Source organism: Petromyzon marinus, chromosome 36, assembly GCF_048934315.1.
Source record: "Petromyzon marinus isolate PM22_M1 ecotype Great Lakes invasive population chromosome 36, UKy_Petmar_22M1.pri1.0, whole genome shotgun sequence".
NCBI lineage: Eukaryota > Metazoa > Chordata > Hyperoartia > Petromyzontiformes > Petromyzontidae > Petromyzon > Petromyzon marinus.
This window is the reverse complement of record NC_133702.1, coordinates 11,123,672-11,186,771: the sequence shown is the minus strand read 5'-3', so window position 1 is coordinate 11,186,771 and position 63,100 is coordinate 11,123,672. Positions and strand designations below refer to the sequence as shown.

The following is a 63,100-nucleotide window of genomic DNA, read 5'->3' as shown; positions in this document are numbered from 1 at the left end:
AGTCCATCCCAGTCAGCGAGCGAGCCCAGTCAGCGAGCCAGCTCAGTCAGCGAGCCAGCCCAGTCAGCGAGCCAGCCCAGTCAGCGAGCCAGCCCAGTCAGCGAGCCAGCCCAGTCAGCTAGCCAGCCCAGTCCAGCCCAGTCAGCGAGCCAGCCCAGTCAGCGAGCGAGCCCAGTCAGCGAGCCAGCCCAGTCCAGCCCAGTCAGCGAGGCAGCTCAGTCAGCGAGGCAGCCCAGTCAGCGAGCCAGCCCAGTCAGCGAGCCAGCCCAGTCCAGCCCAGTCAGCGAGCCAGCCCAGTCAGCGAGCCAGCCCAGTCAGCGAGCCAGCCCAGTCCAGCCCAGTCAGCGAGCCAGCTCAGTCAGCGAGCCAGCTCAGTCAGCGAGCCAGCCCAGTCCAGCCCAGTCAGCGAGCCAGCTCAGTCAGCGAGCCAGCCCAGTCAGCGAGCCAGCTCAGTCAGTGAGCCAGCCCAGTCAGCGAGCCAGCCCAGTCCAGCCCAGTCAGCGAGCCAGCCCAGTCAGCGAGCCAGCCCAGTCAGCGAGCCAGCCCAGTCAGCGAGCCAGCTCAGTCAGCGAGCCAGCCCAGTCCAGCCCAGTCAGCGAGCCAGCCCAGTCCAGCCCAGTCAGCGAGCCAGCCCAGTCAGCGAGCCAGCCCAGTCAGCGAGCCAGCCCAGTCAGCGAGCCAGCCCAGTCAGCGAGCCAGCCCAGTCCAGCTCAGTCAGCGAGCCAGCCCAGTCAGCGAGCCAGCTCAGTCCAGCCCAGTCAGCGAGCGAGCCCAGTCAGCGAGCCAGCCCAGTCAGCGAGCCAGCCCAGTCAGCGAGCCAGCTCAGTCCAGCTCAGTCAGCTCAGTCCAGCCCAGTCAGCTCAGTCCAGCCCAGTCAGCGAGCCAGCCCAGTCAGCGAGCCAGCCCAGTCAGCGAGCCAGCCCAGTCAGCGAGCCAGCCCAGTCAGCGAGCCAGCCCAGTCAGCGAGCCAGCCCAGTCACACACAAACATGTATTTGCTCTCGCGGCCTGCAAGTTTGGTGCCTCTCTCTCTCGGTGTATCAAATCGCCGAGGTCGTGCACCGGAGCAGAATCCCCGTTAGTTTGAAGAACATGAATTAGATTTTAAGTAGAAACAAAAGTAAAAAATGTTCATAATTATTTTTTTTTATAATATACTGTACATGTTTGTTTGTCTCTTAATTGTGATTCTTCGTGTTTTATTGTTGGTTGTAATGTTAGGGTTAGACGTACTTAAGTGTCTTAGTGTGTTTGCTCTCCAGTTACGGCGTGGGCTCGGCATTTCCCAATGCCTGCCCAGCTTGCACGGCAACTTAGTGAATGAATGAACGCACACGACCAACCACGGAGGTGGATCTTTGCATTTCTGAATGTGTGGGGTGTGTGAATGCACGTGTATGGTGTGTTTGTGTACTGTGTGTATGGTGTGTGTATGGGGGGTTATCTGTGTGTTTGGTGTGTGCATGTATGGTGTGTGTGTGTGGTGTATGGTGTATGTATGGTGTGTGTGGTATATGTGTATGGTGTGTGTATGGTGTGTGTGTGGTGTGTGTGGTGTGTGTGTATGGTGTGTAAGTGTGTGTATGGTGTGTAAGTGTGTATATGGTGTATGTGTGTGGTGTATGGTGTGTGTGTGGTGTGTGTGGTGTATGTGTGTGGTGTATGTGTGTGGTGTATGTGTGTGGTGTATGTGTGTGGTGTATGTGTGTGGTGTATGTATGTGGTGTATGTGTGTGGTGTATGTGTGTGGTGTATGTGTGTGGTGTATGTGTATGGTGTATGTATATGGTGTATGTATATGGTGTGTATGGTGTATATGGTGTGTGGTGTATGTGTATGGTGTGTGTGTGGTGTATGTGTATGGTGTGTATATGGTATGGTGTGCGTGGTATCGGTGTATGGTGTGTATGGTGTGTGTGGTGTGTGTGTATGTTGTGTGTATGGTGTGTGTGTGGTGTGTGTATGGTGTGTGTATTGTGTGTGTCTGGTGTGTATGGTGTGTGTGGTGTATGTGTATGGTGTGTGTGTGTGTATGGTGTGTGTGTGTATGGTGTGCTTATGACCGGCTCCTGTTTAACAGCAGAGGTCTCACTCCGAATCAGTCGAGCGGCAATATCTTTTCATCAGTTGCGTAACGCTGTGTGGAAGCTACCTGGTCTGTCGCTCCGCACTAAGCTTCAAGTCGTCTCGGCCACGGTCATTCCCTCCCTTCTCTACGCTTGCGAAACGTGGACCCCCCTAATGGAACATCTTCGCCGGTTAGGAACATTTAGGCTAGCCTGCCTACGATCAATCCTGGGTTTAACCAGGCTGGATTGCGTGAGGAGCTCACAAATCCTTGAAAGATCTCGGCAAGGTCCCATCGGTGAGTTCCTCCGGCAGGCAAGGCTGCGTTTGCTGGATCATGTCGCCCGCATGCCCAGCCACCGCATGCCGAAACAGCTTTTGTTCGGCCGGATCGAGGGGGCTATACGGGCGCGGCACGGGCTAGAGAAGAGATGCAGTGATGTGGTACAGGAGGACGTGGAGCTGAGTGGACTTGCCGATGGTACCAGCGGTGTCAAGATCGGCCTCTGTGGAGGAGGCTCGTGAGGGACGCTACTGGGCAGTTGGAGGCAGTCGCCCTCCAACAACAACAGAGGGCGGAGGAGCGACGTTCACAACAACGAGCGGAGCACCGGGTGGCTAAAGCACAGCAGGTTGGCACAGTAGGGGGCACAGGTGGTGCATCAGCCAGTCATCTCAGTCAGTCGACCCGTGGCACCTGGGTCTGCCCCGTGACCTCCTGCCAGCGGGCGTTCGACACTTCACGTGGCCTCAGGGTGCACATAGCCTGGCACAAGCGTCGTGGTGACGTCACCGCCACTTAGTGGCGAATGGCGGTTGTTGGTGTATGGGGTGTGTGTATGGTGTGTAAGTGTGTGTATGGTGTGGGTGTGTATGGTGTGTGTATGGTGTGTGTGTGTATGGTGTGTGTGTGTGGTGTGTGTGTGTATGGTGTGTGTGGTGTGTGTGTGTGTACGGTGTGTGTGTGGTGTGTGTGTATGGTGTGGGTGTGTATGGTGTGTGTATGGTGTGTGTGGTGTGTATGGTGTGTGTGTGGTGTGTGTATGGTGTGTGTGTGGGGTGTGTGTATGGTGTGTGATGTTTGTGTATGGTGTGTGTGTATGGTGTGTGTGGTGTGTGTATGGTGTGTGTGTGGTGTGTGTATGGTGTGTATGGTGTGTGTATGGTGTGTGTGTATGGGGTGTGTGGTGTGTATGGTGTGTGTGTATGGTGTGTATGGTGTGTGTGTATGTGTATGGTGTGTGTGGTGTGTGTATGGTGTGTGTGATGTTTGTGTATGGTGTGTGTATGGTGTGTGTATGGTGTGTGTGTGGTGTGTGTGTGTATGGTGTGTGTGTATGGTGTGTGTGTGTGGTGTATGTGTATGGTGTGTGTATGGTGTGTGTGTGGTGTGTGTGTGTATGGTGTGTGTGTATGGTGTGTGTGTATGGTGTGTGTATGGTGTGTGTGTGGTGTGTGTGTATGGTGTGTGTATGGTGTGTGTGTGGTGTGTGTGGTGTGTGTGTGTATGGTGTGTGTGTGTATGGTGTGTGTGTGGTGTGTGTGTGTATGGTGTGTGTGTATGGTGTGTGTGTGTATGGTGTGTGTGTGTATGGTGTGTGTATGGTGTGTGTGTGGTGTGTGTGTATGGTGTGTGTATGGTGTGTGTGTGGTGTGTGTGTGTGGTGTGTGTGTGTGGTGTGTGTGTGTGGTGTGTGTGTGTATGGTGTGTGTGTGTATGGTGTGTGTATGGTGTGTGTTTGTGGTGTGTGTGTGTGGTGTGTGTATGGTGTGTGTATGGTGTGTGTATGTGTATGGTGTGTGTGGTGTGTGTATGGTGTGTGTATGGTGTGTATGGTCTGTATGGTGTGTGTGGTGTGTGTATGGTGGATGTGTGTGTGTATGGTGTGTGTATGGTGTGCGTATGGTGTGTGTGTGTGTATGGTGTGTGTGTATGGTGTGTGTGTATGTGTATGGTGTGTGTGGTGTGTGTATGGTGTGTGTATGGTGTGTGTGTGTATGGTGTGTGTATATGGTGTGTGTGGTGTGTGTATGGTGTGTGTATGTGTATGGTGTGTATGTGTATGGTGTGTGTGGTGTGTGTATGGTGTGTGTATATGGTGTGTGTATGTGTATGGTGTGTATGTGTGTGGTGTGTGTGGTGTGTGTATGGTGTGTGTATGGTGTGTGTATGGTGTGTGTATGGTGTGTGTGTATGGTGTGTGTATGTGTATGGTGTGTGTATGTGTATGGTGTGTGTGGTGTGTGTATGGTGTGTGTATGTGGTGTGTGGTGTGTGTGATGTTTGTGTATGGGGCGCTGTGCTCACACCAGGAACGCCACGTGGTCAGTTCGCAGGTGACACTCCGGGGCAGCTGTGCGCAACTTTCCTTCCACGGGACATGGGGCGCGTGACACCGGCTCCATTAGCTGGCTGGCCCCGCGCCCCGCAGGTGAGCACAGGTGAGCACAGGTGAGCACAGGTGAGCCACGCGAGGCGGTCGCGCACTCGTCGCGAGTCGTGTTTCTGTTGTGGAAACTCGCCCCTTCTATTCACTGCGCCTGTCGCACCCTCGCACCCTCCGCAAACAAACTCTGTGTGTGTGCGTGTGTGGAGCTCAGTTCGTGTTCGAGCGAGAGGCAACAAAGAGCCCGGGCTGATGGGAAGAGAGGGGGGGGGGCGCGGATGGGGGGGGCGGCGAGGAGGTAACTGGGTAACCGAAGCGTTTAGCAGGAGCAACGCATCGGTTCACACACGCGGTGGCTACCGTTCACCTGTCCGCGTGCGAGCTCACCTCAGCAGGTGAACGTGGGCACGCACGGACACAGGTGCGTACCTGCGAGGGCGAGCGGGGGTGCGGGGGGGGGCACGCAGCAGCTGACGATAGCGCACAGCGGTCGGATTCTTGTAGCGATCTGTGCGGAGGTTTAGTTGTCCGGCTGAGTTGTCTTCCCTTCAAGGCGAAGCCGGACTCGGATTGCTCGGCCTCGTGGCCAAATGTCCCAGTGCGGCAGAACCCTCGTGACTCAGCGAAGCTCTCCTGGGAGGGGTGGGGGGGGGGGCAAATGGCATTGTTGTTATTGTTATTGTGAATCTCGCAGTGGCGAGATGTTAACCACCTCACCTGGTATGCAGGAGGTCGTGGGTTCTATCCCGATGCCCTGACGCCTGCTGTATATTTGGAGTTTGCGGTGTACCTCTGCCTCTCCCCGTGGTCACGTGGATTTTTCTCCAGGTTCTCCGGTTATCCCCTCCACGTTAAGAATCAACGTCACGCGTCGTTTCGAGGATTTGTCTGCTGCACATTTCGGCAAGATGAGCCACTTGGTCGAGCTATCGTTTGTGATCGCAAGGTCGCTTCTGAAAAAAGAGCCACGTAGCAGCTCAGTGGGGCTTTCCTGGCAAACAAAATGACTAAATGTGGTGTTGGCTTAGTTATCACTTGGACAGAGCGCACAGGTGGACGTGCGTGCAGGTAACGGTGGACACGCGTGCGCCTACACACCTGGGTCTACCTGTAGGCTGGGGTAGGAGAGGGAGGGGCGGTGCGTGCCGTAGGGGAACACGGGAGACCCCCCTCCCTACCCCCCCTCCCCACCTCCCTCGATCCCCCCCGCCCCCCTCTCCTCGGGCCCGCCCGGACTGCGCGGGAACGGAGCCACTGCCGGCTGCTGCCCCGAGGTGCGTGGGCACTAGGGGAGCGGGGGAGGGGGGGGGGGTTACGTGGACCCCCTGGGGGGGGGGGGGGAGGGGTTCGTGACAATGTCCCCCAGGGGGTGCGCGTTCGTGAGGTGATTTTATAAATGTGTGCAGTCATATGGTGCGTGAGAGTCACCGGTGAATGATCGCGTGTGAATCTGCCAATATAAACTACCTGCGATCACATTTTAATCCGTATGGTAACACGAGAACGATCTAAGAATACCTTTCTAAACCCATTGATCGTAAACAAAGCGGTGTTCTAGAGTAATCAGCGAGAGCGAACAAGTTACATCACGCGTGCAGAGCGTCCGTTGATTGTTGTATTTTTTTTAATTATTCGCTTGCAGTAACTTAGCTAGTTGGGATGTACCTCACAAAATTGACAATTTGGTAAAAAAAAGTATGTCGACGTTCATTATTCGTACATTTATTTTCTCAAAACCATGTTGGGTCAGGCGAGGCGTGGCGTGGTGAGGGGAGGTGTAGAGGCTACACTCGGTTGAAACACCAATAAACAAGGTGGGCAGAGTAGTAACAAGGTTGAGAACCATCGGATTAAGGTTTGGAGCTAGAGGGGTTAGGGTTGGAGTTTGGTTCAGGTCGATAGAGTGAGGGGTTAGAGGGCCATGGATAGAGTCGTGGTGGTGAGTCGTGGATGAAGGATAGTGGTGAGGAGTTGGTGAGTGGTGAGAAGCACAGAGTGATGAGGGTTGAGTAGTGAGGGGTGAGGGTGAAGAGTCTTATGCAGTAAGAAGCGTTGAGTTTTTAAGAGCGGTGAGTGGTGGTGAGCGAGGAGCGGCGATGTGTGAGGACGAGTGGTAACTTATGAGTGTATGCACCTCATGTTCAACTTCTTTCGCACCGTACGCAGCCAACCACGCTAATCGGAGGCGCGGCAGGAGGACACCACAGCCACACCGACATCACGGGGCTCGGGAGGCCATGAAGAAGGCCTGGCAGAAATGGGGCCGCAAGAGAGCCCTCGTGCGTGGCCGCCTCGGGGTGCAGCTGCCGGAGGCTTCCAACCTCGTGCGCGTCTTCCTCAGCTCCACTTTCTCGGGTCAGTGTGGAGGGACGTTCGGCTTCATCCGGGCTCAGGCTCCGTCCGTTCGTCTTGCCGGGAGGGCGGATCTCGCTCTCACACCGAGGGTGGTATTCGGTTTAAACGCGGGGTCTGCAGACATCGTTCTTTTGGTCCATCAGTCAGTCAGTCAGTCCAAGAGCTCACTCAGCCAGTCAAACGGTCGGTCAGTCAAGGGCTCAGTCAGCCAGTCAACCGGTCCGTCAGTCAGTCAGGGGCTCTGTCAGCCAGTCAGCCGGTCCGTCAGTCACCCAAGATCTCAGTCAGGCAGTCAACTGGTCTGTTAGTCAGTCAAGAGCTCAGTTAGCCAGTCAGCCGGTCCTTTAGTCAGTCAGAAGCAGCCAGCCAGTCAGCCGGTCCGTCAGTCAGGAGCTCTGTCAGTCAGTCAGTGAGGAGCTCAGTCAGCCAGTCAACCGGTCCGTTAGTCAGGAGCTCAGTCAGTCAGTGAACCGGTCGATCAGTCAAGGGCTCAGCCAGCCAGTCAACCAGTCCATCAGTCAGGAGATTAGTCAGCCAGTCAACCAGTCCATCAGTCAGGAGCTCAGTCAGCCAGTCAACCGGTTCGTTAGTCAGGAGCGCAGTCAGCCAGTCAACCAGTTCATCAGTCGGGAGCTCAGTCAGCCATTCAACCGGTCCATTAGTCAGGAGCTCTGCCAGCCAGTCAACCGGTCCATTAGTCAGGAGCTCAGTCAGCCAGTCAACCAGTCCATAAGTCAGGAGCTCAGTCAGCCAGTCAACCAGTCCATCAGTCAGGAGCTCAGTCAGCCAGTCAACCAGTCCATCAGTCAGGAGCTCAGTCAGCCAGTCAACCAGACCATCAGTCAGGAGCTCGGTCAGCCAGTCAATCAGTACATCAGTCAGGAGCTCAGTCAGCCAGTCAACCAGTCCATCAGTCAGGAGCTCAGTCAGACAGCCAACCAGTCCATCAGTCAGGAGCTCAGTCAGCCAGTAAACCGGTCCGTTAGTCAGGAGCTCAGTCAGCCAGTCAACCAGACCATCAGTTAGGAACTCTGTCAGCCAGTCAACCAGTCCGTTAGTCAGGAGCTCAGTCAGCCAGTCAACCAGTCCATCAGTCAGGAGCTCAGTCAGCCAGTCAACCAGTCCGTTAGTCAGGAGCTCAGTCAGCCAGTGAGCCGGTCGGTCAGTCGAGGGCTCAGCTAGCCAGTCAACCAGTCTGTCAGTCAGGAGCTCAGTCAGCCAGTCAACCGGTCCGTTAGTCAGGAGCTCAGTCAGCCAGTCAACCAGTCCGTTAGTAAGGAGCTCAGTCAGCCAGTGAGCCGGTCGGTCAGTCAAGGGCTCAGCTAGCCAGTCAACCAGTCCGTCAGTCAGGAGCTCAGTCAGCCAGTCAACCGGTCCGTTAGTCAGGAGCTCAGTCAGCCAGTCAACCAGTCCGTTAGTCAGGAGCTCAGTCAGCCAGTCAACCAGTCCATCAGTCAGGAGCTCAGTCAGCCAGTCAACCAGTCTATCAGTCAGGAGCTCAGTCAGCCAGTGAGCCGGTCGGTCAGTCAAGGGCTCAGCCAGCCAGTCAACCAGTCCGTCAGTCAGGAGCTCAGTCAGCCAGTCAACCAGTCCATCAGTCAGAAGCTCAGTCAGCCAGTCAACCAGTCCATCAGTCAGGAGCTCAGTCAGCCAGTTAACCAGTCCATCAGTCAGGAGCTCAATCAGCCAGTCAACCGTTCCATTAGTCAGGAGCTCAGTCAGCCAGTCAATCAGTCCATCAGTCAGGAGCTCAGTCAGCCAGTCAACCGGTCCGTTAGTCAGGAGCTCAGTCAGCCAGTCAACCGGTCCGTTAGTCAGGAGCTCAGTCAGCCAGTCCATCAGTCAGGAGCTCAGTCAGCCAGTCAAACGGTCCATTAGTCAGGAGCTCTGTCAGTCAATCAACCTGTCTGTTAGTCAGGAGCTATCAGCCAGTCAACCGGTCCGTTAGTCATGAGCTCAGTCAGCCAGTCAACCGGTCCGTTAGTCAGGAGCTCAGTCAGTCAGTCAACCAGTCCATCAGTCAGGAGCTCAGTCAGCCAGTCAACCGGTCCGTTAGTCAGGAGCTCAGTCAGCCAGTCAACCAGTCCATCAGTCAGGAGCTCAGTCAGCCAGTCAACCAGTCCATCCGTCAAGAGCTCGGTCAGCCAGTCAACCAGTCCATCAGTCAGGAGCTCAGTCAGCCAGTCAACCAGTCCATTAGTTAGGAGCTCAGTCAGCCAGTCAATCAGTCCATCAGTCAGGAGCTCAGTCAGCCAGTCAACCGGTCCGTTAGTTAGGAGCTCAGTCAGCCAGTCAACCGGTCCGTTAGTCAGGAGCTCAGTCAGCCAGTCAACCAGTCCATCAGTCAGGAGCACAGTCAGCCAGTCAACCGGTCCGTTAGTCAGGAGCTCAGTCAGTCAGTCAACCAGTCCATCAGTCAGGAGCTCAGTCAGCCAGTCAATCGGTCCGTTAGTCAGGAGCTCAGTCAGCCAGTCAACCCGTTCATCAGTCGGGAGCTCAGTCAGCCAGTCAACTGGTCCGTTAGTCAGGAGCTCTGTCAGCAAGTCAACCGGTCTGTTAGTCAGGAGCTCAGGCAGCCAGTCAACCGGTCCATCAGTCAGGAGCTCAGTCAGCCAGTCAACCAGTCCTTCAGTCAGGAGGTCAGTCAGCCAGTCAACCAGTCCATCAGTCAGGAGCTCAGTCAGCCAGTCAACCAGTCCATCAGTCAGGAGCTCTGTCAGCCAGTCAACTAGTGCATTAGTCAGGAGCTCAGTCAGCCAGTCAACCGGTCCGTTAGTCAGGAGCTTAGTCAGCCAGTCAACCAGTGCATTAGTCAGGAGCTCAGTCAGCCAGTGAACCGGTCGGTCAGTCAGGAGCTCAGTCAGCCAGTCAACCAGTCCATCAGTCAGGAGCTCAGTCAGCCAGTCAACCGGTCCGTTATTCAGGAGCTCAGTCAGCCAGTCAACCAGTCCATCAGTCAGGAGCTCAGTCAGCCAGTCAACCAGTCCATCAGTCAGGAGCTCAGTCAGCCAGTCAACCAGTCCATCAGTCAGGAGCTCAGTAAGCCAGTTAACTAGTCCATCAGTCAGGAGCTCAGTCAGCCAGTCAACCAGTCCATCAGTCAGGAGCTCAGTCAGCCAGTCAACCGGTCCGTTATTCAGGAGCTCAGTCAGTCAGTCAACCAGTCCATCAGTCAGGAGCTCAGTCAGCCAGTCAATCGGTCCGTTAGTCAGGAGCTCAGTCAGCCAGTCAACCCGTTCATCAGTCGGGAGCTCAGTCAGCCAGTCAACCGGTCCGTTAGTCAGGAGCTCTGTCAGCCAGTCAACCGGTCTGTTAGTCAGGAGCTCAGTCAGCCAGTCAACCGGTCCATCAGTCAGGAGCTCAGTCAGCCAGTCAACCAGTACATCAGTCAGGAGCTCAGTCAGCCAGTCAACCAGTCCATCAGTCAGGAGCTCAGTCAGCCAGTCAACCAGTCCTTCAGTCAGGAGGTCAGTCAGCCAGTCAACCAGTCCATCAGTCGGGACCTCAGTCAGCCAGTCAACCGGTCCGTTAGTCAGGAGCTCAGTCAGCCAGTCAACCAGTCCTTCAGTCAGGAGGTCAGTCAGCCAGTCAACCAGTCCATCAGTCGGGACCTCAGTCAGCCAGTCAACCGGTCCGTTAGTCAGGAGCTCAGTCAGCCAGTCAACCAGTCCGTTAGTAAGGAGCTCAGTCAGCCAGTGAGCCGGTCGGTCAGTCAAGGGCTCAGCTAGCCAGTCAACCAGTCCGTCAGTCAGGAGCTCAGTCAGCCAGTCAACCGGTCCGTTAGTCAGGAGCTCAGTCAGCCAGTCAACCAGTCCGTTAGTCAGGAGCTCAGTCAGCCAGTCAACCAGTCCATCAGTCAGGAGCTCAGTCAGCCAGTCAACCAGTCCATCAGTCAGGAGCTCAGTCAGCCAGTGAGCCGGTCGGGCAGTCAAGGGCTCAGCCAGCCAGTCAACCAGTCCGTCAGTCAGGAGCTCAGTCAGCCAGTCAACCAGTCCATCAGTCAGAAGCTCAGTCAGCCAGTCAACCAGTCCATCAGTCAGGAGCTCAGTCAGCCAGTTAACCAGTCCATCAGTCAGGAGCTCAATCAGCCAGTCAACCGTTCCATTAGTCAGGAGCTCAGTCAGCCAGTCAATCAGTCCATCAGTCAGGAGCTCAGACAGCCAGTCAACCGGTCCGTTAGTCAGGAGCTCAGTCAGCCAGTCAACCGGTCCGTTAGTCAGGAGCTCAGTCAGCCAGTCCATCAGTCAGGAGCTCAGTCAGCCAGTCAAACGGTCCATTAGTCAGGAGCTCTGTCAGTCAATCAACCTGTCTGTTAGTCAGGAGCTATCAGCCAGTCAACCGGTCCGTTAGTCATGAGCTCAGTCAGCCAGTCAACCGGTCCGTTAGTCATGAGCTCAGTCAGTCAGTCAACCAGTCCATCAGTCAGGAGCTCAGTCAGCCAGTCAACCGGTCCGTTAGTCAGGAGCTCAGTCAGCCAGTCAACCAGTCCATCAGTCAGGAGCTCAGTCAGCCAGTCAACCAGTCCATCCGTCAAGAGCTCGGTCAGCCAGTCAACCAGTCCATCAGTCAGGAGCTCAGTCAGCCAGTCAACCAGTCCATCAGTCAGGAGCTCAGTCAGCCAGTCAACCGGTCCGTTAGTCAGGAGCTCAGTCAGCCAGTTAACCAGTCCATCAGTCAGGAGCTCTGTCAGCCAGTCAACCGGTCCATTAGTCAGGAGCTCAGTCAGCCAGTCAACCAGTCCATCAGTCAGGAGCTCTGTCAGCCAGTCAACCGGTCCATTAGTCAGGAGCTTAGTCAGCCAGTCAACCAGTCCGTTAGTCAGGAGCTCAGTCAGCCAGTCAACCAGTCCATCAGTCAGGAGCTCAGTCAGCCAGTTAACCAGTCCATCAGTCAGGAGCTCTGTCAGCCAGTCAACCAGTCCATCAGTCAGGAGCTCAGTCAGCCAGTGAGCCGGTCGGTCAGTCAAGGGCTCAGCCAGCCAGTCAACCAGTGCATTAGTCAGGAGCTCAGTCAGCCAGTCAACCGGTCCGTTAGTCAGGAGCTTATTCAGCCAGTCAACCAGTGCATTAGTCAGGAGCTCAGTCAGCCAGTGAACCGGTCGGTCAGTCAAGGCCTCAGCCAGCCAGTCAACCAGTCCGTCAGTCAGGAGCTCAGTCAGCCAGTCAACCAGTCCATCAGTCAGGAGCTCAGTCAGCCAGTCAACCAGTCCATCAGTCAGGAGCTCAGTCAGCCAGTCAACCAGTCCATCAGTCAGGAGCTCAGTAAGCCAGTTAACTAGTCCATCAGTCAGGAGCTCAGTCAGCCAGTCAACCAGTCCATCAGTCAGGAGCTCAGTCAGCCAGTCAACCAGTCCATCAGTCAGGAGCTCAGTAAGCCAGTTAACCAGTCCATCAGTCAGGAGCTCAGTCAGCCAGTCAACCGGTCCATTAGTTAGGAGCTCAGTCAGCCAGTCAATCAGTCCATCAGTCAGGAGCTCAGTCAGCCAGTCAACCGGTCCGTTAGTTAGGAGCTCAGTCAGCCAGTCAACCGGTCCGTTAGTCAGGAGCTCAGTCAGCCAGTCAACCAGTCCATCAGTCAGGAGCTCAGTCAGCCAGTCAACCGGTCCGTTAGTCAGGAGCTCAGTCAGTCAGTCAACCAGTCCATCAGTCAGGAGCTCAGTCAGCCAGTCAATCGGTCCGTTAGTCAGGAGCTCAGTCAGCCAGTCAACCCGTTCATCAGTCGGGAGCTCAGTCAGCCAGTCAACTGGTCCGTTAGTCAGGAGCTCTGTCAGCAAGTCAACCGGTCTGTTAGTCAGGAGCTCAGTCAGCCAGTCAACCGGTCCATCAGTCAGGAGCTCAGTCAGCCAGTCAACCAGTCCTTCAGTCAGGAGGTCAGTCAGCCAGTCAACCAGTCCATCAGTCAGGAGCTCAGTCAGCCAGTCAACCAGTCCATCAGTCAGGAGCTCTGTCAGCCAGTCAACTAGTGCATTAGTCAGGAGCTCAGTCAGCCAGTCAACCGGTCCGTTAGTCAGGAGCTTAGTCAGCCAGTCAACCAGTGCATTAGTCAGGAGCTCAGTCAGCCAGTGAACCGGTCGGTCAGTCAAGGCCTCAGCCAGCCAGTCAACCAGTCCTTCAGTCAGGAGCTCAGTCAGCCAGTCAACCAGTCCATCAGTCAGGAGCTCAGTCAGCCAGTCAACCAGTCCATCAGTCAGGAGCTCAGTCAGCCAGTCAACCAGTCCATCAGTCAGGAGCTCAGTAAGCCAGTTAACTAGTCCATCAGTCAGGAGCTCAGTCAGCCAGTCAACCAGTCCATCAGTCAGGAGCTCAGTCAGCCAGTCAACCGGTCCGTTATTCAGGAGCTCAGTCAGTCAGTCAACCAGTCCATCAGTCAGGAGCTCAGTCAGCCAGTCAATCGGTCCGTTAGTCAGGAGCTCAGTCAGCCAGTCAACCCGTTCATCAGTCGGGAGCTCAGTCAGCCAGTCAACCGGTCCGTTAGTCAGGAGCTCTGTCAGCCAGTCAACCGGTCTGTTAGTCAGGAGCTCAGTCAGCCAGTCAACCGGTCCATCAGTCAGGAGCTCAGTCAGCCAGTCAACCAGTACATCAGTCAGGAGCTCAGTCAGCCAGTCAACCAGTCCATCAGTCAGGAGCTCAGTCAGCCAGTCAACCAGTCCTTCAGTCAGGAGGTCAGTCAGCCAGTCAACCAGTCCATCAGTCAGGAGCTCAGTCAGCCAGTCAACCAGTCCATCAGTCAGGAGCTCTGTCAGCCAGTCAACCAGTCCATCAGTCAGGAGCTCAGGCAGCCAGTCAACCAGTCCATCAGTCAGGAGCTCAGTCAGTCAGTCAACCAGTCCATCAGTCAGGAGCTCATTCAGCCAGTCAACCAGTTCATCAGTCAGGAGCTCTGTCAGCCAGTCAACCAGTCCATCAGTCAGGAGCTCAGTCAGCCAGTCAACCAGTCCTTCAGTCAGGAGCTCAGTCAGCCTGTCAACCAGTCCATCAGTCAGGAGCTCAGTCATCCAGTCAACCAGTCCATCAGTCAGGAGCTCAGTCAGCCAGTCAGCCGGTCCTTCAGTCAGTCCGGAGGACCATTTTACCCGGCAGTGAATAGGTTAGTTAGGAGGGAAATTAATTCGTCAACCAGTTTATCAGTCAGGGGGTCAGTTAAAGCATGCAGTGTATCAGTGAATTCGACAACTCGATCGATCGTACAACTGGTTCCATCGGTTCGACAATTGGTGATTTAAGGAGCCCGTCATTCCAATCAATCAGTAAATCGGCCACTCGATAAGATGATAATGTAAGGCTAGGAACTTAATCTATCTCCAAATGAGTCGAGGGGTGGCAGTGGGCAGATCGTAGCTGCAACCACCCAAACAACCGAAGCATGACTCAGGGGTCACGGCACACGGAGCGCTCACGGGCGTAACTTCCATCCAGCAGCGGATGGAGAATGTGCGGGTGATGCCGTCGCTGGCAGTAGCTGTGAATTTGTGAGCTCGAGTTCCGGGGTCTCTGTGACCCTGGTGGTGGGGTCAATTTGACCCCCCTGGTGGTGGGGTCACTGTGACCCCGGTGGTGGTCACTGTGACCCTGGCGGTGGGGTCACTGTGACCCCCCTGGTGATGGGGTCACTGTAACCCTGTTGGTGGGATCTCTGTGACCCTTGTGGTGGGGGTTACTGTAACCCTGGTGGTGGGGTCACTGTGACCCTGGTGGTGGGGGTCACTGTTACCCTAACAGTGGGGTCTCTGTGACCCTGGTGGTGGGGTCACTGTGATCCCCCTGGTGGTGGGGTCACTGTGACCCCCCTGGTGGTGGGGGTCACTGTGACCCTGGCGGTGGGGTCACTGTGACCTTGGCGGCATGGCCACTGTGACCCTGGTGGTGGGGGTCACTGTGACTCTGGTGATGGGGTCACTGTGACCCTGGTGGTGGGGTCACTGTGACCCTGGTGGTGGGGTCACAATGACCCTGGCAGTAGGGGTCACTGTAACCCTGGTGGTGGGGTCACTGTGACCTTGGCGGCATAGCCACTGTGACCTTGGCGGTGGGGACTCTGTGACCCTGGTGGCGTGGCCACGGTGACCCCCGTAGACATGCAGACGGAGAGAGACACGCTACTGGACAAGGCCTACCCCGAGCTGCAGGCCTTCTGCCAAGAGCGTGGCCTCACCTTCGAGGTGAGCACACCTCTCTCACCAACCCACTCACCTATATACTCACCCACTAACCACATCGCAGCGCCGACGATTAGCACGGTTGGCTACGTACGGTGCGAAAGAAGATCAACATAAATACGTACAAAGATGTGCCCTACGTATAGCCTCAGCAGACTTTTGGGGAAGGCACGGCACACGAGTGGCCAGCACCACGCCCGACCGCCTTTGTTTTCCTCGTAGGCGATGTTTATGCATCGCACCAGGTACTCATCTGAGGCTGAGTCGACCTAGGGGAGGCCCAGGACCAGGTTCAGATCATCGTCACCGGTGTTGGCCTTGAGCAGGAATCGAACTCTGGGCGCCGGGTTCGTAGAGCGGCGCGCTGACCCTGACCGCTACATCCCCGCTTCCCACTAACCAACCAAGACACCAACTCACCCGCCAACTCACTTGTTTACTCACCTGCTCACTCACCCGCTCGCTCACTCGCTTGCTTGCTCGCTCGCTCGCCCACTGATTCACCTGTACACTCACCCACCCACCTACCAATCAAATCCTCTCGCCTGCGTCCCATCTACCCACTCACCCTCTTACTCACCCATTCACCCACTCACCCGTCTGCTCACCCCTGCACCTGTGGTGGTGGTGGTGGCGCAGGTGGTCGACATGCGCTGGGGGGTGCGTGACACGGTGGCGGTGGACCACATGACCACGGAGCTTTGTCTGCGGGAGATCGAGAGCTGCCAGAAGACGTCTGTGGGCCCCACCTTCGTGGTGAGTGAGTCGGAGGAACAGATTCACGCGTTTGGCTTTCGCGGCCGATATTAGCCGTAAGCAGAAGATTGGAGAAACTCCGAATCGAGCGGACGAAGCTGATGTCTTCGCGAGCATTGCCGAAGCAGGAGGATTTCTCCACAACTTGGGCTGTCCGCTCTGATGGTACTTAGTTGTTAATTATTGGCGAAACGTCGTAAATGTTGTGCGTTTTGCTCTCCAATACACCGCTGTGTGCTGTACTGGTAAGGAATTGGCACGTTCTGTTTCCGTGACAACCCTTACCAATTAGCTGTGCCGGGTGGTGGCGGGTTTAACGACACATTTAAATTTATGCGATCTAACCCAACAAAAACTATATTACGGGTGAACAGAGTTGGTTGGCAGCGGTGACGATTCAACAACAACAACAACAACGACTTACAGCCCTTGGTCAATGCATGCCGGTATGAAGGCCTCCCCACGCTGCTTAGATCACGGGGGTTGTCGGACCACACTTCACCACGCCGGTCAGTGCCGGTCGATGAAGGAGGGAACCCGGGACCGGTTCAGAATCAGAATAATTTCAGATTGTTTTCTGAATTTGTATTTATACTGGAGTAAGTAATCCGATGAGCTATGAACCTCCTTTTTTCGCAGACGTCCACTTGTTGCTAATGTGAGCCGTGGCCGGGAATTGAACTCGAGTGGCTGGGTTCACAGCGCCGTGTGCCAATCGCTGCGTTGCTGCACCCCCTCGTGCGAGCGGGCCTTGGGCTTACTCGAGAACGCTTCGCTCGGCCCTCGAGACTCATGTTCAGGAGAGTGCTCCGCTAAATTGTTGAGACGTTAGTCCGCGTGCATTTGGGAGGGGTTGGCTTCGTGTGCGATGGAGGAAGCCGAGAACCCAGAGAACACCCTGCAGCACGGGGGGAGGGGGGGGGGGACACCCAAACTACTCCGCCCTCCCCTCTCTCCATGCCGTCTCCATCGCGCAATGTGTTCTCACCCCCAATCCCACTACCCCCCCCCCCACCACCATATCCTCTCTCTCCCATCTCCAAATCTCATTCTCGCCTCCCTCTCTTCTCTCCCTGTCCATTCCCTCTCTTCTCTCCCCTCCCGCTCCCCCTTTCCCCTCCACTCCACCCCCGCTCTCTCTCCTCTGCACGCCCCCCCCCCCCGACCTCTACCAGCACTCCCCGCTCTCCTCTCCCACTCCCCGTCTCTCTCCCGCTCCCCCCCCATCCCCCCCCCCCGTCTCCTCCCGGCTTGCTCGCAGGCCCTGCTAGGGAACCGCTACGGCTACCGACCGCTCCCGCGCACCATCCCCGAGGCGGAGATGGAGGCGCTGCGCGGCTGCGCGTCCCGCGAGGAGACGGAGCAGCTCGAGGCGTGGTTCTGGCGAGACGCCAACGCGGAGCCGCCTCTCTTCCTGCTGCAGCCAATCACCGCCTTGCTGCCGCACTTCGACGACCAGGCCAGCCGACGCTCTCTCTCTCTCTCTCTGATCTGCACGTTTAAAACAAACAGACAAACATCATAGTTAGAAAAATAACAGATCATGTGACGTTTCGATCGCAACTCAAAGCAATCCGTCACCAGGTGGGACAACCACAGCAAGAAAAAAACTGCTGAAAAACTGACGCCTACTTCAGCAGTTGTTTCTTGCTGTGGTTGTCCCACCTGATGACGATTGCTTTGTGTTGCGATCGAAACGTCACGTGATCTATTTATCTACCGACGTGACTTTACCGAAAGAACCAAAGAGTATGGATTCCTGCAGTCACGAAAGCTTCAAATCAAGATTGTAGTTAGACATTTACTCGTTTATCATAGGAGTCGTTTTTTAGGAGGGCCTTGCTGCTGCTGCTTCTGCTGCTGCTGCATTGCGTTTTTATTTGACGATGTTTCAGCCAATTCATAATGAGTACTGTGGGCAGCGACTCCTCTGCTTACGAACGAGTTAGAATTCATAGGTCTTGATTTGAAGCTTTCGTGACTGCAGGAATCCATGCTCTTGGGTTCTTTCGGTAAAGTCACGTAGGTAGAAAATAATTATTGCTTTCCCACCTGATGATGGACGCTTGTGTTGCGCCCGAAACGTCGTGATTTATTTTATTTTGCACCTACGTGACTTTACCGAAAGAACCAAAGAGTATCCATAGGTCTGTTCGTTAAGTCGATTTGTTCATTAGTCGTTAACTTTATTCCTGTAGATTCCCAACATGTTGAACTTACGCCCTCTCGGTCCGAACAGGCAACTGGACATACGGACCAGGCTTGTTCGTGTCTCTGAAAGTTCGTAAGTCGAATAGTCGTAAGTAGAGGAGTCCCTGTATTATTATACCAGGTGGGAGGAAAGCAGAGCAACCGCACAAAACCCGCGCCTTGGGCGAGTTGGCAACGCTCCATCCCCGTACAGATGGAAACAGATGACTATTCGTCCCCTTGACGTAACCACCTTCTCGTCGCCTACGGGAAGCGAGTTTCACTAAAACCATCGGTGTGTGGTGATCCACTAACCCTCGCTGCTGCTCCCAGCACAGAACTGGACGATCACAGGCAGCAGCAGCAGCTGTGGTAGCCACCGCTGTACTCCCTTCCTTCCCCTACTCCACTCAGCCCCCTCTCTCTACTCGCTCCATGAGGACCCCCCCCCCACACCATCGCCTATAGAGGGGGGTAGACATACCGTGTCAAGCCATGCGGTTTACCCGTATTATTGTACAGGGGATGTGAGTTTTGAGGTCCGTACGGCGTACATCCGTTTTAATACGGGCAAAAACATTGTCTATTTGTTTGTGTTTCTCCCTTGTGATGGGACTTTGTGGGATGAATGTTGAGATTTATGAGGGTACGGGGTGACCAACAAGGTCTGACTTGGTCTGTAATAACGTAGGGCACTGATAAGGGGTTGGCAGGTATGGGTAGATGAAGGCTATTGACGGCAGGAGAGCGCTTGTGCATCACTGCGTGGATCAGAGAGAGGGCTGCACCATCACGAAGACTCGTGGAGACGAATTTTTGTCTCTTGAGCCCAGGAGTCTGAGATGGATGCTGGGAACTTCGTGGCAAGTTTCGGAGAAGCAATGGCAGAAAGCCGGTAGCAAGCACGGCAGGCGCGTGTCGTTGCTGTGGTTAAGAGCGGTTAGCGCTGGGTGTGACGAGCGCGGGATGGTGGAGGGGATGCAGCGGGGGGAATTGCCTGTGGCAGACATCGGAAGCGGTCTCTACCCAGGGGAAGAGAAGACCTCAGAGCTGACGGGGAGAGACATTAGTTAGTTAGTTCATTAGTTCCATTTATTTGGTATAGCCCTGTGAGCCATTCGGCTCTTGAATCGGGTGCAACCGCAACAAACAAAAAAACAAAAACATGAACATGAATACATCTTAAAGTGACTACTTTGTGTGACTGTGCAAACAGAAAATCCAGGAAAAAAACATCAAAATATTCCTGAAAAAAGCACCGTACACCAACGCTGTGTGCAAAAATCCCAGTGGGATGCAAGTCAAACAACAACAACAACCACAAGACAACTAAGATTAAGGCCATCAGTCTAACTCCGTACTACAATAAACAAAAACATGGGCAAACCAAAAAAACTTTTCGAAATCACCAAAATGAAAGCCATAAATGCAATGTAACAGTGATCACAGGTAAGTCGGCACCAACGATTTATGGAGCTCTGCGGTCTCCTGCATATTAAGGTGTGTTAAACTAACGAGGAGTGGTGCAGAGAATATCGGCTGAACATTCTAATCCTAATAAAAAAAAACACGATGACGTATTTTAAATACAAAGCCGCGTAATTGACGTCCAAGGCGGATTGCGAGCACGCACGCGGGTCAAGGGACTTCAGTGCTTATCAAAGGTCACTTTCTTGATGATCCCCAGGTAACGCTAAGAGGTCACACAGCAGGTCGCCCACGCTCCAGCAGACTCCCCTCTCTCTCTCTTATCCCCTTTCTGCACCCCCTACTTCTGCTCCACCCCCCCCCCATCTCCACTCACCAAATCCCCTCCTTCTCTCTTCTTCCAACTGTCCTACCCTTACCCTGTACAGTTTCCTCTCCTTGCCCGTTAATCGTTGTCTCAGGGCTATTGACTGGTGCTCCCTCCCCCCCCCCCCCCCCCCTGACGTCTGATCAGAGTGGGCACAGGAAGGTGCCCCTCTATCTCCCCTCGTGGGGGTTGAACCCCCCACCAACAACGCATGGATCGGACGAATCGACCAGGACACCGGAACTAGCGGCAGTCACAGCGTTTGGACGTATTGGCGGCACGCCGGTGCAGCATGCCACACCGGTCCTCACAAAGCAGTCTGATGATGTCGCTATTGTCCCTTGAGTGAGCCGCAGGACTCTCGATCAGAAGCTGCACTCAGATTCAGCAGCTGCTTTCCCCGATCGAAAGTGACACCACGATTTAAAGCTTTCGTGACTGCAGTGATTCATATTGTTGGTTCCTTCGGTAAAGTCACGTTGAAGGGAAAACAACGAAACAAGAAAAACATATATATAAAACAATAAAATTCTCACGACGCTTCGACCGCAACACAAGCAGTCACCATCAGGTGTGAAAACCAACAGCAAGAATACCTGATGATGAGGTCCTAGGGCGTCGACTAGGCAGTAGCTTCGGGATTTGGCGGAGGAGAGCGAGCGTTGGCGACGTGTGGTGGCGGTGATAGCGGTGGTGGCGGTGGTAGCAGTGGTAGCGGTGGTGGCGGTGGTGGCGGTAGCAGTTAGTGCGCTGCGAACTCAGCGAACCCGAGTTCGATTCCCGCTCGCTGCCAAGGCCAGTGACGATTATTGAAACCGGTCCTAGACTTCCCCTAGGTCGATGCAGCCTCAAATTAATGCCTGATCCGGTGTGTAATTAAACATCGCCACTGGGGAGACAAAGGCAGTCGAGCGTGGTGCTGGCCATCCACCCACTCGTGTGCCGTGTCGGCCTTCATAGGCGCTCGCTGATGGCACTTTACCCAACAGTCTGTTAAGGCTTCACGGGGGACCTTTGTCTTAGGTGGCGGCGGCGTCAGTGGCATCAGCGGCTTTGGCAGTGACGACGCCTTCATCTCTGCGCCCCTACAGGACCCCTCGCGGGCCGAGTTACAGGCGCGGGACGCGGCGCTCTGGAGAGACACGGAGTCCCGCCTCTCGGACATCCTGAGACGCAGCGCGGGCGCAGCCATGCGCAAGGGTCTCCTCTCCGCACAGAGATACCACGCGTACCTCTGCTCAGGTGAGGTCTCACCTGAGTGCGTCTCGGCCGTGCCTCTTACCGGTGTGTGCTTCCCGTGTCTCTCTCACCTGTCTCACCCAAGTGTTCGTGTGACCTATCTCACACAGGTGAGTCTCACCTGCGTCTCTGCTGTGTCCTCACCACGTCGTATACTTTATTTAACCAGATGGATTAAGCCCGATGAGACACGTGAAAAAGCACTCCCTCCGTAGCACGGGTTAACCTGAGTTTCTCTCACTTGCGTGTCCGTGTCACCTGTGTGCGCTTTGCATGTCTCTCTCATCTGTCTCACCCGTGACCCTTATCGGTGTCTCTCGCACATACGTGTCTTGTCTATCTCCCGCGTCTCATCTGTATCACTCACCAATGTCTCACCTCTGAGCCCTTGCCAATCTCTCTCATTCGTCACCCGTATCTCCCCTGCGTCACTCACCTGCGCACCCCTCCCACCTCCGACCCCCCCCCCCGCCCTCACCCCCCCCCCCCCCCCGCACGCGCCGCAGTCACCGAGGCGGAGATAGAGATGGGCGTGCTGAGCCCCCCCTCGCCGGCACGGGGTGGGGGGGGCGCCCCCAACCCCCCCACCCGCCCCCACCGTGCGGCCGAGTGTTGCTCCGTGTTCGTGCGCGAGGCCCGCGGGGTGGCCGCGTGCGTGCCCGCGAGCGAGCGCGCCCGAGTCTTCGTGGACGCGGAGCGTGGCCCCGACGGGGCCTTCCGCGTCGACGCGGAGGCGCAGGCGCTGCTGCGCTCGCTCAAGCGCCGACTGCGAGCGCACGGCGGCGGCGGCGGCGGCATCCGGGGTCCCCCGGCGGGATCCGAGGCCGCCCCCCGCGCCCGCCTCGTGGTGTACCAGGTGGAGTGGAGCGAGGGCATGGTGGACTCGGCCGTCGAGTCGCACCGTCGCTACCTGGACAGCGTCTGCCGCACGTTCACCGCGGTGAGTTATGGCTACGGCGCCTCGTGCCATGCAGGGACGGCCGCCGCCGGGGAAGGTTGCTCCTTTCAAAGGCGTCGACGACGAGATCCGGGCGTGCGGGAGCGCAGCTCACCTCGCTCCGTGTGCCGTTCGCTCCGTCCGTGGGGCAGAGCGACGGCTATACCACGACGGCGCTACGTGTCACGGACGGCCGATATTATTATTATTATTGTTCTCGTGCCTCGTTCGCCTGTTGCATGCCTGGGAAAGCCTCGAGGCTCTTGATTTTTTTTTAAGGACGGTTCCTGCCAAATTTGCATAGTCTGGGGGGGTTGGTGATATTCTATTTGAACCCAGAGAGGTTAAATGCAAAGTAGTTTGCAAAACTCGGCCAAATTTTGGACGATGATGCCGTGCCACCAAATTATGCACAACCCTGCCAAGCCACGCCCGTGCCCCCACCAATTGCCATGACATTGCTCCCTGGACAGAAGCTCCCTGGACAGAAGCTCCCTTCTTCACTCTGATGTCCGGACACGTAACTCTGCCTCCCCTGATGAACACATTGCCGGTGACATCACCGATTCTGGTCTTCAGGCCTTTAAATGGCGAGCTCACACATTGGGACATTTCCTAACTTCACCGCACGCCTTGTAGGGACTGAGTCTTTGAGCTGCAGTGAGCCAATGATTATGCCGATCAGATGTACTCATGTCTGATACGGCGATTGTTCACAATTGCACCGAATGAAGTAAAATAAACACAACGACCTTCTCATCTACGAGCGACGCCCCCGGGATCGACCTCCCGCCGTGAGCGAAGCAGATGTCGAGTGCATTGTGGGTTGTTCGGGGTGGCAGGATGGCAACACCCATCAGAGGCGCAACTATCTCTTTCTTCGGGGGTGGACTGTGGCTCCCCACTTCTTTCTCCCGACTCACTTATACTGAAATAGCTACGGATGATTTTTAACCCCGTGTAACAATAATGTGTAGGGCTATAACTATATATGTGTTATTTTAGTTGCACCTTGTATTGGATTTAGAGGAATACAGTCTCGCAGTGACCGTCATTAATAATAAAATATATTTTAAGGTAACAAAGACTTACAATTAAATTTTCGTGCGTCTTGCTTTCATACCGGCCCCATCGGTCGAGGGTTTCCTCAAAGGTGGTGTGGATCATGCCACTTCATGCCGCTGCTCGATTGATGCGATAGCCAAATCCGTTAATTGGGCTTTGGCCATGGTAGACCGCAGGTTATTTTTAATTAATAAAATTAAAAGTTGAATATGTTTTTCTTTGCATTTTTAAACTGCTTTATTTGTTGATTCGGGGGCCCCCTTGTGTTCGACTGAGCCCCCCTATGCGTCACATAACGCTGCCACCCCCCCCCCCCCCCCGACACTCGTGCCGCACAGCAATAAGCACCTGGGTTTGATTGCCGTCTCGGGCGTCGTACCGCGTGGGATTCCTCCGCGGTTTTCCCATCTCCTTCCTTCGCTAAAAAAAAAACAAAGATCCCCCGTGTAGCCTTAACAGACTGTTGGGGCAAGTGCTGTTAGCGAGCACCTATGAAGGCCGGCACTGCACACGAAGGGGTGGGTGGCCAACACCACGCCCGGCCGCCTTTGGCGATGTTTACACACCGCACCGGGTACTCATTTGAGGTTGAGTAGACCTAGGGGAGTCCCATTACCGGTTCAAATAATCGTCACCGGTGTTGGCCGTGAGCGGGAATCGAACTCGGGTCGCCGGGTTCGTTCGTTGCGCAGGGCGCTAACCGCTGCGCCACCGCTCCCATAAACAAAGATCCCCTACATAGCCTAAACAGACTGTTGGGGCAAGTGCTGTGAGCGAGCACACAGACACACACACGCAGTGTCACCGGTGTTGACCAAACAATTTTAGTGCTGAACAAATTACCTGAAAATCACTCAATTGGGATCGCACACACACCGCAGCAGCAGCAGCAACGGCAACATCAGCCCCCTTTTGCGGAAAATTGGCAGGAACCCTCCTGAAAAGGAGTCTTAAGACTCAGCGAGGCTCATGTGTCACAACAAATAAAACACGCACCAGCTGTGTGAACCGGGGGCGTCCCGTTGGATTTAAACCGCAAACGGTTGCAACGGGCGGCGAACCCTCTACCTGACAACGGAGGGGGCGACGCCGCTGGTCACATCGTGGGGGTACCCGCGGTAGGGTGCCCCCTGCCCCCCCCCAACACCCCCCCACCCCTCGCAATCACCAGAACCACCCCCCCCCCGCCCCGCTCCAGGAGCTGAAGCGGCAGATCACGCGGTGCGTGGAGGCGGCGCGGCGGGCGCAGGCGCCGGACGACCGCCTGCTGCAGGAGCTGGGCCACCACGCGGCGCAGTGCGAGCGCAAGTCCCGGGGCCTGTGCGGCCGCGCGGCGCTGATGGCCACGCTGTGGTCACGCCTGCACGAGCGGCGGCGCGGAGCCGGAGGTATCGGAGGCGTCCGTCGGCCACCCTCCCCACCCCCCCCCCCCCCCCCCCCCGCGAAGGCGCGGCGTCGCCGAATCTGCCGGGTATACCGCACGAGGGGCGGTTAAATCTTGATTTGAAGCTTTCGTGACTGCAGGAATCCATACTCCAGCGCTGTCCTCGAGACAGTCTGGTCCCTTCACCTGATGAAGGCCGCTTGTGTTGTGGCCGAAACGTCGTGATTTTTGTTGTTTTGTTGTTTTACTTACGTGACTTTACCGAATAGAACCAAAGAGTATGGACTCTTTGGTTCTTTCGGTAAAGTCACGTAGGTAGAAAAATCAAACAAAATAAAAATAATATATCACGACGTTTCGATCGCCACACAAGCAATCGTCATCAGGTGGGACAACCACAGCAAGGAAAAACTGCTGAAGTAGGCGAGAGATCTGCCATAGCACGAGGTTATATAGTAGGCCTCGGCAGTAGGGGGGAGAGAGAAGGGGGGGGGAAGGAGGCGGGGCAGAAAGTTGACCCCGCAGCAGCACCCGGGTCACTGGAGTGAAGTGGACCAACGCAGCACCACTGCAGAGGTCGGCTGCAGGGGGGGGAGAGAGAAGTGGGGGGGGGGGGCGGGTTGGCCGCCTCGCCGCAGTGGCTGGGAAATGTTGACTACCGTCGCCTGGTATACATGGGGTCGTGGGTCCGATCGCGACCCCTGCGTGTCTCTCCTTCACGTGGTCGTGTGGATTGTTGTCCGGATCCTCCGGTTTTTCCCTCCACATTTAGGAACAGCATGCAGTTTAGAGTATTAGGCAGGGACGTGCGTTCAGGGAAGGCAGAGGAGGCAGAGCTTCACCTGTCATACTCCAATGAAAATAGCTGTTACGAAAAGTAAAATAATAAAATAAAATAAATATTAAGATTGTTCCACTGATCTGTGTTATAAATGTAATTTCTGTACGATTCCAAAAATGTTTCTAGTCAAAATCGCCAAATTTGCGGAGCTCCGCTGCAAATACAGGAAGAGACGAGAGGTGAGGCAGCGACGAGCTCAGCCTCCCCTCTGATTGCGCAACCCCTCAGAAACTGGATGGAGCGTGGGCAATAAGCGCGTGCCTGTTACTATCTCAGTATGTCACCAATGTCATGTTTGTAGACCCCTTCATGTCCTCGTCTTCCATACTCCAGGTAACTTATTTCATGAATGTGTATAAAGATATTTAGGCTCGCTCGTCTTTTCATGAAACTGCAATGAAAAAGCACCAGGGGAGGCAGCTATCACATCTGCCTCACTGAGGGGGACATGTCTAACACGCCCCCCTCAGTGAGGACACGCCCCCCTCCGTGAGGCCACGCCCCCCTCGGTGTGTGAATCTGGCTCTGACACTAGCCAGTGCCTCCCCAGCCATTGACCTCACCGCACGTCACTGGTTTTAAGCTGCTATACATTTGCACGTGATAAGCCACTTCGCTGAGCCATCATTTGTAATAGCTCGGCTGCTGAAAAAGAGCTTGTAGCTCAGTGGGCCCTTACCTGGTGAAATAACAAAAAAAGTTTTGGTTTTAGTTTGCTCAGAATCAGAAGACAAAAGAAAAGTCGGTGACTCATTAAAACGAACCCCCCCCCCCCTCTTCAGAATCTTGATTTAGACCGGAGGAATCCGATGAACTTCAAAGCTCTTGATGATCACAGATGTCCAGTGCACCTCCAGCGGCGGCATCACGCGATCGCCTAGCACCTTCAACCCGCCGGACGGTCGCGCTGATGACGTCCCCCCCCCACCGCCCCCCGTTAGGACACCCCCCGGTGGTGGTGTTCGGACCGTCGGGCACCGGCAAGACGTCGGTGCTGGCCGAGTTGGTGCGCCAGGCGCCGGAGCAGCTGGGCGAGGAGGCGGTGGTGGCGGCGCGCCTGCTGGGGACGTCGCCGCTCAGCTCGGACATCCACGCGGTGCTGCGGGGCCTCTGCCTGCAGCTGTGCCTCGCCTACGAGCGCGAGCGCCCGCCCGCCCACGTGCTCAACGTCTACGCGGACACCGTGCGGTGAGCGCCCGCCAGCGACGGCCGCACCCGTCGCCTGCGTCTGGGGGCTCCCTCGGAGTTCTGTGGGGGGAGTGTGTGCGGGTCTCCGTGCGGGTCTCTCTGCGAGTCTGTTCAAGTCTCCTTCGCGAGTCTACGGGTCTCTGTGTCAGTCTGCGGGTCTCTGTGTGAGTCTGCGGGTCTCTGTGTGAGTTTACAGGGTCTCTGTGTGAGTCTACGGGGTCTCTGTGTGAGTCTATGGGTCTCTGTGCAAGTCTACGGGGTCTCTGTGTGAGTCTACGGGTCTCTGTGCAAGTCTACGGGGTCTCTGTGTGAGTCTATGGGTCTCTGTGTGAGTCTATGTGTCTCTGTGTGAGTCTATGGGTCTCTGTGCAAGTCTACGGGGTCTCTGTGTGAGTCTACGGGTCTCTGTGTGAGTCTACGGGTCTTTGTGTGAATCTGCGGGTCTCTGTGCGAGTCTATGGGTCTCTGTGTAAGTCTACGGAGTCACTGTGTGAGTCTACGGGGCTTTGTGTGAGTCTACGGGTCTCTATGTGAGTCTACGGGTCTCTGTGTGAGTCTATGAGTCTCTGTTCAAGTCTACGGGGTCTCTGTGTGAGTCTACGGGTCTCTGTGTGAGTCTACGGGTTTCTGTGTGAGTCTACGGGTCTCTGTTTAAGTCTGCGGGTCTCTGTGTGAGTCTAGGTGAGTCTGTCTCTGTTGGTTTATGGCAGTGCTCTTCATTGCAAGGCGCGTGGGCCACTGACAATACCCCTGGTGGCCTTTAGTGCGGCCCCTGGCGCGCGGCCCCCGACAATACAAAAATAGTGACAACACCCCCCTCCGCCATCATCATCGTGCTGCTGTCAAACCCCCAATGATGTCAAATGTGTGCCCTCACTCACACTGATGATGTCTTATCGGCGAAAGTGGCCCCCCTCTGAAAATGAGTGAAGGACACTGCTCTCTAGCAGCGGTTCCCAAAACTGTGCTCCGCTAACTCCGCGGGGCTACTACAAGTGGGGGGGAGGGTGGGGGGGGGGTCTGCGGAATATGAGGATGATAACATCCTCGCTAAGGAAATGTACAAACAACTCGTGTGGTGGTCCCCAAACTACTTTGAGGTTGACAAGGGACCCGCACACACCTGAAAAGGTTGCTAACTGCCGCTCTGTGGACATTCACTCGGCCGCTACTGAAGCCGGCCGCAGACCCGCCCACCAACGTCACCACGAACGCATCAACCGGCGCGGCCGGTGCCAGTCCCCGCCACGCGGAGAAGCGTAAAACCACGCCGCCGCCTCTCCCCGCCCCAGGTTCTTCCACCGGCTTCTGGCGAGCGTGGGCGAGCAGCCGCAGGCGCCGCCGCTGCTGCTGGTGCTGGACTCGCTGGATCAGCTGTCGGGCACGGACGGTGCCCACCGCCTGCACTGGCTGCCCAAGCGCTACGCGGCGAGCGTGCTCGTGGTCGTCTCCACGCTGCCCAGCGAGCACGGCATCCTGGACGCGCTGCGCGCCGCCGTGCACGACGCGGACGCGTACCTCGAGGTGACGGCGGTGGGGGGCGAGGAGGGAGAGGGAGTGGAGGAGAGGGAGGGGAAGAAGGCGATAGAGGAGAGGCAGGGAGGAGAGGAAGGAGGGAGAGGAGGGAGGGATGAGAGGAGGGAGCGGGAGTGGAGGAGAGGGATGGGAAGAAGGCGACAGAGGGAGGAGAGGGACTGGAGGAGATGGAGGGAGGAGAGGGAGGAGTTGAGAGTTGGGGGAGAGTGCATGGACGGAATGACCGAGGATGTGAGGGCCGACAGTGGTAAGAGGGTGAGGAGTGGATGAGAGTTAGCGGTGAGTGAGGAGAGAAAGGGCAGAGTGGGGGAAGAGAGCGGGCGGCCCAGCGTGTGCAGTTCCAGTCCGGCGGGACACCGCCCCGGTTATTATTATCACTACAGCGGTGCATTCGCCGTAACATCACGGGCGCACCACCGGCTTCTAAAGTGGCGGTCGGAGACTCCGATGACGTAATTCGACCCACGCGCCCCCCCCCCTCCCCCCCCACCTCCGCAGGTCGAGCCTCTGATGCCGGAGAATGGCGGGGAGATGATGGAGGGGCTCCTGCGGGCGGCGGGCCGCACGCTGGCGGGCGAGCAGCGCGCCCTGCTGCTGGCGGCCTTCGCCCGCTGCGGCCAGCCGCTCTTCGTGCGCCTGGCGTTCGACGAGGCGCGCCGCTGGCGCTCGTTCGCGCCGCTCGGCGTGGAGCTGCGCGGGCGCGTGGCGAGCGACACGAGGGAGGCCGTGCACGCGCTGTACGCGCGCCTCGAGGCGCAGCACGGGCGCGCACTCGTGGCACACGCGCTGGGATTCGTGGTGGCATCCAGGTGCTGTCGCCCTCCTTTAGTGTGCCTCGAGCCGACCGTGCACGTCGGAGGTGTTGTCAGCAGGGAGCTGCGCGGAATATTGTTGCGCTGCTCTTCGATACAACATCTGAAAACAGCCTCCTCTTCGATCAAGCATCATCATCAACCATCATCATCATCATCAGCCATCATCATCAGCCATAATCATCAACCATCATCATCATCAACCATCATCAACCATTATCATCAACCATCATCATCAATCATCATCATCAACCATCATCATCAACCATCATCATCAACCATCATCATCATCAACCATCATCATCAACCATCATCATCATCAACCATCATCATCAGCCATCATCATCAACCATCATCATTATCAACCATCATGATCAGCATCATCATCAACCATTATCATCAGCCATCATCATCAACCATCATCATCAACCATCATCATCAACCATCATCATCAACCATCATCATCATCAACCATCATCATCATCCATCATCATCAACCATCATCATCAACCATCATCATCATCATCAACCATCATCATCATCAACCATCATCATCAACCATCATCATCATCAACCATCATCATCATCAACCATCATCATTATCAACCATCATCATCCATCAATCATCATCATCAACCATCATCATCAACCATCATCATCATCATCCATCAATCATCATCATCAACCATCATCATCAACCATCATCATCATCATCACCATGGCTGTCATCGTCACTGTCCCATTAATGTGGCTGTCACCGTCGTTACCATCCCCATTGTACTTTTACCATCGTCATAATCATCATCATCATCGTCATTGTCGTCATTATCGTCGTCATCATGGTCGTCATCATCACCATCGCCGATCACGGAGATTGCTACTATTGTCGCCAGCATTGCCCTTGTGTCCTCGCTACGCTAATGATGATGATTGTCATCATCATGTTTGTTTATGTCCTTGTCTCGTTCATCAAAATCAACTTCATCCTCGTCATCTTCGTAGCCCTCATCATCGTCATCATCATGCTTAACATCGACTTCACCTTCTTGGTGATTATTGTCATCAGTGCTGCCATCATCATCGTTAGTATTACCATCATTGGCTCCGTCATCATCATCACAACCACCATCATTAGCGTCGTCATCATCACCTTTGTCGTCATCACTATCAACATCATCACCACCGCCGGTTTCATCATCATCACCATCATCACCACCACCATCACTAGCCCTATTACCGTCATAATGTCTATCAATGGCCATCATATCACCATCGTCATCATCACTTTTGTCGTCACCACCGTCGTAAACTTCGTCGCCAACATCCTCGCCGCCGCTGTGTGACATGCGCTCGTACGTATGTACACACGCACACGTGTATGTACGTATGTATGTACACACGCACACGTGTATGTACGTATGTATGTACACACGCACGCGCGTACGTACGTACGCGCATCTTGTCTGCACTAAGGGGCAGACATTTGTGACGATGTGTGACGAAGGGGGGAGGAGTTTGAGAAATGTGACGTCACATCAAAATGCGCAACTTTAAATAAATAGACAACACGTTCTACTTAATTAAATAGACGTTTTAATAAATGTTTTCTCCTACAACATCAGAGTGCAGCCCCACATTAAATACGCATTAAAATGACAATAGTTTAAAGCGATTTGAAGCATGTTTTATTTTGGGGGGGGCAAACCTTTGTGACGTCATATTTGAGGGGGGGTCTGACTTTTTGTGACGCCGTGTGACGAAGGGGGGGGGGGGGGTCAAAAATCGTCCAAAATCGCGTGACGTCATTCATGGACGGCCCCTAATCGGAGTTGCGTGGTGGGCGACCCTCGCCAGGAGCGGCCTCTCGGAAGTGGAGCTCAAGGACTGCCTCTCGCTGGACGACGCGGTGCTGGCCGACGTCTACCAGTACTGGTCTCCGCCCAACCGCGACATGGTGCGCCTGCCGCCCCTGCTGTGGACGCGCCTGCGCCACGACCTGGCCGACTACCTGGTGGACCGGCAGGCGGACGGGCACACCGTCATCGCGCTCTACCACAGGTGCGCCCCGCCTCACCACCCCCATCTCGCCCAGCACGGCGCTGGCACGGGATGGCCGCTCTGCCGTGGGCAACCCCGGACGAGGTAGATCTTTCACCCTTTCCTGTACCATCATCGGGTTTTTCTACCCGAAACCGACGTAGGTGTACGTCATCAAAACTAAACCGGGAGAAAAACTAAACAACAGTTTGGCGCCAGCTATCGTAGAGTGTGGCAGTCACGTCGCTACGGTTCTCCGCGGTGATTACCGACATCTTCAAAAACAGCGGCGCTGCTGCTACGCCTCTTTAAATAAAATTAACTTTCCAAGATTCGGCGGTGAACGAGGACACCCACACCCTGCAAGTTGCAGGGTTAACCCTTTCCCTGCCTCGCTGGTATGCAGGAGGTCGTGGGTTCGATCCCGACCCTGATGCCTGTTGTATATTTGGAGTTTGCATCTCTCCCTCTCGCCCCGTGGTCGGGTGGATTTTTCCCCCCCGAGTCCTCCGGTTTTTCCCTTCACATTCCGAATCAACGTCACGCGTTTAGAGTATTTAGCTGCTATACATTTCCAAGTGACAATGATCGGCGACTTTGTTGCGCTATTCTTTGTGGTCAGGTCGCTTCTGAAAAAAAGATACATAGCTCAATTGAGGCCTTACCTGGTAAAATAAAAAGGGTGAAATAGTTGTAGTTTAACCCGGCAGCTGTTTCCAATGCTTTCATCGGCGCACGTGGCCAGAGATGAGCAGTTCACGAATGAAATGCAAATGAGGCGTGTAAATTAATTATATTCGTAACTTCTAATCGGTGCATAAATTACACACCTCAAAGCATTTGGTAATTTCAAACCACGTGGCACGAGACCCGGTTAACCTGGAACTTGTGACTAAACAACATTTACACCCAATCGTTGGTTTTGGTTTGTCTTCTGCCGACCTCCAACCGAAACCTTTTGAGCTTTCCGTGGCGATGAAGCCAGAGGGAAGGAGGTGTGGACTTGTGGGTGAGGGGGAGAGAGGGGAGGTTGTCTCGGGGTGCGGACTCAGCAGCCAGACTCACCTGGCAGGTGTGACAGGAAAGTCACAGGTGACCCTGACAGGTGAGTTGTGATAGGCGAGAGTGACAGGCGACCCTGACAGGCGATTCTGACAGGTGACCCTGACTGGCAACCCTGATAGGTGAGAGTGACAGGTGACAGTGACTAGTGAGAGTGACAGGTGAGAGTGTCAGGTGACAGTGACAGGTGAGAGTGACAGGTGACAGTGACTGGTGACAGTGACTGGTGAGAGTGACAGGTGACAGTGACAGGTGATAGTGACAGGTGACAGTGACAGGTGAGAGTGACAGGTGAGAGTGACAGGTGACAGTGACTGGTGACAGTGACTGGTGAGAGTGACAGGTGACAGTGACAGGTGATAGTGACAGGTGACAGTGACAGGTGAGAGTGACAGGTGAGAGTGACAGGTGACAGTGACAGGTGACAGTGACTGGAGACAGTGACAGTGACAGGTGAGAGTGACAGGTGACAGTGACTGGTGAGAGTGTCAGGTGACAGTGACAGGTGAGAGTGGCAGGTGACAGTGACAGGTGACAGTGACAGGTGATAGTGACTGGTGAGAGTGACAGGTGACAGTGACAGGTGACAGTGTCAGGTGAGAGTGTCAGGTGACAGTGACAGGTGAGAGTGACAGGTGAGAGTGACAGGTGACAGTGACTGGTGACAGGTGATAGTGACAGGTGACAGTGACAGGTGACAGTGACAGGTGAGAGTGACAGGTGAGAGTGACAGGTGACAGTGACAGGTGAGAGTGACAGTGACACGTGACAGGTGACAGTGACAGGTGACAGTGACAGGTGATAGTGACAGGTGAGAGTGACAGGTGACAGTGACAGGTGACAGTGACTGGTGACAGTGACTGGTGACAGTGACTGGTGACAGTGACAGGTGACAGGTGAGAGTTACAGGTAATAGTGTCAGGTGAGAGTGACAGTGACACGTGACAGGTGAGAGTGACAGGTGACAGTGACAGATGAGAGTGACAGATGACAGTGACAGGTGAGAGTGACAGGTGATAGTGACAGGTGACAGTGACAGGTGACAGTGACTGGTGAGAGTGACAGGTGACAGTGACAGGTGAGAGTGACAGGTGAGAGTGACAGGTGACAGTGACAGGTGAGAGTGACAGGTGACAGTGACAGGTGAGAGTGTCAGGTGACAGTGACTGGTGACAGTGACTGGTGACAGTGACTGGTGAGAGTGACAGGTGAGAGTGTCAGGTGACAGTGACAGGTGAGAGTGACAGGTGATAGTGGCAGGTGACAGTGACAGGTGACAGTGACTGGTGAGAGTGACAGGTGACAGTGACAGGTGAGAGTGACAAGTGAGAGTGACAGGTGACAGTGACAGGTGAGAGTGACAGGTGACAGTGACAGGTGAGAGTGTCAGGTGACAGTGACAGGTGAGAGTGACAGGTAACAGTGACTGGTCAGAGTGACAGGTGAGAGTGACAGGTGAGAGTGACAGGGGAGAGTGACAGGTGACAGTGACAGGTGATAGTGACAGATGATAGTGTCAGGTGACACGTGACAGGTGACAGTGACAGGAGAGAGTGACAGGTAACAGTGACAGATGAGAGTGACAAGTGACAGTGACAGGTGAGAGTGACAGGTGAGAGTGACAGGTGACAGTGACAGGTGAGAGTGACAGGTGAGAGTGACAGGTGACAGTGACAGGTGAGAGTGACAGGTGACAGTGACAGGTGATAGTGACAGGTGATAGTGACTGGTGAGAGTGACACGTGACAGTGACAGGTGATATTGACAGGTGAGAGTGACAGGTGAGAGTGACAGGTGAGAGTGACAGGTGACAGTGACAGGTGACAGTGACAGGTGACAGTGACAGATGAGAGTGACAGGTGAGAGTGACAGGTGAGAGTGACAGGTGACAGTGACAGGTGACAGTGACAGGTGACAGTGACTGGTGAGAGTGACAGGTGACAGTGACAGGTGATAGTGACAGGTGATAGTGACTGGTGAGAGTGACAGGTGACAGTGACAGGTGACAGTGACAGGTGAGAGTGACAGGTGAGAGTGACAGGTGACAGTGACAGGTGACAGTGACAGGTGACAGTGACAGGCGAGGGTGACAGGTGAGAGTGACAGGTGACACGTGACAGGTGAGAGTGAGGGTGAGAGTGCCACGTGAGAGTGGCAGGTTACCCTGTCCGTCGCAGGCAGTTTGTGGAGGCGGTGCAGGAACGCTACCTGCAGGGCGAGGAGCGCCGCCTGCTGCACCAGACGCTCGCCGACTACTTTGGCGGCAGCTGGGCTGGGGGCCGGCGCAAGACGATCCACCTGAGCCAGCGCGGTGAGGTGCTGCACGCGGACCGCAAGGTGCGGCCCTCGGGATCGCGTGTGTACATGGGGAGCGGTGGCGCAGCGGTGAGCGCGCCGGGGCTGAGGACCCGACGAGCCGGGTTACTTTTTGCGGCCCACGGCCATCGTCGGTGGCGCACACGAGCCTCTCCGAGGTCGCGCACGTGCGTATGTGTGTGCGCGTTTCTGTATGTGCGTGTGTGTGTATGTGTGTGGGAGCGGTTAGCGCTACGCTGCGCTATGAGCCTGGCGACCCGGGTTCGATTCCCGCTCACGGCCAACACCGGTGACGATTATCCGAACCGGTCTTGGGCCTCTCCTAGGTCGACTCAGCCTCAAACGAGTACCTGGTGTAGGGCGTGAACATCGCCACTGGAGAGACAAAGGTGGCCGGATGTAGTGCTGGCTGGCCACCCACCCCCTCGTGTGCCGTGCTGGCCTTCATACAGTAGGTGTTCGCTGACAGCAGCTTGCCCCAACAGTCTGTTAAGGCTATACGGGGGATCTTTGTCTTTGTCTTTGTACATGTATCTGCAAGCGTGTGTATGTTTTGTTTGTAATAGAGGAGCTGAGCACACTAGGCGTGAATGCCCACAGCGCCCAGGGGTCAGCAACAAACGGCACGACCAAAGTTGTAAAAGATTCGAGTTAAAACTCGTGGCTTAAATCGAGCAAGGGGATTTTTACAACAGCCTGGGAACGGAGACGGTGGTGAGAGGAGGAAATGGGAGCGGTGCGAGGGAAGGAGCAGAAACAGAAGATTTGTGACCTGCGGTGTGGTGAGTCGGTGTGTAGGTAGGTGGGTGGGTGAGTGGGTGGCTGGGTGGGTGAGTGGGTGGTGGTTGATCACGGTACGGATGACATTAAATAGTCAGACTGGTAGACCAAGTCCTCAACACGGGAGCAGGCATCAATAGTAGTAGCGGGAGAAGAGTGAACAGTGCTGGCATCAAAGGTGGTAGGCAAACGGTTATAACAATACAACTATTAACTATGTTTTATTTTACCAGAGAATTATAGGTCAAGGGCTGAGGTCAAAAGGTCATCATGGCCCTTGTTGTGCTACCTTGGTAATCGCTTCCACTCTTCATAGCTCGAGCCAGCGGTCTCCCCACCACCATCACCAACGCCAGCACCACCAGCCAACGGCGCTGCCCCGAGTACTCGCCCCCCCCCACCCTCCCCGTGCCCCCCCCCACCCCCCATCTGCACAGGTCGCCGCCCAGCCGCTGCGATTTGGCGAGGACAAGGTGAACCTGCGCAAGCTGAGCGAGCTGCCATTCCACCTGGCGCACGCGGGGCGTCACCAGCAGCTGCGGGAGGAGATATTCGGTAGGGGCCACGCAACACCAGCACCATCGCCGCCATCGGCACCGCCACCCTCGCCTCTCCCCCCCCCACCTCCCCAGAAGCCGCGGGTGAGAGGGCTGACGCCCGCCTCCCTCCCGTGGCTCTAGGCAGCGTGGAGTGGCTGTCGCTGAAGCTGAGCGCGTTGGGCGTGAAGGCGCTGCTGGAGGACTTTGCCCTTGCGCTGGAGCTGCAGCCGTGCGCCGAGACGCAGCTGGTGCACGACGCCATGCTGCTCATCCGGCCCACGCTCGAGTTTATGGAGAATGGCGTCGGTGGGGAACACACGGTCACGACCCTGACCCTGACCCTAACCCTGACGCATCGCCCTGACCCTAACCCCGACCCCAACCCCGACCCTCGCCCCGACCCTAACTCTGACACACAGCACTGCCCTTACCCCGACCCTCACCCTGACCAGCGCATCCACGCGACCGCTGCCCCTCGGCACCTGCCCTCCTGTTCGTCCTTCCCCCCCCCTCCACACAGACGAGTCGGTCTTCTTCGTCGAGCTGCTGGCTCGCCTCGAGTACTTCGAACGGCGGTACCCGACCATGGTGGGGCGGCTGTGCGCGCAGTGCCGCCAGCTGTGCCAGACGCGGCCGGAGCCGATCCTGCTGCCACTCTGGGGCTGCCTCCAGCCCCCGGGAGGACCCCTCCGCACCACACTCACGGGCTTTGGCCAGGGTGAGGGGCGGCGAGAGGCGGGCGGGGGCGGCCCCGTGGGGGGGGGCACGCGGACGACGATGGGACGATGACGCTGGGACAAAGCACGCGGACGATGTTGGGACGATGCTGGCGCGAGCATCGTCCCAACATGGCCCGCGAGCGTCGTCCCAACATCGCCCGCGAGCGTCGTCCCAACATCTTCCACGAGCGTCGTTCCGGCGTCATCCGCGAGCGTCGTTTGCGTCACCGGTAATCGCGCGAGAAAAAACCCGGTGAAAAGCCGGTCGAGGGCGGTTTGTCACGCAGGCAGAACTGTGAGGAGCGGTGATTGTGAAACTTTCGCCCTTCTCACCGTTAAACGAAGAGAGCAGCCGTGACGGGTTCACACACTGCACCTGCGAGCCGGAGCGCACGAGCTTTTAGATTCCATTTCCCAGCGTGGCAGTGACACAGCGGAGCAAGTTTCTCAAATCCTCCACCCCCCCCCCCCACGCCCCCCACAGCCTCTGTCCACCCAGTGGTGTAAATGGGGTCACCACTATGGGGTAAAGTGTGGGTACAGCTGCCTCTTCTAAGTTATCCGATCAGCGTGGAAGAGTAGACCAAATAACCCCCCTAGAACTCCCTCTAAGTGGAGGCACTGTCCACCAGCGGTGGCGCGAGCGAGCGGTTGCAGGGCTCCGCCTTTACCTCGCAGCTGAGACACGAGGGCGAAACCCACGCGGTGACCTGGGCCGCCGTGCGGTTTGTCTACGTCCGCGCGAGCCGGTCAGTGCGTCCGTCAGCGGTTCCTGGCTCTCGGGCCCCGTGACCGGCTCCCGGTTTATGCCGGCTGTCGTTTAACAGCTTTGTAGCGGGCGATCGGGACGATGATAATCGAGGGCGATCGGGACGATTGCAATGGTCGTCTGTGCAAACTGGACATCTGTGGGAGGAAAAAAAGAGCTTCATAGCTCATCGGATTCATCCAGTCCAAATAACAGATTCTGATTGTGTAATATAGGTGATGGGGACGATGGCAAAACCGGTGGAGGGGATGATGATGATGATGATGGGACAAGGTGATGGGATGATGACCGGGCAGACAAAGGGACGATGCTCAGGTGTGTCACGTGGCAGTAAAGTGACGGCGGTAGAGGAGGAGGCTGGTGGTAAGGAGGGTGCCACGGTGGCGAGATGTTAACTACCTCGCCTGGTATACAGGGGGTCATGGGTTAGATCGCAACCCTGACGCCTGCTGCTGTATATTTCGAGTTTGCGTCTCTCTCTCTCTCCCAGTGGTCGCGTGGATTTTTATTCGGGTCCTGCGGTTTTTTTCCACCCCACATTTAGAATCAACATTATCGCATTTAAGAGTATTTGACCGCTATAAATGTCCACGTGATGAATAGCCACTTCATCGAGCTATCATTTGTGATAGCCAGGTCGCTTCCGAAGAAGAGTTTACATAGCATAGTGGGGCCTTACCTGGTAAAATAAAATAAAAAATAGTTTAGTTTAGGATGCTGCTCTGGGTGGGGGTCGCGGTGGTGGGGGTGGTGCGTGTCGCTTTTCCTATAGTGTGGAATCACGGGGTGTGAGCTCAGCGACGCTTGGACCTGTGTCGTGGGTGCCCCCCACCCACCCATGCCCCCCCCCCCCCGGGCGCAGGCGTCTCGGTGCTGGCTCTGAGCGCCAGCGGGAGGGTGATGGCCGCGGGCTCTCTGGATGGCACCATCATCGTGTGGGACCTGCAGGAGGACGAGGCCACCCACACGCTCACCGGGCACGCGGGTGAGCGGGGCTGAGTGCGTGGCCCCACCGGGCGAGGGATTGTGCGTGAGGCAGGTGGCGGTTGCAGCACCGCGTTACGAATCCGGCGACCCGAGTTCAATCCCCGCGCTTGGACAGCGTTGGTGGTGAGTGGTAGCTGAACCGTTCCGAGCCTCCCCTGTACAGGGGAGGTTGTGGGTTCGATCCCCACCCTGACGTTTCGATATTTTGGACTTTGCATTGTGCTCCCAGGATTTTTTTCTCCGGGACCTCTGGTTTTTCCCCTCCACATTTAGAATCAACTTCAGGTGTTTCGAGTATTTAGTTGCTATAGATTTCCGCACGATGAGACGCTTCGTTGCGCTATCATCCGTGATAGCCAGGTTGCTTCTGAGAAAGAGCTACATAGCTCAGTGGGCCTTACCTGGTCAAATAAACAAAATGCTTAGCTTAGACTCAGCCTCAAATGAGTACCTAGTGGGTAAACATCACTGCTGGGGAGACAAAGGCGGCCCGGCGTGGTGTTGGCCACCAACCTCCTCCTCTTGTTTTGTACCGACCTTTACAGATGCTTGCTAACAGCACTTGTCCCAACAGTCCGTGACAGGCTACACGGGAGATATTTGTCTTTGTCTGGCGGCTGATTGGGGAGCGGTGGCGCAGTGGTTGGCGCACTGCCCTACAAACCGGGTGACCCGATTCGAAAATCCGTTCATGGCCAACACCTCCAGTGGCGATTATCTGAACGTGGGCTTGGGCCTCCACTCGTTCGACCCCAGCCTCACGACTTTTATAGGTGCTACTCGCTAGCAGCACTCGCCCCAACAGTCTGTTCGAGGCTGCACGGGGGACCTTTGTCTTTGTACCGCAGGCGAAGTGCTGTCCTTGGTGCTGGGCCGCCGGGCCGACCTGCTGGTGTCGTTCGGGCGCGACTCAACGGCGCGCGTGTGGAGCCTCGTCACGGGGAAGGAGGTGACGCTCGTGTCCACGGCGCCCGCCGGCCCCAACGTTCCCAGCGGCTCCAGCGGCTCCACGGGCCCCACCAGCTCCGCCACCGCCGCCTTAGGCAAGGAGGAGGAGGAGGACGAGGTGTCGTACAGCCTCATCGTCGTGAGCGAGGAGCGGGAGGAGTTCCACCTCTTCACTAACTCCACGGTGAGCGTGGGGGGTGGGGTGGTTTCCGCGCGGGTCTATCGGCTCGTCGTCACTTTTTGGCCACAATTTTCGTTGTTGTTTTTTGGTGCCATTTCTTACTTCGTTTATTCATTCGTGATTTTGCTTGGTGCATGCCTGTGTGTGTGCAGGGCTTCTTTAGCGACGTGCGTAGCTAACCGCGTATATGGGATTTGGTCCGTATATATGCAGTAATTAATGTACAGCATTGTGGGATGCTGTTGGCATAAATGACGCGAGATGAAATTAAAATATTTTTATGATTATCGTTCCCGTACGAGTAACGAGAACTGTAAGAAACTAAGCAGACGCTACTCCTCCAGTCTCCCCGCGGTTTTGACATTCGGTATCTCATCAGCAGAGTAGAACAGCATCGAGCGCTGCCCAGCGCGGATACCGTGCACAACGACGCTGACAGTCGCCCTGAAGGACACTGCCACGTGCCCCCCCCCCCACCCCGTGCTCTCCCCCCCCGTGCCCCCCCCCCCCTCGTGCAGCTCCACTCGTTCTCCCTGTGGAGCGGAGCGCCGCTCCTCTCGGAGCCGCTGGGCGGTCGGTCGCGCTGCCACGCGCTCGGCGGGGACGGCGAGGGCGCCGTGGCGGTGGTGACAGCGGCGGCGGCGGCGGCGGACGGCGGCGACGCCGACGATGGCGGCTGCTGCCCCGGCGGCGGCGTGCGCGTGAGCCTCGTGGAGCCGGGCGCCGGCTTGCTGAAGCGGCGTCTCGACGCGTGGGTGCCGGGGCCGGCGGGCCCCGCGGGGCGCCCCGTCTGCGTGGCCGTGGCCGGGCCCGGGCTCCTCCTGGCCGGGTTGGCCGGCGGCACGCTGCTCACGGTGAGGTTCCAGCGAATCCGGTGCGGCTTCGTCTGGCGTCGCGCTCCGTGGTCTCCTCTCATCCCGTTGTGTTTTTCCACACCCAACATTTTATGACAGATATCATGGGATAACCTTTTGGCCAGTATCAAAGTATGAAAAATAAGAATGGGTTTTACCCTTTCTGGCAATAAAACAAGATATTCAAACACCAAATAGATACCTTTTGCAAGGAAGCAAGTACTGCATTAACCACACACAGCACTTGTGTCTGACTCTGGTTAGTCTAGGCCATACAGAAGGCTATCTCTGGCGCAGGCCAATCAATTTCAAAGACAATGCATTTATCATTACCAGAGCATGTTTGTTTGCAGATTTCATTCCTTGCAAAGGTATCTACTTGCTGTTTGAACATCTTAACACATGTTATATTGCCAGAAAGGGTACAAACCTATTTTTTTATATTTTATGACGGAGTTGCCTCCGACCAGACGCTGGTCAGTTGTGTGTGGTTCTAAAGTGAGGAGGGCTTCGACCATCGGATCAGCTCCTGGCGTCTCCTGCACCGATTCTGAGCCCTGCCGATTCCCACGTGGGCGAACATATTTCACAAAAATACAGCTGTTCGGTGGAATAAAAAATCGTTGTGGGTAGTTGGGTTACTCAGCGGTTAGAGAACCGAGCCGGCAATCTCTGACATTCTCGGTTGGAGTCCAGGTTTCAGCTGCCCGCGATTAAGCTGAGTTCTCAAATCTAACGAAATTATAAGTGGTTGAGTCGACAGTCACACAAAAAATCATCACGATCCACCAACTCCACCATCACATCGCAGCCGTGGCTTGGATCGCTTGAAGCTGTAGTGATGACACACACACACACGCAACATGAAATCGAAGCCCTGAAGAAGGGTGCCAACCGCATCACTGCCCTAACGCCTCGCTCGCCATTCACGGTGATTGGAAGATTCCGAGGCTTCATCCCCCTTCATCGTCTGTGAACATTTGTGACCTTGGGTGCCTAAAAGTGGTCCGGCTTTCCTCCTGAGGACGTGGCCAGGTGGCGCGCGGTCACCCCCGTCGCTCTCACGTGCTCGCAGGTGTCGCTGGAGGCTGGCGGTTGCTGCCGGAGCACCGAGGCCCTGGGAGCGGAGCCCAGGTTCATTGCCGTGAGCCCCGACTGCACGCTCGCTGCCGTCGGTCAGAGCCCGCGCCTTTGCCCCCACCTTGGCTGCTCGCAGTACACGCACGTGACCCTCGCCTCCCACCCCCTCGCCCCCCCCAAAACAAATGAGACAAACGTCTCCCACTGTGTGGCCTCGGCAGCCCGTTGGGGCGAGCGCCTTTAGCGGAGTTGGCACCTATGTGAAGGCCGGCACGGCGCACCAGGGGGTGGATGGCCAGCACCTCGCCCGGCTGCCTTTGTCTCCCTAGTGGCGATGTTTACACAGGTACTCATTTGAGTCTGAGTCGACCTAGGGGAGGCCCAGGATCGGTTCAGATAACACAGATGGGTGTGCGTGTGTAAGTGTGTATGTAGGTGTGTGCGTGCGTTAGGAGTAGATAAGTACGTGTGTGCAAGGGTGTATGTGTGTGTGTGTAAGTGCGTTCTTGTGCATGCGTCAGAAGTGGACAAGCGCGTGTGCGTGTGTATGTAGGTGCGTGCGTGCGTTAGGAGTGGATAAGCACGTGCGTGTAGAAGTACGAATGTAAGTGTGCGTGTGTGCGTGCGTCAGGAGTGGACAAGCGCGTGTGCGTGTTCGACCTGCGGGGCGCCGGCGAGGCCCCCGCGCGCCGCGCCGTCGAGCCGCGCCACCAGGACCGCGTGGAGGCCGCCGTCTTCTCGGGCTGCACGGCCCTCATCAGCGCCTCGCTGGACGAGACCATCAAGGTTCGGGCGGCATCTCCCGGGCCCGCTGCCGGCACCGCTCGCCCCTCTCGCCTTCCGCCCCCCCTCGCATTCGCAAGACGCCGCGGCGTACGGGGGCGGCGTGGGTGGTGTGTCAGAGTCAGAATCAGAATATTCATACCGGGAGGAGGGAAGAATCCGATGAGCTATAAAGCTCTTGTTCACAGATGTCCAGCAGGAGCGCCAGGGTGAGAACGTGACTTATTTTACTCGGAAGCAAACTGGCCACAACTGATAGCTCGACAAATTGGCTCATCACGTGGAGATTTATAGCAGCAAAATAAATCTCAATAACTTTCATGCGAGTTTCTAAATGTGTTGCGTGGTGCGGCGACGTACAGCGGTGTGTGCGCAATGTACGGCGAATCCTCGTTCAACGTGTTCCTCGTTTTAACGCGTTGAAGCGGTAACAATTTCCCCGTAAATAATGTACCGGTAAAGTTTTGGCGAGATACGACGAACCGCGCACACGCGGTGAGATGGTGGGACGAAAATGCCCGGGGCTGTACCGCCGCGTTCCTGCATCATTCCGTGTGACTCTGTTCGTCGTCGACCGCTCAGAAGCGGCGTTCTAACAACGGGGGACGCGTGTTCCGCGTTGTGGTGCGCGAAAAGTGTTTCCGAACGGAAGAACAGCGACAATGCGTTGCTGTGTCAACACCATATCTGTCAACCCCTCATCAGTGCCCCCTAACTTATTACAGACCGATTCAGACCGTATTGGTCACACCCGTGTCGTTATAAGTCTCCGCGTTCAGCCTACAAAGTCCCATTACAAGGGAGAAACACAAACAAATATACAATCACCACAAGTACACTCACCCCTAAATACATACCTGTCAACCCCTCATCAGTGCCCCCTAACTTATTACAGACCGATTCAGACCTTATTGGTCACCCCCGTGTAGTTATAAATCTCAGCGTTCAGCCTACAAAGTCCCATTACAAGGGAGAAACACAAACAAATATACAATCACCACAAGTACACTCACCACTACATACCTGTCAACCCCTCATCAGTGCCCTAACTTATTACAGACCAACTCAGACCTTATTGGTCACCCCCGTGTCGTTATAAATCTCAGCGTTCAGCCTACAAAGTCCCATCACAAGGGAGAAACACAAACAAATATACAATCACCACAAGTACACTCACCACTACATACCTGTCAACCCGTCATCAGTGCCCCCTAACGTATTACAGACCAATTCAGACCGTATTGGTCACCCCCGTGTAGTTATAAATCTCCGCGTTCATTCTACAGAGTCCCACCACAAGGGAGAAACGCAAACAAATAGACAATTTTTTCTTGCCCGGATTGAAACGGCTGTATGCCGTATGGACCTGAAAACGAATTTTGCCTGTACAAGAATACGGGGTAACCCGTCGTATGGGTTGACAGCTGTGGAACACCGCGTGCTTAAGCGAGGGCTCGCCGCACACGGTTCGTTGGTTTCGTGTGCGTCAGACCAGCTACGATGCCCACGACCGCCAGCGGCGGGCACGGTGAGGCTTCGTGCTCCCGGAGCGGGGTGAGCGACGCGCTCTTTTTTCCCCAGACTCCGGGCCGTGTGCCCGGGCCTGCATGTTTATATCCTCAGATACTTTGTCGATTCTAGGTATGTTTTTTTTTTCATTGTAACAAAACGCGAGCACGGTACAAGCGGCTTCGCATAATGATCAGATGTCGCGGTACCCGGAGGACAGTCCCGACGCTACTGAACCATATACAAAGGGGGGGGGGGGGGTGGATAAGAGGTAGGGGGAATTAAGTATTTATTAAATGTAATTTGCTTTCCCTTCCGATACTTTGCACTCTCGTTGTGTTTTTGTTTGCCATTGTAACGACCCCGTGACCCCTTACTGGACATCTGTCAAAAGAGCTCCGTAGCTCATCGGATTCCTCAAATATAAATGAAGATTCCGATTCTGAGGTTGGGACGGCGGCGTTCAGCGTGCGGGTCGGCGGTGGCGGTCTCCGGGCGCGCTGTGGCGGTGTTGAGCGCTGCGTACGTACGCTGCACTTCTTTCGCACCGTACTTAGCCAACCGTGCTAATCGTTGGTGCCGGGGGGTAAGGACAGCAAAGCGTGTATGGTGGAGCGAGCTCGCGTGCGCGTTGCTCTGGTACGTACGATGTGCGATGCGCGTGCGTGTGCCGTGTGCGGTGCTCAGGTGTGGGACCTGCGGGACGGGCTGACGTTGCGCGAGTGCATCGAGGGGATGGGCATGGCCGTCACGGCGCTGTGCCTCGCCGCCGATGGAATCTTGGTGTCGGCTTCGCGCCAGGCTTACTACCTCAAGGTGGCACCACCGCAACCTCCGCTCGCACCACCGTGCCCGCCAACCGCACCGCCCGCACACTACCCACGCCACCGGCATGACCAACACCGCCACCGCCACCGTCATGAGCCACCAGCGACACGGCCACCACCACCACTACCACCACCACCACCGCTGCCACCACCAAAGTCGCTACCACCGTCATGCACCATGGACTCACCGGCGGGCGTCCGCGAGCCCCTCTGCCGGCCGCGCCCGTGCCGTGATGGCGTTGCCCCCCTCCCTCCGCGCCTCTGGCAGGTGTGGGACGTGGGTGAGAGACGCCTGCGCGGGGACCCCGGGGGTGGCAGCGCCGGGGGGCTCCTGAGCCCCCCGTTTCACGACCGCAGCGGCCTCGTGGCCCTGACGGTGGACGCGGCCACCGTGGTGCTGCAGGACATGGAGGAGCCGTCGCGTGTTGTTCTGTGGGACACGCGCACAGGTGTGTGCGTGCGTGCGTGTACTCACACAGATACACAGGTGCGTGTGTGTACTCGCACACATATGCACAGGTGTGGGGAGCGCTAGTGTAGCAGTTAGCGCGCCGCACTACGAACTCGGCGACCCGAGTTCGATTCCCGTTCACGGCCAACGTCATTGACGATTATCCGAACCAGTCCTGGGCCTCCCTTAGGTCGACTCAGCCTCAAATGAGTACCTGTTGTGGTGTGTAAACATCGACATTGCCGCTACTGCTGCTGTCACCGCTGCGCCGTGCGTCGCCGCCCCGTGCCAGGAGCGCCGCGCCAGCTCGTGAGCTGCCCTGCGCACGTGACGAGCGTGGATTGTGCACGGGCTCGCGACCTCATCGTCATCGGTCTCAGCTCAGGCCTCGTGCTGGCGCTGACTCCACAGCTGGACTCCGCGGTGAGCATCGCCACGGCACCGGCGCTCGCTCACCCGCCTCAATCTCCTCACCCCCTTCACCCCTCTCACCCTCCTGACCCCACTCAACCTCCTCACTTTCCTCCTCACTCCCCTCACCCTCCTCACCCCACTCACTCCACTCTCCTCACTCTCCCCACCCCACTCACTCCCCTCACCCTCCTCACCCCACTCACTTTCCTCACCCTCCTCACTCTCCCCACCCCACTCACTCCCCTCACTCACACACGCACACACAGATTCACGGGTGCCTGGCGGCCTTTATAGGTGCTCGCTTACAGTGCTTGTCCCAACAGTCTGTTAAGGCTATAGGGGGATCTTTGTCTTTGTACTCACACACACACACAGATACACAGGTGTGTGTGTATGCACTCGCACATACACAGGTGTGTGTCTATCGGTGTGTGGGGAAATCAACAGTGGTTGTCCTATGGATAGACTCGCCCCCACCATAGGAATGTGGAAATTCCACCACTGGCTCAGGGCTTGAGACAGGAGCAGCGGAGCCAACCGAAGCTTTCACAGTCCGTGCTGTTTCCACCTGCTGATGCGCAGCCACAGCGTTTGGTTAAAATGTTCAGAATGAATTAACGAACGAACGAACGAGGCATGACCCTGGCTGCCCCTCGTACCGCACTACAACGAGCAGGAGGGCATGACCACATAGGAGGGCATGGCCACACAGGAGGCATGGCCACACAGGAGGCATGACCACACAGGAGGCATGGCCACACAGGAGGGCATGGCCACACAGGAGGGTATGGCCACACAGGAGGGCATGGCCACACAGGAGGGTATGGCCACACAGGAGGGTATGACCACACAGGAGACATGACCACACAGGAGGGCATGGCCACACAGGGGGGCATGACCACACGGGAGAACATGGCCACACAGGAGAGCATGGCCACACAGGAGGGTATGACCACACAGGAGGCATGACCACACAGGAGGCATGGCCACACAGGAGGGTATGGCCACACAGGAGGGCATGGCCACACAGGAGGGCATGGCCACACAGGAGGGCATGACCAAACAGGAGGGCATGGCCACACAGGAGGGCATGGCCAGGAGAAACTGGGACGGGGTGTTTGAGGGCTAACCCTGCCGCCATATTAACCATACCACACTCCCGTCGGCCGCTTCACTCAAAGTGCAAGTCGATGATCCTGCGGCATCGCTTGAATAGAGCAGGTCAAAGCGTGCCAGTCTAACGCTCCAAATCTGTATTATTGCTTGATTGGTAAATCACAAAGTAACAGGTGCTCCTGCTCACAGGGTGTAGCAGGGGTCGGCAACTCTGGAGCCGCGTGCGGCTCTTTAAAGACCGCAGTGCAGCGCTTAAATTGGAATTTGTTTTTGTCTTTTCTTGTTATTTTGATTTCTGACCCCTGACCATGGAAGTCCAGTTTACCATGGAAGTCCAGTTTACCAGGATTGGCAACACGTGGCTCCGGAGCCACGTACGGCTCATTAAGGACTGCCTCGTGACGTTATTCATTAAAGACCACCGTCTCACCTAAAATATGGCTCTAGATTTTGGTGTTATAATTAATTTATGTAGTTTATTGTAAAAAATTCGGTCACAGTCCCTATGATCACTGTTACATTGGATTTACGGCTTTTAGGTGATTGGTGATTTCGAAAAGTTTTTTTTGTTTTGGCCATGTTTTTGTTTATTGTAGTACGGAGTTGACTGATGGCCTTAATCTTAGTTGTCTTGTGGTTGTTGTTGTTGTTATTTTGACTTGCATCCCACTGGGATTTTTGCACACAGCGTTGGTGTACGGTGCTATTTCAGGAATATTTTGATATTTTTTTCCTGTATTTTCTGTTTGCACAGTCACATAATCACTTTAAGATGTTTTCTTGTTCATGTTTTTTGTTTGTTGCGGTTGCACCTGATTCAAGAGCCGAATGGCTCACAGGGCTATACCAAATAAATGAACTATGAAACTAACTAACTAACAGTGTATCGCGGGTCTTGAAATAATATTGAGGGTTTCTTTACCGAATTAGCAAAACCAATGCCTCTTCTACCTTGGCGTTTTGGTTGCCGTTACCCCCTAGGCTATACCCACTTTCATGCGGGTGCCACGTACACCTCGCTCCGCTTACAGGCACGGCTACCACCGGGGTGGGGTTATCCCTCGGCCGGGCCGCTGTGGGTCGCCGGGGATCGTCGAGACGAGGTGCGGCTTTAACGGTGCCGAGCGACCCAAGCCAGTGGCCGTGCGTTTTCTGCAGGAGAGCGGCCGAGAGGGGGCCGTGCCCCCCGCCGACGCGCCGTGGGCTGTGGCGGCCGAGCTGGGGGTGGCCGGGGCGGTGAGCGTCACGTGCTTGGCGCTGGGGGCCGGGGACTCGCGCCTGGCCGTGGGGCTCTCCTCCAATCGCGTCACCGTGCACTGCACAAAGGTACCGGGGGGGGGGGGGGTGGTGGGGAGGCGGGGGGCGGCGGGGGGGGCGGGGGGCGTCGCGACAGTGGCGGCGACGGTTGTGGCGGGTGATGGAGTGCGTGGGGATGCGATTGTCGCGGTCGACTCCGGCGCGTGCAGACGTGGCTGTGCCAGTGCGTGCTGGAGGCAGCGTGCCGCGGGGCGCTGAGCGCCGTGGCGCTGCTGCCCGGGCTGGCCGGCGCTATGTGGGGCAGCGACTCGGGGCAGCTGGGCCTCGCGCTGCGGAGACCGCCCACGCCCGCCGGCACAGGGGACCGGGAGCCGGCGTCGTCGCCGGTCACGGAGGGATCGTCCCGGACCAAGGACCGCGCTGACGACGGCGGCGCCGTAGGAGAGGGTGGAGAGCGTTGCGTGGAGCTGGAGGGCTACGGCACGCGCGTCTCGTGCGTGCTGCTGAGCCCCGGCGGGCGATATGCCTTCGCGGGCTGCGATGGCACGCTGCAGCGGCTGTGGTGCGCGCGCACCTGGCAGGTGCTGCACGAGTACACGTACCAGGTGAGCGTCGAGGGTGCGTGCATGGCCGCCCGGCACGGCTCACCACAGCCCGCGCGTGCGTGCGTGTGTGCCGGTGTATGTACCTGTGCGTGCGTGCGTGCGTCGTGGGGAGCGGTAGTGCGGCAGTCAGCGCGCTGCTCTTCAAATCCCGGCGTCTCAGGTTTCATTTCTGCTCACGACCAATCACACCAGTGATGACTGTCAGAACCGGTCCTGGGCCTCCCAGCCCCAACTGAGTACCTGGTGCGATGTGTACAAAATCGCTACTGGGGAGACAAATGTGGCGGGGCGTGACACGGGGCACCTGTCGTGCGCTGTGCCGGCCTTCGTAGGTGCTGCTCGCTAACAGCACTCGCCCCAACACTGGGGCAACTTTGTCTCTGTGTTGGGCGCAGGGAGCCTTCTACCAGGGCGTCACCTCTGCCGCCTTCTCCCCCGAGGAGCGGTTCCTGTTCACCGGCTCGCGCGACCGCTCCATCAAGGTGTGGTGCGTCGTGACTGGTGAGCCCCGCCGTACCGAGCCGCCCCAAAGCGCCCGCGCCGGCGCGCCTTTCGCCGCCGCCACCGCCGCATTCGCGCTGACACCGGGAGTCGTACCCCCCTCCCCTTCTCCCCTCCCCCTCGGCGCAGGTATCCTGCTGAAGGTGCAGTACGTGTACGCGACGGTGACGCGCGTGATCGCCATGGAGACGCGGGGAGGGCCCTCGGGCGAGCAACTGGGGCCCGAGGCGCGGCCGGCGTGGGCCTGCCTGGTGCTGGCCTGCACGCGCCTCGGATACGTCCTGCGTCTCGAGTTCCGCTGCCCCCCGCGCCTCGCCCCAGGGTGAGCGCTCAGCACCGCCAAGCGTGCTGCGTTCATGCCAAACACAGCCCGTTCTGCTGCAATGCTTCAGTTTTCAGTTTCATTTATTTGGTGTAGCCCTGTGAACCATTCGGCTCTTAAATCGGGTGCAACCGCAACAAACAAAAACACGAACAAGAAAACATCTTAAAGTGACAATGTGACCGTGCAAATAGAAAATCCAGGAAAAAACAGCAAAATATTCCAGAAAAAGCACCGTACACCAACGCTGTGTGCAAAAATCCCAGTGGGATGCAAGTCAAACAACAACAACCACAAGAAAACTTAGATTAAGGCCATCAGTCTAACTCCGTACTACAACAAACAAACACGGCCAAACCAAAAAACGTTTTCGAATTCGCCAAAATAAAGCCATAAAAGCAATGTAACAGTGATCATAGGAACTGTGACCAAATTTTCACAATAAACGACATAAACAACATGTTCCACCAAACCCTGCGGTGGGAGTTGCGGTGGGAGTTGCGCTCCCGAAGAACAACCGCGTTCTGAAACAAAAATCGCGTCATGATAGATAATGTATAATGTAACACACGGTCCGCGATAACACATGAGATGCTGGCCAAACAAAGACTGAGGCGTGCAGGTAGCATCTATAAGCATCCAGCAGCATCCCGCCTTACGAGATGATGCTACACGAGGCAGCCGCACAACCGCGTTATGAATTGGATGTAACGCGTTACAGAAGAGATCGGACTTCACATCGATGAGTTGGCAGTCACCAGCCACCGTCTTCAGTGGTCCCGTGAAACAGCAAGCCACGCCAGCACCTGTGCGTGTTCCCATCTCATTTAGCGTCAACGATGTTCGTGAATGAATTACAATTAACAACAACATTACAATTAACAACATTACAATTAACAGCAACATTACAATTAACAACAACATTACAATTAACAACAACATTACAATTAACAACAACATTCCAATTAACAACATTACAATTAACAACAACATTACAATTAACAACAACATTCCAATTAACAACATTACAATTAACAACATTACAATTAACAACATTACAATTAACAACAACATTACAATGGGCCACAAGGCTCAGTGAGCGCGGCTCACATTCGGAAATTTGTGGGGTTCGAATCCTACTTGGGGGTTGACTGGACCCATCATCCCCATGTGGGTCGATAAAATACATGCCATTTCCTGGGGAATTTAACAGTGGTTATTCTGTGAAATGGAGAACTTCACCACTGGCTCAAGACTCTTGAGACAAAATGGAGTTCGTGGGTTCAATCCCAACCCTGACGCCTGCTGCTGTATATTTGGAGTTTGCGGTGTCTTTCTCCCCGTGGTCGCGTGGATTTTTCTCCGGGTCCTCCGGGTTTTCCCTCCACATTTATAAACGAGCATTTAGAGTATTTGCCTGCTGATATAGATTTCCACGTGATAAGGCAATTTATTGAGCTATCATTTGTGACAGCCAGGTCGCTTCTGAAAAAGAGCTACGTAGCTCAGCTGGCCTTACCTAGTAAAATAAAATAAAATGTTTACTTTTAGTTTATAGTTTAAACTGAGTGCAGTTGGCCAGAGTAGAACCCCCCGTCACCGCATCCTGTTGCCCGCCAAGTTGTATGTATGTGTTAAACTTCTTTCGCACCCTACGCAGCCAACCACGATGACCACGGTTAACACCGTAATCACGGTCAACACCGCAATTCACCGTTAACGTTGTTGCCGGTGACGGTTTCCAGCCAAGGTCACTCCTACACTCAGCACGGCGGGTCACGGCCTCTTCACCGGTTGCGCTTGCCATCCGCAGGTACGACCCCCTGCGCTACATCAAAGCGTCGTCCAGCGTGTGCTCTCGCAGGCCCAGCGCCCTGGGCGGCCCGTGCCGGGAGCAGGCGGAGGCCGTGCCGGAGGCCGCCGCGCGGGCGGAGTGGACGCGGGGGCTGCAGGACGACCATGGCGGCAGTGGGGCCGTGGGGGCCACGAGGGGCCACGAGGAGGCCGCCGTGCCCGGCAGACGCGGCGGCTCATCGCGCACCTGTGCCCTGCTCTGAGCCGTCACGTGGGGGGAGGGGTGCGGGTTGGGGGGGGGGGCGCACGTCGTCTGTGACGTCACCACGCTGCATCGTCACGCGGCTTTCTGGTCTTCTCGCCTCGCCGGGCGAGCGAGCGACTCGCAATCGGAGTTTGAATATTATTTAGACCGGAGGAATCCGATGAGCTATGAAGCTCTTTTTCACAGATGGTCCAGTAGGGGCACGGGGGTCAGAACGTTACAACAACAAACACAAGACTCACAAACACGATAAGAGTGCAGGGTATAGGAAAGGAAGTTGCTGACTTCGAATCCTGGATGGGAAGTTGACACAGACCATCATCCCTCTGGGGTAGATAAAATGAGTCACTGGTTTGTAGTGGCTGTCTTATGGTTAGACCTGCCCCGCCATAGGAATGAGGAATTTCCACCACTGGCTCAGAGCTGCAAACAGGAGATCAGTGCCACCACAATGCTCATTTCAGCAGGAAAATCACCAACTCTTGTGATTTCATTCCATTTATAATTTATATCTAAAATAATGTGCCCCAAAGTAGCTCTCGAGTCATCCGTGAACCAAATTTGCGCGAGACACGAGGTACATTCATCATTAGGATCTCATCGCATCCCCTCGGGTCGTTGCTGATTTATATTTTAATATTCATTTAGAATGTGTAATGTGTAATACTAACTCATGCAAGATAATTATTCGGTGGCGCAGAAAATCAATCGAGCGCTCATACTTGCGGCAAAAAAACCGGAGTTCCCGGAGAAAACTCACGCAGTGTGACGGAGCGAGGGAGGTTAGTAACACTCGACCTCCCGTAGCAAGATGGAAATTATAACCCACTTGCTGTACTGCCACCGTACCCTGGGCCATCAGTCGGAGAGAAGATGTGGACCATCGACGCGCACGGGCGATGGAGGGGAGTTCCGCGCAGTGCGCGCGCCCAGTCCACCAGACCTCGCGCTCGCTGGCCTCGTTCCGCTTCCAAAATCGTGGTTGGATAAGAACACAAATTCTGTCAGATCACTGGAATGAACCCATGCCTGTGTCGTGCGTCTCCTCTTCGTTCTCTCGCTCGAGGCTTGTGTGTGCGTGCGGGTGGCGTGAGTCGCACACACACTCAGTCGGAGACGCGGTGGTCACGGTGGTCGCACGTGTTGTTGAGTTCACGTCGCCACCCGGGTCCCCCCCTCTCTCTCTCACGAGCACGCTGCCGCACGACCCGTCCCGTGGGGGGGGGGGGAGTGAGGGGGAGTGGGTGCTGTGTGGGGGGAGTGGGGGGGAGTGGGTGCTGTGTGGGGGGAGTGGGGGGGAGTGGGTGCTGTGTGGGGGGAGTGGGGTTGGGGGGAGTTGGTGTGGGGGAGTAGGGTTGGGTGGGGGGGAGTAGGGTGGAAGTGGGGGGAGTGGGGTGTGGGGGAGTGGGGTTGGGGGGAGTGGGGGTTGGGTGGGGGGGAGTGGGGTGGGGGTTGGGTGGGGTGGGGGGAAGTGGGGGTGGGGTAGGGGAAAGTGAGGGTGGGGGGGAGTGAGGTAGGGGGAGTGAGGGTGGGGGGTTCTGTATCCCAAGAGGGTCCGCTCTGGGACGATGCAGAGTTTCTGCAGTGCACCGGTGGCGCTCTGCAGAGATCCGTGCGGCGATGTACTGTATGTACTGTATGTACGTTGAACTTCTTTCACATCGTGCATCGCCAACCGTGCTCAGGCCACTGCCTAAACTGAAGAGAGTTATAGCGAGCCCCTTTGAGAGGGCATTTTGCCTTCTCTGCCAAGCGCGCCAGACGCCGTGGGAAGAGATGGGAGTCACCCACACGTCATCTTACAGATTCATTCTACCACACGTACGTACGTATGTTGAACTTCTTTCACACCGTGCATAGCCAACCGTGCTATTCTGAGGTGCACGGGGGTGGGGGGGGGACATCTAAACATAAACAACAATCGGTCCAAACAGAAATTAGTTTTCAATCGAGATAATTTAAAAGCAAAAAAATGCAACGCATCTGGATATTTGGTACGGCTCCTGCACGTGACCGCATCTCACGTTCTTCATCACCCGTGGGGCCACGTTCTGCCGCAGAGAAAAACACGGCACGAACCCTGGACTTGGACAGAGGGGGGTTGCAGGGAGTCGGCAGCACGGAATACTGGGTGGTGGTGGTGGTAGTAGGGGGGCAATGGAGTTACAAATTGAGGGGCCAGCGGAGGAGGGAGGGAGGAGGAGGAGAATGAGCGAAGCAAACGCTGGGCGAAGGTTGACTCGAGGCGAGTCGTGAGAACTCCTTGGGTCACGAATAGCAGAGGATGTTGTGGCTGGGAGTGGAGTGAGTGAGAGGGGTGGACAGGAAAGAGTTGAGGGGGGAGAAGAGAGAGGGGTGGAGTGTGAGCAGTGGTGTAGTAGCGACATCATTGGCGTAGCAACTACATTATCAGTGACGTAGTAACTACATTATCAGTGACGTAGTAACTACATTATCAGTGGCGTAGTAACTACATTATTAGTGGTGTAGTAACTACATTATCAGTGGTGTAGTAACTACATTATCAGTGACATAGTGACTACATTATCAGTGACGTAGTAACTACATTATCAGTGGCGTAGTAACTACATTATTAGTGGCGTAGTAACTACATTATCAGTGGCGTAGTAACTATATTATCAGTGACATAGTGACTACATTATCAGTGACGTAGTAACTACATTATCAGTGGCCTAGTGACTACATTATCAATGGTGTAGTAACTACATTATCAGTGACGTAGTAACTACATTATCAGTGACGTAGTAACTACATTATCAGTGACGTAGTAACTACATTATTAGTGGTGTAGTAACTACATTATCAGTGACATAGTAACTATATTATCAGTGACATAGTGACTACATTATCAGTGGTGTAGTAACTACATTATCAGTGGTGTAGTAACTACATTATCAGTGGTATAGTGACTACATTATCAGTGGTGTAGTAACTACATTATCAGTGGTGTAGTAACTACATTATCAGTGGTGTAGTGACTACATTATCAGTGACGTAGTAACTACATTATCAGTGACGTAGTAACTACATTATCAGTGACGTAGTAACTACATTATCAGTGACGTAGTAACTACATTATTAGTGGTGTAGTAACTATATTATCAGTGGCGTAGTAACTATATTATCAGTGACATAGTGACTACATTATCAGTGACGTAGTAACTACATTATCAGTGACGTAGTAACTTCATTATCAGTGACGTAGTAACTACATTATCAGTGACGTAGTAACTTCATTATCAGTGACGTAGTGACTACATTATCAGTGACGTAGTGACTACATTATCAGTGACGAGGTGAGAGGGTAGTGAGGTGAGAGGGGAGTGAGGTGAGAGGTGAGTGAGGTGAGAGGTGAGTGAGAGGGGAGTGAGGTGAGAGGGGAGTGAGAGGGGAGTGAGGTGAGAGGGGAGTGAGGTGAGAGGGGAGTGAGAGGGGAGGGAGGTGAGAGGGGAGTGAGGTGAGAGTGGAGTGAGTTGAGAGGTGAGTGAGAGGTGAGTGAGGTGAGAGGGGAGTGAGGTGAGAGGGGAGTGAGAGGTGAGTGAGGTGAGAGGGGAGTGAGGTGAGAGGGGAGTGAGGTGAGAGAGGGGGGGGTAGGGGGGGTGAGTAGAGGACGCGTGGAGTGTTCATCACAAAACGTCCTCGTCGCCGTCCACCTGCCCGTGTTGTCGCGTTACCCGAGCCTCGCGGCGTCACGCGAGCCGGGGTCACGCGAGCCGGGGTTACGCGAGCCGGGGTCACGCGAGCCGGGGTCACGCGAGCCGGGGTCACGCGAGCCGGGGTCACGCGAGCCGGGGTCACGCCAGCCGGGGTCACGCCAGCCGGGGTCACGCGCCTGCTGGCACCGGGCGTCGTGTTCCGCCGTGCGGCACTGAAGGTCTCACCAGACGGACATTGTCGTTGTCGTTGTTGTTTCCAAAGTGGGAATTTAGGCTTCCTCGTTGGCCACAGAGCGCCATCAGCCGTGAGGGACAACGGGGTTGTGCACTCTATTTAACAACAATAATAAGTATACTTTAATTGTATAAAGCAGCGTCGATCATGCCGACAGCATCCCACAACGCTTTAAATTAATGATACAGATATATGTAAGGACCACATCCCGGTTGGCTGGCGAAGCACGGCGCGAAAGAAGCCGAACACACGCGCAAACACACCGAGCAAATGAACACACTACTACTACAAAGTAGTTTTTTTAAATTATATATATGAATAAACAAATTAAGAAATTGCACCAAAACAATGAGCAACAGCAAATAAAGTTATCACAACAAGGAAATACCACGCACCACCCCTTCCACCGCGACCTCCAGCATCCTAAACTAACTATTTTTATTTTATCAGGTGTAAGGCCTACTGAGTTATGTCGCTCTTTTTTCAGAAGCGACCTGGCTATCACAGATGAGAGCTCAACGAAGTGGCCATTCATCACGGTGACATTTATAGCAGCCGCCAAAACTCCCGAACGCGTGATGTTGATGCTAAATGTGGAGGGGAATAACACCGCAGGACCCGGAGAAAAATCCACGCGGCCACGGGGTGAGAGAGAGAGAGACACGGCACACTCAAAATATACAGCAGCAGGCGTCAGGATGGAACCCACAATCTCCTGTACACCAGGCGAGGTAGTCAACATCTCGCCACCGTGGCGCCCCACCACGACCTCCTCCAACACCACCACCACCTCCTCCACCACCTCCACCATCACCTCCTCCACCACCACCTCCACCTCGTCGCCCACCAACTCCTCCAACTCGTTGTCCACCTCCTCCACTACCACCTGCTCCACCACCTTCTCCTCTACCACCACCTCCTCCATCACCTCCTCCTCCACCACCTCTTCCACCACCACCTCCTCCTCCCCATAAACCCTCCCCCCTTCCCCCCGCAGGCTCCACATGCACCCCTAACCGTCCTTCCCGACAGCACTTTGCCCGGACCCACACCACGTGCCCGTCCCGTGCGCACTCAGCCCCGCAGACGACGGCGGCTGTGGCCCCCACTGCCGCCGAACGCGGGGCTCAACGTCCCAACGCGCGGCGATGTCCGGCAACCCGGGGCCTAGCGTTGTGACAAAGAGTTGACGAGGTTTGTTGGAGTGGGCAAGGCCAATGGGGCACCGGTAAGGGAGGGTGACAGGGAGAGGAGAGAATTCCAAAGTTGCGCAGTCAGGGCGAAGAAGCAGAACGAGAAACGAGGTGACCTGCAGTGTGGCGAGCGAACGAGTGGGTGGTTGAATTAGCGAGTGGGCGAGTGAGTGGGTCGGTGAGTGGATGAGTGTGTGTTGTGACCTGCAATGTGTTGGTAGTTGAACCGTGTGGATGGGTCGAACCGGTGTCTGGTGTAGACCGAGTCGTCAACATTGGAGCAATCGACGAGTGAAGTTCAAGAGTAACCACGGTAGTAGCGATAGTAGAGAGATAAGCAGACTCCTGACCGCCAGTAAGTGCTCGACGTTGAATTCTGTATTGCGTGCGAGTAAAATCATGCATTCTTATTTACGAAACTAGTTTGTTTTTAATCAGAAGAGGCTCGCATCTGAATAAGTAAGACGAGGTGGAACACAACTCATGTGTTCTGTTGTTGTTGTCAGCAGCAAGGTCGACTTAATTGGGGAGCGGCGTGCATGGAGTGGCAGGGATTCGCAAAATGATTGGGGAGAGTCGGGCGATGTCGTCTGAGTGAGTCGATGTGGCGGAGTCACGAATGAACGGGTGGTCCTCGGCGTGTCGAGGTCAATTCCAGGTATGTCCTCTGGTCGTGGCGCATTTGGCCAGCTCTGGTGTAGCAGCTCTCGGGCCGAAGCGAGGAGACTCCGTTTGTAAAATGCGAACCGTCTCATTGTCGCGCAGGGCCCGCCTGGACAATAAAAAAAAGTAAATCTCAACTCGCGTTTTCCCCGGGGTAACGAGGGGAATTATAACAACCGTCGACGGCGAGTCCGTCACGTGATGCACAGGGTAGAACAGCGGAGTGAACCTGCAGGTGTCTCAAGGCATCACCTGCACAGGGTAGTTGGGGGGGGGGGAGTGGGGAGTCGTGCGGTGAGGCTAGGGACCTCGGCACGCGCGTGGCGCCTCAGCGCTCGCGAGATGGTTCGTGCCAAGCCGGACACACCGCACGTGGACGTTTGGGTCGCCAGCTTCCAGAGGCGTGAGGAGTGAGAGCGAGAGAGAGAGAGAGCGAGTCGCGTCCAGACAGAAACACCATGCAGAGGCGACCTCTTCACCAGGGAGCCCTTCAAACCACCTCTTCGCCCCGGTCTCCACGAAGCCAGGGTGATGAAGCTCTTGCCTCGACGAGGATGATGTTTGAAACGCGCCGGCGACGACCTCACAGCAGCAATGATGTATGATGAAACAAAACAAAATCACCGTGCAATGGTCGTCTCTCCACCTTCACCAAACCGCACCTCAGATGAGCGCGTTTGGCAACGTACGGTGCGAAAGAAGTTCAACAAGTACACATATATACAGTTTGTTTTCCTTCCTCCGCACCGCCGATAAGCTCGGTTGGCTATGTACGGCGCGAATTAAGTTCAACGCACATTTATTTTGTTCAAACGCAAATTAAATCCTAATGCAGCGCCGAGCGCACCGGATGATTGCTAAACCACAGTCCGCGTTAACCTTACGGGAGGGCACGTGGCACGCGAGACGCGCGCGCGTGCCACGTGACTGACGCAAGAGGAGCCGCCGCTCACAGTCAACCAATCAGTGAGCCCCCTCCCTCTGTTGTGCGTCGTTTCAGGCGCCCGGAACGCGTTGCACAATCATCGCGATCGGATTTTGTATTCGGGGCGTGAGGCGCGGTGGCTCGCGGGAAGACTTCGCATCGCCTGGGCCGGGGTCGTGGCGGTTCCGAATAGACGGCCGTGCGTGCTGGTTCTCATCGTCATCATCCCGACACCGTATTTTTTTTAATATCACCGGGAGTAACATTTGAAGTAAAAGCCGTGCCACAATTGGTCAGTCTTGGCACTCCACTCCTAAACACACCGAGGCTCGCAGCGTTGCCGAATCACGATCCGGCAACGCTTTGAGAAGGCCCGAACCCTCACCCGGCGTCGAGCGTAAGAGCCGAGGCTGCGAGGGCAGTAGCAGGTCCTCTCAGAGCAGCGTAGCTCCGCATAATCCCCGGTCCTATGACAGATCAGGCGGACCCCCAGGTACACAAGTCCAAGACCACGCAGAGCTTTAGGGGTCGTCCATAAATGACGTCACGCGATTTTGGACGATTTTTGTCCCCCCCCCTCGTCACGCGGCGTCACAAAAAGTCAGACCCCCCCCCTTAAATATGACGTCACAAAGCTCTGCCCCCCCCCCCAATTTTTTTTCCATTTTGAAAATAAAACATGCTTCAAATCGCTTTAAACTATTGTCATTGTAGTGCGTGTTTAATGTGGCGCTGCACTCTGATGTTGTAGGAGTGTTGTTATAACAATCCTATATTTATTTAAAGTTGCGTATTTTGATGTGACGTCACATTTCTCAACCGCCCACCCCCCTCGTCACACATCGTCACATATGTTTGGCCCGCCCTAGGTGCGTCACGTCATTTATGGACGGCCCCTTATAGATCGGAATGGCTAACTTATACCGGGATGCGAAAGCTTACTGGAAGCCAGTGCAGATCGCGGAGAGTGGAGAGTTACTGTGGCAGAAGTAGCAGCGGCGGCGGCGGCCTCATTATTATCGGGCGTGAGTGACGAGCACTCAGAGGTGAATGACGCATGTCGCACGGTCGAAGCGAATCCATCCCATGGCTTGCGTCCTTACCCCGTGACCGTCGCCGCAGCCGCGTTAGCCGCGGCAAGCTTACTGCTGCGAAAGTACATCGGGAGGAGCGGCGAAGTGGTGAGCGCACCGCGACTACGAAGCCGGCGACCCGGGTTCGTTTGCGCGGCCACGGCCAACATCAGTGGCGAGTGATGTCTGAACTGCTCCTATCCCTACCCACCCCGCCCCCCTACTGTTACCATTTTGCCTGGGTAAGTATGGTCAATCAACCCGCACGACAGCCACTAGACGGGGCCGGCACAGCGCCCTAAATGATTAATTAATGTGTACAGGTCCTTAGGCTTGCAGACGGCGTGAGACGGGAATGAGGCCCGCCTGAGACGGGAATGAGTCCCACGTGAGACGGGAATGAGTCCCACGTGAGACGGGAATGAGGCCCACGTGAGACAGGAACGAGGCCCACGTGAGACTGGAATGAGGCCCACGTGAGACGGGAATGAGTCCCACGTGAGACGGGAATGAGTCCCACGTGAGACGGGAATGAGTCCCACGTGAGACGGGAATGAGGCCCGCGTGAGACGGGAATGAGGCCCACGTGAGACGGGAATGAGGCCCGCGTGAGACGGGAATGAGGCCCACGAGAGACGGGAATGAGGCCCACGTGAGACGGGAATGAGGCCCACGTGAGACGGGAATGAGGCCCACGTGAGACGGGAATGAGGCCCACGTGAGACGGGAACGAGGCCCACGTGAGACGGGAACGAGGCCCACGTGAGATGGGAATGAGGCCCACGAGAGACGGGAATGAGGCCCACGTGAGACGGGAATGAGGCCCACGAGAGACGGGAATGAGGCCCACGTGAGACAGGAATGAGGCCCACGAGAGACGGGAATGAGGCCCACGTGAGACGGGAATGAGGCCCACGTGAGACGGGAATGAGGCCCGCGAGAGACGGGAATGAGGCCCACGAGAGACGGGAATGAGGCCCACGTGAGACGGGAATGAGGCCCACGAGAGACGGGAACGAGGCCCACGTGAGACGGGAACGAGGCCCACGTGAGATGGGAATGAGGCCCACGAGAGACGGGAATGAGGCCCACGTGAGACGGGAATGAGGCCCACGAGAGACGGGAATGAGGCCCACGTGAGACAGGAATGAGGCCCACGAGAGACGGGAATGAGGCCCACGTGAGACGGGAATGAGGCCCACGTGAGACGGGAATGAGGCCCACGAGAGACGGGAATGAGGCCCACGAGAGACGGGAATGAGGCCCACGTGAGACGGGAATGAGGCCCACGAGAGACGGGAACGAGGCCCACGTGAGACAGGCGAGAGCCGCGCACGTGACCGCGGCCTCGATCCAAGACGTTTAGTTTGCGAGCGCACGTTCAGGCAGGTACCGTTATCTATTGCCGCAATTGACGCGTTGAGTGGCGGTGGCGGTGGTAGTGGAATGAGCGGGGGCACACGAACTCCCCCCTACCTCCATGGTACCCTGGGCCCGACAATTAAAATTTTAGAGAGCCCCCCACCCCCTCCACGCATAACGCTGGGGTTATGAAGCATTAACCGCTGCGTGGCGCCGAGATCAGCGCTGTCAGCAGCGTGGCTGACGGGGCTCCGACACGGCCGATGCCCCACGTCAGCCCCCTCCCCCCCACCCCTCTCTCCATTATCTCACTGTGTCAATGCTGCCAGAAATATTCACGTGGGCAGCGAAAGTCCGGCCGTGGATAGACAGACGCGTGTGTGTGTGTGCATTTTCCAGCACTCTTGTCAATCCACTGGATGAGGGTCTCCCCACACCGTGTGGATATTGGGGGGGGGGGGAGGGGGGGGGGGTGGTAGGTGGAGGGATATTTGACCATACTTCACTCTGGTCATTGCGGATTTGAAGGCGGGCATAGACGTTGGAGCGAAGTATAGCACAACAATCATCGAGCACTGCTCTCTGCTGACAACGTAGACCCTCGCAAGCCTATAGCACCTGTTTGTCGTCCTTCCCCCGCACCTCCGATTAGCACGGTTCGCTACGTACTGTGCGAAAGAAGTTCAACAAACTCATACATAGTTTATTTTGTCCTTCCCCCGCACCTCCAATTAGCGCGGTTGGCTACGTACGGTGCGAAAGAAGTTCAACATACATACACATAGTGTCGTGCAAGCGCGTGGCTTTTAATTAATTGAAATAAAATAGTGGCGATATTCTACAGGAATGTTCAGAGTAAATGTTGGTGTAACGAGACGTAATCAATCGAGGTACGTGTGCAGGACAGAACTGCGATGCTAATGACGCTCAAACTGTACGTTACTCTGTAATTTGGGCGAATTGGGGTGAGCGGAATTGTAGATGGCAGGATAGGTAACACAAAAAAACGGGAATCGATACAAACGAGACGGTGAAAACGACACGAAAACAACCGGTGCCCCTGTTCCATCTACGCGGTGCTCAGGCACGGCCTCTGTGAGTCTGTGCGCCGACACACGGGATGGCACTGATCAAGGCAGTGCCGTGGTGCTCGGGGGTATCATGGCAAATAATGAGATTCGTAACGTCGAACGGATTTATGCTGGCTTGAGTGTCACATTCCAGGGGAAGGCAGTTACTCGGTTCCCTTATGATGGGGCTCATAGAGGTGTCAGTGACTTAGATTAAGGTAGAACATTCGGTCGAGCCTGGCCTATTGAAAGAAATAAATTCAATGTTACCGCGAATTTATCGGGATACAAATTCTAAAACGGCACGTGGATTTTCGGATTCTATTTATGAGCAACAGACTCGGGCATATTTGTGTCAGAGTTCAGCATTGTGTTCCTCCTGGGACATCGATAGAATATTGCATCCATCATTCCCGCGGGCCACCTCTCGGTGGCCACGCGCGTATCGGATGACGTAAACAACGAACGGAACGTCATCGACCCCGGGCGGGGGGTGGGGGGGGGGTGACGGACGCGCTGCTCCCGATTCGCAGCGAACACGGAGGACGCGGCAAGTTGCAGCTCCTGACAGGTGGCACCGCGCGTGTCCACGTGGCGCCGTGCGCCTCAAGGTCGCGACTCTCTCGCTCTGCCAAAGCAGCACCGGGGGGAGAGGGCGGAGAGAGGTTGGAGAGAGTGCGGGACCCCCGAACCGCCCCCCCCTCTCCCATGCCCCCGTTAGAGACCATGTTTGTATCGTTGAGCCATGAAGAGATGTGACCATGAGCTTTCTTCACACACATGCCCGAGGCCTCGCTGCACCTGCTCGATCCCTGATTGGATTGGGAGCGTCACGCACAGATCACAGAGGAGAGAGGCATTGGCCTCTGTGACCCCTTTAGCCGAGCGGCTAAAGGGGCCAACAATTTTTTAGCGCCGTGGATCGCATCGTAACACCACTTCCCGATTCGATCGCTCCCTTGTGAGTGCCTATGCGAGACTACTCGCACGGGTCTCCAGTCTGAACCGCCCTGCGAGTCGATACCTCGAACGACGAACAGCATAGCAGGGCCGCTGCCCGCTTCGAGCATTCTCCGATCCACCAGGATACTGCCAACCCTCCCCGTTGGCTCAATCACCCACCTGGGACACGGAACAAACGGAACACCGCCGCCGATCGATCACTCCCTTCTCCGCGTGCGAAAGGCGACGTTCGCAGTGGCATCCATTCGCCGCTCGGCCCTCGCTAAAGGTTAAACTGAGGTCAACCGCGCGCCGGCGCGCGTGCGCACTCGCGTCGACCTCTCTCAAAAGTCAGCCGCGACATTTCGCCCGTCCGTCGCACGGAGTGGAGTCCCCCGCCCCCCTCCCCGTGGGGGCCTCGTGGCGCGCCGTCGCCGTGATTGTGCGCGGAGCTCTCGTGGTTATTCATAGCCTCCTCTCGGCATTGTTTATGGGTCCTTGTGCCCGGGCATCGGACAACGGGGATGGAGGGGGTGATGATGGGGAGGGGGGAGTGGGCGCGTTGGGGGCGGTGGGCACCTCTCTCTAATATGGTCAAACTATGTGCGTGGGGCTCGCTACAGCGGGCCGCGAGGGTCCCCTCTTAAAAGCAGCGCCGAGCCGCGTATCTCCACTGCTGCCCTGGTCGCCCGCAGCCATGGAGGTGGTACGTGCCGTGGCGCCCGCTCTGTGCCCCCTCACCTCTCTCACCTGGACCCGTCGTGGCGGCGCCAGCGCGCTGACTCTCGCCTCTTTGTCTTTGTCCTTGCAGGAGGAGCAGCTGACCGAGGAGCAACGCAACGGTAGGGAGCGGTGCCGCCACGGAACCCCGAGGCGTGCTCGCTCGCTCGCACCCGCGACTCACCTGAACCTCACCTGAAATTCACCTTGAGCCTTACTTTAACTTCACCTGAGCCACACCTGAACCTCGCCTGAAATTCACCTTGAGCCTCACTTTAACTTCACCTGAGCCACACCTCAACCTCGCCTGAAATTCACCTTGAGCCTCACTTTAACTTCACCTGAGCCACACCTGAACCTTGCCTGAAAATTCACCTAAAGCCTCGCCTGACGCTAACTTTAACTTCACCTGAGTTGT

The 63,100-nt window shown here is 55.9% G+C and overlaps 3 protein-coding genes across 3 annotated transcripts in view; all 3 read left to right on the top strand.

Moving 5' to 3' along the window:
* Positions 1–3,412: 3,412 nt before the first annotated feature.
* On the top strand, positions 3,413–18,808 carry LOC142930062 (uncharacterized). The gene is made up of 6 exons (XM_076071976.1): positions 3,413–4,508; positions 6,620–6,808; positions 14,881–14,966; positions 15,603–15,719; positions 16,981–17,178; positions 18,743–18,808. Exons 1-6 carry the CDS (start codon positions 3,467–3,469, stop codon positions 18,806–18,808), a joined length of 1,698 nt encoding a protein of 565 aa, XP_075928091.1. The 5' UTR covers positions 3,413–3,466.
* A 1,876-nt stretch (positions 18,809–20,684) lies between these two features.
* On the top strand, positions 20,685–51,857 carry NWD1 (NACHT and WD repeat domain containing 1; the record flags this gene model as incomplete). The annotated part of the gene is made up of 24 exons (XM_076072122.1): positions 20,685–20,946; positions 21,450–21,883; positions 24,144–24,333; positions 26,112–26,358; positions 27,651–27,882; positions 28,393–28,703; positions 30,561–30,764; positions 33,983–34,142; positions 35,339–35,456; positions 35,582–35,746; positions 35,961–36,158; positions 37,791–37,913; positions 38,764–39,047; positions 39,563–39,898; positions 40,974–41,073; positions 41,610–41,764; positions 43,958–44,086; positions 44,366–44,546; positions 44,841–44,971; positions 47,237–47,404; positions 47,545–47,940; positions 48,336–48,441; positions 48,571–48,763; positions 50,577–51,857. Coding segments are annotated over 24 exons (5,067 nt in total), but the record flags the coding sequence as incomplete, so codon positions are not given.
* Positions 51,858–62,546: 10,689 nt separating this feature from the next.
* The window catches only part of LOC116949278 (troponin C, slow skeletal and cardiac muscles-like), an 11,573-nt gene continuing 11,019 nt past the window's right edge, over positions 62,547–63,100 (top strand). Inside the window, exons 1-2 of the mRNA XM_032966400.2 lie at positions 62,547–62,668; positions 62,774–62,804. Of these exons, the coding sequence (XP_032822291.1) occupies positions 62,564–62,668; positions 62,774–62,804 (136 nt within the window). The 5' untranslated portion in view covers positions 62,547–62,563. The remainder of the gene's footprint in view (positions 62,669–62,773; positions 62,805–63,100) is intronic.

Coding starts and splice junctions, on each gene's coding strand:
- LOC142930062 (XM_076071976.1), top strand. CDS start 3,467: ATGGTGTGTGTGTATGGTGTGTGTGTATGGTGTGTGTATGGTGTGTGT. Junction 4,509..6,619: donor CGCCCCGCAGGTGAGCACAG/GTGAGCACAGGT, acceptor CACCGTACGCAG/CCAACCACGCTAATCGGAGG. Junction 17,179..18,742: donor TGCCGCACTTCGACGACCAG/GCCAGCCGACGC, acceptor TCTTGAGCCCAG/GAGTCTGAGATGGATGCTGG.